Raw genomic sequence first — 60948 nt, forward strand, 5'->3', positions numbered from 1 at the left:
GCCGAGTGTGAAGCAGCGGGAATGAGGATCAGCACCTCCAAATCTGAGGCCATGGTTCTCAGCCGGAAAAGGGTGGAGTGCCCACTCCGGGTCGGGGATGAGTTCCTGCCCCAAGTGGAGGAGTTCAAGTATCTCGGGGTCTTGTTCACGAGTGATGGGAGAAGGGAGCCGGAGATCGACAGACGGATTGGGGCTGCAGCTGCAGTAATGCGGACGCTGCACCGGTCCGTCGTGGTGAAGAGGGAGCTGAGTGTAAAAGCGAAGCTCTCAATTTACCGGTCGATCTACGTCCCTACCCTCACCTATGGCCAGGAGCTGTGGGTAGTGACCGAAAGAACGAGATCGCGGATACAAGCGGCAGAAATGAGCTTCCTCCGAAGGGTGGCTGGCCTCTCCCTTAGAGATAGGGTGAGAAGTTCGGCCATCCGGGAGGGGCTCAGAGTAGAGCAGCTGCTGCTCCACATCGAAAGGAGCCAGCTGAGGTGGTTCGGGTATCTGAAAAGGATGCCCCCTGGGCGCCTCCTGGGTGGGGTGTTCCAGGCATGTCCCACCGGGAGGAGGCCCCGGGGCAGACCCAGGACACGCTGGAGAGATTATATCTCTCGGCTGGCCTGGGAACGCCTTGGTATTCCCCCGGATAAGCTGGAGGAGGTGGCTGGGGAGAGGGAGGTCTGGGCCTCTTTGCTTAGGCTGCTGCCCCCGCGACCCGGCCTCGGATAAAGCGGATGAAGATGGATGGATGGATGGATGGAAGAAAATCGTGAGAGAATCGTGATCTCAATTCTAAGCCAAAAAATCGTGATTCTCATTTTATGCAAAATCGTGCAGCCCTAAATCAGATCATCATCCATTGTACTTAAAACGTACAGCTTATTGCACCAGCAGCATCTGCTCTTATATAACTATCATTAGCTTACAGCTTTAAGTGTTTCAGGTATGTGCTAACTAAAAATAAAGACAAGATGATAGTTTATTAAATTTTAATGAAATTTGCAGATTGTTTCGGTAAAGTTTAATAAACTCAGCCGTCTGCTCCTTGCTATCTAAAATATAACAGGACACCGGAGTATATTCTCCAGCATCTCACACTTCTGATAATCAGTTGTCTGCTTGACGTTTACTCAGCTGTGTAAAAACTATAACTTTAATCTTAGCCAAACCGATTTGCTCAGGAACAAATAAAATACTAAAAAAAGCCAAACAATAACATTTTTAAGTTATCGAAGTGACTTATATCATGTTTAACCTGAGTAGCGAAAGACGGCGGTGGGTTTGAAAACGATTTGCCGGGAGTCCGGTGTTCTCACCGGCTCTAATGAGCCTTGCTCCCGGCTAGCTATCGAGCTAGTGACTAACAGACGTCTCTGAAAACGTCGGAGCGCTTTTGAAATATGTGGTGTCTTGATAAACTGAGCAGATATTTGAGGTTTACACAGCTACACTCTCGCCTGAAAACATGTTAAACGTTTATTTTGTGACCCAGAAAGAATAATAAGAGTAATATTAAAACTAACTAGCTGCCGCCATTGTTGGAAACTGAGCTGGGCTGCGCTATGAATTCTGGGACACAGCTTCTTCTTCTTCGGGGTTTAACGGCAGCTGGCATCCTTGTACATGCAGTGCTGCCATCTTCTGTTTCAGTCCGTTATTACACTCTTAAATCCTACTACTTATTCCTGCGTCTTTTGTGATCTTACAAAGCTTCAAACGACGATTTTGATAGTCGACGTAATCGTGACTAGTCGACTAATCGTGGCAGCCCTAGTGTGCATCAGACTTTCGCCCCCCTCTTCTTTGTCACTCCAATGTTCTCAGCTCAGGCTGTATAGGAAGCTGGCATTTCTCTTGCCGGGCTTATTAAAGCCTGTGCTTCAGAGCTCTGGAGGGGGGCTAACACTCGAGGGGGACATGACAGTCATTGGCAGCGACAGCAGTTTAGTGACAGCTTCCTAATGTCAACAGTCACATGGACAGGTAAACATCTAAACGGATAGAAGAGAGGTGGATGGAGAGAGACAGGGAAGGTCAGAAGTTGTGGATGAACTCAGCGTGCGGTTCCTGCGTCTTCTTTCCCTGCGCCGTACAGCTGCTTCAGTGGGATTAAATCCTCATTAGGATGGAAATGGGAAGGCAGACTAACAGAGACGGCTGCTGGAAATGAGTGGGAGTAAAAACGAGATGGAGATGAGGGAGTAGATGATCAAACCTTCAACGTTTTCAACTTTTTTTTCCTTTTTTTTAACATCCGTTGGGCTCCCAGACGGCCAATCAATCCTTCTGTCTGTAAAGACTGACAGTAGCTGCTTTTTACTTCTCATCCCTCCCTTCTTTGCACCTTTCAAAACCAACTCTCGTCTTTACTGCAGGGCTCTAGACTAACTTTTTACCATGGGCGTACCGGTACGCCTAACTTTACAAAGTTAGGCGCACACAAATTTTATAATAATTTATATAATATAATGTGTTTTTCTGGATACACTGTGCTTTTTCAGCATTCAAAGATTGATGACACCGTGTCAGAGCACTGGCTATGAATTTCAGAAGGATCAGGCCTTAACTTAACAGAAAAGTTAGCAATAGTTCTTTTCCTATTATAGCTACATCCACTTCTGTCGTGCCTAGGCTGCTCACTAGGGCTGGGTATCATCACTGATTTCTATAATCCATTCGATTCCGGTTTTCAAAGTCCCGATTCGATTCAACTTAGCCTCAGACAGTCAGAAATATTATAACTCTGATCATTTATCAGTACTGACTTCATCAGAATTGTGAACATTACAGCAGATGCCTTTGTGTGAAAGTAACTGAGAATAAAACACGGAAAAACATGAAGGAGATTTTCCTGGTCTGGCTTTTTATAGCAGATAACCTTAAAAATATTCTACAATGTTCTGCATATGAAGTTTAAATTTCTTCAGTATTGAACAACAGAAAAAATAGGCTTTCTTGTCCGAGGTCATTTAAGTGAAAAAAAGTCCGTTCTGTGTTTACGTCTTTGTGTGGAATCAGTGTACCTGCTCTCATTTACACGGATTCGCATTTGCGACCAAATTGGTTGCACTCTAGAGCCCTGTTACTTGATGAAAGTTGGTTTTGCAGAGTTAATCTTGCAGCTCAGCCACAGCATAGCCCTCAGCAACCAAGAGCATGCTAGCGGGCCGTTGTTATTATGTTATTACTGTGCTCTTCGGAAAATAAGGCACTCTAAAAATCAGTCCTTTGATTTTTCTGGAAATCGACAGTGCTCCTTATAATCCGGTTTGCCTTATGTCTCTACCAGCTTTGCACATCTACAGACTGAAATCTTTGCCCATTCTTCTTTGCAAAACAGCTCCAGCTCAGTCAGATTAGATGGGCAGCGTTTGTGAACAGCAGTTTTCAGATTTTGCCACAGATTCTTGATTGGATTTAGATCTGGACTTTGACTGGGCCATTCTAACACATGGACATGTTTTGTTTTAAACCACTCCATTGTTGCCCTGGCTTTATGTTTAGGGTGGTTGTCCTGCTGGAAGGTGAACCTCCGCCCCAGTCTCAAGTCTTTTGCAGACTCCAAGAGGTTTTCTTCCAAGACTGCCCTGTATTTGGCTCCATCCATCTTCCCATCAACTCTGACCAGCTTCCCTGTCCCTGCTGAAGAGAAGCACCCCCAGAGCATGATGCTGCCACCACCATATTTGACAGTGGGGATGGTGTGTTCAGAGTGATGTGCAGTGTTAGTTTTCCACCACACATAGCGTTTTGCATTTTGGTCTCATCTGACCAGAGCACCTTCTTCCACATGTTTGCTGTGTCCCCCACATGGCTTATGGCAAACTGCAAACAGGACTTCTTATGGTTTTCTGTTAACAATGGCTTTCTTCTTGCCACTCTTCCATAAAGGCCAACTTTGTGCAGTGCACGACTAATGGTTGTCCTATGGACAGATTCCCCCACCTGAGCTGTGGATCTCTGCAGCTCGTCCAGAGTCACCATGGGCCTCTTGGCTGCATTTCTGATCAGCGCTCTCCTTGTTCGGCCTGTGAGTTTAGGTGGACGGCCTTGTCTTGGTAGGTTTACAGTTGTGCCATACTCCTTCCATTTCTGAATGATCGCTTGAACAGTGCTCCGTGGGACGTTGTTTCTTTTTGTAGCCTAAGCCTGCTTTAAATTTCTCAGTAACTTTATCCCTGACCTGTCTGCTGTGTTCTTTGGACTTCATGGTGTTGTTGCTCCCAATATTCTCTTAGACAACCTCTGAGGCCGTCACAGAGCAGCTGTATTTGTACTGACATTAGATTACACACAGGTGCACTCTGTTTAATCATTAGCACTCATCAGGCAACGTCTATGGGCAACTGATTGCACTCATACCAAAGGGGGCTGAACACACACCCCACTTTGCAGTTATTTATTTGTAAAAAATGTTTGGAATCATGTCTGATTTTCGTTCCACTTCTCACGTGTGCACCACTTTGTGTTGGTCTTTCACGTGGAATTCCAATAAAATTGATTCATGTTTGTGGCTGTAATGTGACAAAATGGGGAAAAGTTCAAGGGGGCCGAATACTTTTGCAAGCCACTGTATGAATCCTGGTTGTGTTTACTGACCTGGAAACGATTTTATGTGCACGGCGCTCGAAAATCTGTCAAATGTTTTAGTACGACTTTGCTAAGCTACGAAGCCGCACCGCTTGATGGATTGTTGGAGCATTACGGCTATCGTAGGCAGGAGCCCCGCGGAGTGATACGTACTGTGCTTCAACATAATATTACTGTATTGTGTGTTTGTTTAACCTCTTTTTAGGTTTTGTGGATATTATACATGGTTGTGCTGAGGATATGTCGGCCAGTTTCCACTGGAAATGCCTTTTGGTTAAATTGTCAGTGAGGAATTTGCATTTGCACTGTTACATTTTTATATAAGTTTAATGCACATGAAAAGCAGTTGCTTATTTAAGTGAAAATACATTGATTGTTTTTTTTTTTTTTGCACAAATGAAGTGGAGTTGTAAAGTATTTTGTCTCGTGTCAGTTATATCGTTATCGCACATTTTCAAATTTATATCGTGATGAATATTTTTGGCCATATCGCCCTGCTCTACTTCTACAACACGCCTTGTGTAGATGAGTTAGTGAGGCAAACTGATCAGCTGTCTTATTGTGTCTGTTGAGTGTTTGGTTTTGTGAACGGCCTCTTTAATGCATGAGGGTGTGACCATCCACATCCTTGTATCTGTCCACTGTCAGCCATTCATTTTGTGCAAATCTGGCCAAGTCTTCCAAGTGTGCGTGTTTTTTTTCCTTCTGACCAGATGCAGCTTTCTGCAACATCACTTTAATGTCCTTATACTGATCACCACACTGTGTATGTGCGCTAAAACAGCAATCATTTCACTGCTCCTTTGTAGTGACAGGTTACAAAACGTCATTAGATGCTGCATGGCTGTACAAGATAGACTTTGGTTAGCAACAACTCTCTGAGGCCTTTACTGTGAAACAGAACGCTGTCTTATCCGGCTAACTTCAAGGTTTAATGTGGGATTTTTTTGTAATCCAAGACATAATGCCAGGTCAACTCATGCTTTGAACCTAATCTGCTCCACAGCAAATCATGTTCCAAATGAGAGATCAACAGGTAGAAAATCACAACCTACTAACCAGTAAGACCGAAAAAGAACAAAATAAATAAAATCCCCGATCCTGGAAGGTCCCTCAGACCGCTGTGTGCAGAGAGTAGGAGTGTAAAATCTTTCAGGCCTGAACCTGCTTAGCTCCAAAGAGCTGGCTAAACGATGGGGCATGTTCAGAATCTTCCTGAAGTTTAACAATTTCCCAAAAAGCTACACAAAGTGAATTTTCATATAAGACAAGAAGGAAAGAACAGGGTGTGATGTGGAAGGGGCACTCTGGCAAACAAATTTCTGCTTTTATTAAGTTACAAAACTCGCAGTCTTGTTCACGAGTGATCAGAGAAGGGAACAGGAGATCGACAGATGGATCGGTGCTGCGGCTGCAGACTCTTCACCAGTCCCTCTTTACCAGTCGATTTACGTCCTTACCCTCTGTCACAACGGGACTGAACGGACTCACGCGTAGGCTCTGAGTAGGGAACAATAAAGGTTTTTTATTTACAGAAGCACCAGGTGATCTATTTACACAGTGGGGAAAAGACGGGTTCCGGGAATCCACACACGAACAGGAGGGGGGAAAGACACTTGCAGTCCACACACGCTCCAAAGTCCTCACTCCATCCACGCTCCACGCTCCTCTTCACACTCCACAAGAAACACAAAAGCTCGCTCCAATCCTCACACACTTGATCGCTCAGGTAACACAGGGGCAGGTCCAGGGAAATCTATTCACAGAGATGCAAAAGGTTACTGTAAGAAGATCGCTAGGGAAACACGAGAATGAACTGAGCTGGGGTTAACACTGACGAGAGTCGGCAACGGTCCAGCGACGAGAAATACAGGGCTGCCATCTTATAAGGGGACTGGAACACTGTTGGGTGATGAGCCACAGGTGTCACCAGGTGCGTGGGCCAAGGGCAGGAGCCCACAGATGAGCTCCGCCCAGGCAGTGAGAGAAGGAGGGAGGGAGAGAGCGGGGACAAAATCAAAACAAAAAAACACATGTAGCCACACTGAGGCGACCGGGTAGACACAGGGACCCTGACACCCTCGCCTTTTTCACAAATGTCATGTATGAACATCTATAATAACTCCAGTTATACAGATATCAATATCCTCATAAGTGAGGATATTGATAAACTGATTTGAACTTTTACTGATTTCTGTTTAGATATAAATTGATTCAAAGTGGTCAGATATGCAGATCCTGACCTTTCCTCTGGCAAATATATAAACTCACTGAAAACAGTTTGACTTTTCAGAGAGTTTCCTATCTATCTGTATTTTTACTTTAATAGTTAAGCACGATTAACATTTAGGAAAATGGAAAAATAAACAAGTTAATAAATGAAATGAAATAATACTGATTTATATATTCACTCTGTTTACTTTTTCGATATAGAAATACAATGAAGACTTCCATGTTCCTGCTGGTGGCGCTCTCTGGCACTGTGCTCTGCATGACTATCGGACGTGTTCAGAAAACCAGCATATCATCAACATGATCCCACAAGGGGGATGTGATGATCTGATAGCAAACAGAGATAATAATGGTAACTGTAAGCGCAAGAATACCTTTATCATTGGTGACTTTAATCAAGTTAGAACAATTTGTGATCCAAGCAATCGTATCAATGCAAATAGAAATCTTTATAAAAGCCCCACAGACGTGCACATTCTGTATTGTAAACTGCTGGGACAAACAACCGATACCCATTGTACATCCAGATACAGATGAAAAGGCGTATTGTAATTGCATGTGATAAAATCAATCATTTCCTTCAGCCTGTGCACTTTGAATGTTGCTCTTGAGTTGAGAGATGCTGTAAGCTTGCTGCCATCTTTAAACATCACTTCATGATGCTGTAACTTCTTCCGTAACTGAGGTGAACTATAACCTGCTCAGGTAGAATTTAATAACAGCGTGTCTGAACTGCTCATCTCCAGGCTTCACGTCTCATTCTGTAAGAACTTGTTGTTTGTTTATTAACTTTTTATAAACACCAGGCTTTTGTATACTTCCAAGAAAGAGGGAGAACTTACTCTTCTGCCACACTCACGTTCATCTTTATCTGTCATCAGTTCAGATAAAAGCATCACTGATTATTCTGAACACTGTTTTAAAGCTTCTGCGTCACTCTGATTTCTTCTTAAAGTTGGCAGACAGGATTGTGAAGAAGGACATAGTGGATCCCCCCTTTTAATGAGCATATTATCTGTGAACACTGAATACAAACAACCTAAATGCTCATTAAAGAAGCAGGTTGGCTCATAAAGTGCTCTGTACTTATTTTATGCAAGTGCTGTTTCTGGAAACAACCACCATCTGTAACCAACACAGGACTTATTGAACTGTCAGGTGTGCAGACAACATGGCACATTTTGGGAACACCTATAGTTGATGTCTTAATTATGAAAATAGCTACTATGTAGTTGATGCTTCCTGTTCTGCCAGAGCAGGTGCAGCCTTTGTGGAAGTGGGTTCCACTGGACCAGCGTCTGTGAACGATCCATTGTGGGTGATTTTTTTTTTTTTTTGACCTTACATCTGTGTGTAAGGACCAACCACAACCATCTAAAATCTTTGCATGTTATTTTATCTTCTGTGTAAGAAGTACACAGCATACCCTGATGATCAGCTTCAAGGGTTCTCAGTGTAGGATGCATACAGTATGTCATGCTGAAATATAGAGCACTTACAATAGAACCCACTAGAAACCAATTATTTTAGCCTGGTTCCTTAAATCTATGGCATTTTTCCCATGCTGACTGATATGCTGCTCAGTGTCTTTTGCTGTCTGTCATGATCCTGGGCCATGTTGGCCCAGCATTCTTAGTTTTCATATGTTTTGTGTGTTGTTCTTTATTTATGCCATGGTTTCTGTTAAGATGTTCCTTATTTGATTACCTCCTGTGTGCCCCTCTGTGTATCTGTGAGCCCTCGTTTCCCCTCCTTGAGTTTTATTCCATGTTTTCCCAGCCCGTTATGTCCGTGCTCTCCCCGTGCTGTCTCTCCTCCTCTCTGAACCTCCGTGTACTTCCTGTTTTACTTTGACAGTCTCCCGTCAGTGTTGCGTTCACTCCTGCCGTGTCTTGTTATGATTATCAGTGTCACCTGTGTTCCCCGTGTGCTCCCACTTCCCTCGTTAACCCTCTGTGTATTTATGTCTGCGTCTCCCTCAGTTCTGTCGCGTTCTCCCTCATTCATGGCCGTGTGTTTCTCTGTGTATTACGTTATAGTTTCCTCGTTTAGGTTGTATGGTTTCTCTCTCCAGCAATAAAGCTGTGTTTTGAGTTCATTCCTGCCTCCGTGAGCTTGCGTTTGGGTCCTCATCCTGCCTGCACACAGCCGCAACCATGACAGTCTGCTTTTAAATCAGATGTCACTCTGAACATAAACACAAGCCACAGCAGCCCAGCTGTCTTAGCTGAGTACAAGGATACATTTACTCTCTTTGTGTAAAATATTGTGATGATTTTACATTATATTAGGCAGGCAGCTGCCCAAATTAAACCGTGACTATTAGCAGTTTGGTTATTTTGAACGCCTCGGCTGGAAAAAATTCAAAATGGTTTGTAAGGTTGGCCACAGCTTTGTATGTAAAGGGGAGTTAGAAGATTGCTTCATATTTTAAGATTGATTAAGATTAATTAATATTTTTAATTGTTTTATTTTACATCTCACCTTTTACACTGCATTGAGTTGCTGCCATGTGATTGGCTGAGTGTACATCGTTCTTTGTTTCAAAATGGACTTAATGCTTGGTTGAACAGTTGTGATGTTTATCTCCTTTAGATTTATTTTTTATTGTCATGATGAAAAATGGTTTGTTGGTTCATACCTATGAAGTTACAGTGTTTCTGAAAAGCCTAAAAAGATGAATTGTTACCATAGTAAACTTCAAAACAGACTTTATTATATGATATAGTTATAAAATTGGATAAAAACTGACTTCAGCATAATATAAAATAATGTGTTGTCACTATGCATGCATTGGTCAACTTTCAGATCTATGAAGTTCAGCTCCCCCAGCTGTGTCTCCCTTCTGTGGCCCATTCCCTCATTGCTACCCTGTGTATTTAAGCCCTGTGTTTTCCCACGCTTGGTGTCGCGTCGTACCCTCAGACCCTGCCTGTGTGTTCCTGCTTGGTTTCATGGTTTGGTTTCTGTTTTTGTTTCATGCGAGTAATAAAAGCTGTGGTTTTAGTTACATTTCGTCTCGGAGTCCTGCATTTGGATCCACATTTCCACCTGCCCGCACTCAGAGCCCTGACATCAGCATAATATAAAATATTGTGTTTTCCCGATACCTGATTTTTAGCACTATGTATGCATTGGTCAACTTTCAGATGTATGAAGTTCAGCTCAGTTATCTATGTTTTCATTTTTAGTTTCCATTTGCATTTAGATGCACGGCCGATTCTCTGATGTGTGATCTGTTTCTACCTGTGCTGATGCTAGCAGGACTAAAGCTGATCAAGCAGCAGTAAATATGTGAAGCAAGGCTGAAGGATACACTCATAAAATGAACAGAATCATAAGAATATAACAGCACGAGCACTGCAAATGCAACTAAAACATGTTGTCATCAAATGGTATGTTATTTGAAATCTATATGAAATAATGACACATCTATGTTTTCCAATTTTATTTTATTTTTTGTATTTATTTAGTTTTTCCACAGTTGTGTAAATCAGTCTGTCTGTGGACTGGTACAGCTGAAAAGCCGACGCAGCCAGTTCCTCTTCTTCTTCTTGGGTTTTTTCTCTGGCACAGTCTTAGCTTCAGTTTCGAGTTCAGCTGGATTGGTAGTTATCGTTTTCTCTCTGTCTTCTGTTTGTTGTAGAGAGTCATGCAGAGACATCTCAGTTGATGTCAGGGAGTCTTCTTCTTCTTCCTTGTCCTGTTCTTTGGTGTCTTTTTCCACCAGAAGCTCAGATTTTCCATTTGCTGTGTTGGAATTTTGTTCATTTTGCTCCTGTGTGATTTTAATGTAGGACGCTTTGACTTCTTTCAACTCTTGATAAAGAGTCTCTACTTTCATGTCATGAAGCTCCTTGTTGGAGCAGAGCTGGGATTTAAGCTCACTGATTTCCATGTTCAGTGTCTCCTGGTCCTGCCTATGTTTGTCTTCCTGTTCCTTGAGTTGGTGTTGAGCTTCTAGGAGCTGTTGTTGGAGTGTTCCTATTTGCTCTTGTTGAGTCCTGTATTGGACTTCAAATTGAGCCTCCTTCAGACCTACACAGTCCGTGTGTGAAGCCTCTGTGGTTTGTGTAGAAGAATCCACACACTGCTCTGTGGTAGGGTCGCTGACGTCTTCGTGCAGGACACGGATCATGTCATCCAGCATGACAACTGCTTGGTTGTCCTTTGCTTGAACCTCTGTTTTGCTCTTATCAGGCTTATTATTATCATTAGCCTCCTCCAGTTGCTCTATGAGCTCTTTAATTGTTTCTTCATGCTGTTTTTTGTCGGCGATCATCTGTGCATGAAGTTTGGTCACCTTAGACTGGTAATAAGAAGCCCTCTTATTAGCAGCTACCAGTTTCCAGTAAAGCTCGTTCTGGTGGTTTTGGGAAGCTTGTAGTTGATGCCTGAGAGCAGCAATCTCACAACATGAATCATACTGGACTCTGCCATGATGGGGTATAAATCTGGGATTTGGCTGATGTTGCCACGTCCCTCCATTTGGCCCAGGGTTTTGTCCACTGGCGTTATTCATGTTTGCCTCTGTCTCCATATTCACGTCGTCCTTTGGTTCTGACATAGGGAGGGTGTTAGAGTTTGTATTGTTGATTGTCATTTATGCTTAGAAATATTTACTTATATATGCTTAGAGTTTTGTAATTAGTTGTAGATTGGTAGAGGTTTTGATCCTTGATAGTCTGCAAACTTTGTGTGTATTAGACAGCACTCTGGGAGCATGAGAGGTCGTACCGTGTCTTATTATTTTATGGTAGGATTAACGTAGTTGCGTCTGTTCTAGTCTAAGTGCTCTTTGTTTAGATGAACTGCAGGACTTCCTCACCGTGTTATCTAGGGTGAACCATCTAGGGTGAGGGGGAGGCTACCCTCTTCCTGACCAAGGATGTTTGACCCTTTGATCAGCACACACACACACACACACACACACACACACACAGGCAAGGTACTCTTTGTGTGTATGTAGACGTCATATGTTAATGAACCTATGCATATTCATGTAACCTCAATAAAAGGACAGTGGTACGGGAGGACGGACGAGAGCAACTGGGGCCAAGCGAAGGAACGGCGTTTGTCCGGTTCTCTCCCGTGCACGAGTACCATGAAGAACTTTGCCTACTTGTGTCTTGCTTTGCTGTGTAATTATATTGTCTTCAACGTTCCAGCGGATGGGTTCAAGCTACAAACCTATCATTAATTGGTCCTTCGATGCCGGAGCCCTGGAATCGCATTCACCGAGGGGAGGAGGGACACGCTGAAAGACTGATGTCAGCCAGGAAGTTCCTGTGGATTCGCGGTCTGTCTTTCTCCTCGATGAATGGCGATCGGCGGGATTCGGGCTGATATTACATGCTAAGCAACGCCAAGTAAGTTTAAAGAGGCCGACTCTATAACCGTGTCGTTGTGCAGTCTCCGCCATTTTGTGAGGCGTTGAGAAGTTCGCTGCTTTGTGGAGCGAAACCCGGGTTCCTTGCTACTGTGTGCAGCAAGAGGTTCCTTACCGCTTTGTGGGGTAAGAGGTTCCTTACCGCTTTGTGGGGTAAGAGGTTCCTCGCTACTTTGTGCAGCGAGAGGTGAGTTCTCCGCCGCTTTGTGGGGTGTTGAGAAGTTCTGCGGGGTCCAGATTGTGCTGGACAGTAGGCCTATTTTGTGTTATTGTTATTTTCGTCCTCGTTGTTGTTGTGTGTGCGGAGCAGACCGCGTGGTGTGTGATGTCAGCAGCTGTTGTTGTTATTATGGGTTTCTAAGCAACCAAGAGTGAGTTGGAGGGAGAAAGACGTTTGTGCTGGACTTTGCTCCTGGCAGCACAAAGTATTTATGTAAATAAGAGAGAGAGCAAAGGCTCCACAGCTGCGTGGGTGCACGCGAATGCGGTCGCGCGGGTTTCACGCGGACCTGAGCCGTGCGGTTAATCGCAGGCTTATGAATGGAAGAGATTCAAATGTTAGAAGTTTTCAGAAAACACACCAGCCTTGAAGAGCGTGTGGAGAAGGCCAGCCCACATCAGCAGCTGTGCTCTGGTGGGTGGCTTTCCCTCCACCCCTTCCTGACACAAAATGTTAACTCTTTAGCTTGTGTGCCAGACCATAGACGTAATTGAGGTGGATAGTTGTTAAAAGTCACCTACATTAAGCTTGTGGTTGCTTAAATTCAGTACAATGACATATGAGGAGAAGTGATATAGGTAAATATTTAAACTAATGAAGTGCATAGAGGCACTTGACCTGTGTGAAAGACTGTCGTTTTATTATGAGCCATTGTTGAGATATAGAGCACGCCTGTGAAAACAACTAATATGCTGAACCCTGTATGAAACATCTAAAAGTACATGATGGAGAAGCTGTATTGAATATGAAAGTGTAAGACTTTGCCGCTGTGGGCAGAGCATGCAACTACTGTGTGATGTTGCGTTGCAGTTTTTTTTTCTGAGCTGATGAGCAGGCTACACATTATCAGATCGAGAGCTGTCTGAGAACTACTCAAAGGGAGGAAAACAGAGCTATGATAACTGTGATAACTGGAGTGTGCAGCGTCTCCATGAGCAGTTTTTCTGCACCTTGACTCGTGTGTGTTTAGCATCAGCATCATGTTTTTGTTTATTTGTTTTGTTGGGTTGAAAATAATTAAATAAACGTGTGATCATGCCTATGGATCACCATGGCACATATCTCCAGCCATATGATTTATTTATGCAGATGAAAAAGTGAGTCTGAATGTGTCTGACATCACAGTGTTTTTGTGCACTGTGCAAAAGTAATTGCCTTTGATTGTGAGTGAGAGCGGTGATTTTGCGGATCACAAGCTATTGTGAAGAGAAAAACAAAACATAAAAAAAAAGTGTGAAAAAGAGACAAATTACATTGTAGACGAAGAAAAATAATCATAGGAAAAAGGTTTTGTGTTGATCAGCCGAAAAACAACTACAATGTCATTTTCTGCTTTTAAGAAAGGATTGTTCACACAAACACAGAGAGAGAGAGAGAGATGTGTGTTGATTAAGCAGTGATGATGATAATGAACATGTCTTAGTTTGTCACTTTCAGGTGAAAAGCAGACCTGTATCAATTTTCCACATGCAGCGGTCGGACGGAAGAAAGTTATAGTTTAACATGATTGGAAACATGCAGGCCAAGTTTCTGGCTAACTTATTTACAGCGCAATGTGTATGTGTCTCTCAACCTCACAAGCAAGTGCTCACTCCTCCCTGAAGAATGCAGCTCCAAAGCAATAACATGGCAGATAAAGAGACAGCAGCAAGTCCTGAGCAAAAAAGTCTCAGCGAGCAGCAGCAATACGGACAAACAGCACCAGAGAAGAAGAGCAAACCCATCATCCTGACTGATCGGATGAATGGCACTGTGTTTCCAACAAGCTGCAACTTCACTATGCATGTGAAGAAAACTTTTGAGGAGAACTGAAGAGACTGTTGGAGTTTGACATTTGCCACCTGTGGAGTAAAATGGCAAGAAGAGACAGTGGAACACAGGACAAAGCTGAAGGAGAACTGCCGGCTGTGGACTGTTGAAAGTGGGAGAGGACAACAGAGTGAGATGACAACAGGGTGAGAGTAAGTGGAAACACAGAGGAATGCTGTTATTAAATGTGAGAAATCAAAATTTGGGTTAGCAAACCTGGGAAAAGAAAACTGACTGCTTAAGTTGGAAAATTGAGACGGAGTCTGAAACATTGCGAAAATAGAAACATATACAAAATCACACAAACAAGCAGAACATGAATTAACTCTACTAACAATTCCAAACACAAAATAACTCATGAAGACTCATAGCACATTAGTTAAGAAATGATTAAATAATAGCAGAGAAGTGTGTAGGAAAGGCAGCTTTTAAGAACATTCTCTGTTGGATATGCAGCTCCACAGACATGCATTAGACCTGCCTAATAACACAAACCCATGCAATGAAAATTAGCTTGTTATCTTTCATCAGTGTTAAAATAGTGTCAATTTAGCAGACACTTGTTATTAAATACTGAATTTATCCAATGCAAAAAATTGACTCTCTAGGTTGCAGGACAACAGTTTAACTTTTGTGGGGAAAGAAGAATCCTGGTTTGACCAACTACTGATCAGACAATAAATTTAGTCGTTGATATAGTAAATTGGGAGAAGCTTCCTGCTTGATTAATGCAGCACAAGTGATTTACTGTATGAGGGAAATTGTCTTTTGTGATACTATTTTGAACATGCTTTTCTGTTGTCCTGTCAACTTAGTGGGTTAATAGCTGATATGCAAATTAGTTGATCGGTTTTAGATTAATGAAAGGTGACTGAATTCTAGCACGAGTGAATGAGATGTGTTGGAGCTTGTTGTGTGCTGAGTGGAGACTCTAAAACACTGAGTTTCCTGCTTTGATGTGCGAGTGAATTCTGTATCTAGATACACAACTTTGAATACGTCAGAACAAACCTTTTTATGAAGTGCATGACAGCATGTCACATGTTTTATGATGAAGGGAAAAGGAAAATTGAATAAAATAGATCTGTGGCCTAAATGAGTGAAGAGCACAGACCTGGTGATTAAACTCATAGCTAATAAGACATTAGGGTTATGTTGTGTTTTGTGCAGCTGATGGTTGATTTGGAGTGAATCTAGCTGATGATTTTTTCTTCTGTTGTGAAGTCGAGCCTGCCAATTAGTATGATGGTATGATGAACCATGCTAATGGTATGATTTACCCTCCTGAGATGAGGAGTTTGTGTCATGACTTAACAAGGCCTTTTTATTTTGATACTTTCACAGTGCACTGAAAGTTTGGTTTGATAATCTCTGTTATTTTTCATTTTTATCTTTTGAACAGGCACTGATTTTGTTTGTCTATTTCTTTTCTTTAAGCAGATCTGCACGTCAGAAATTAAAAGTGCTATACGACCTGTCGAGAACGCCGTTACAAGTGAATTTTCTCCACATTAAAATGGGTTCTGTAGAAGGCCACTTATTTGGGACAATTATTAAATGAGTGTCCCAGCCTAAAAAAGGATTCAGCGATGTAATCCAAACTAAAGTTCTTCTTTTTCTTTTTGAGATGACGTCATTTTGCTGGAAGTGGAAACTAAATGCGACGACAGGTTCCACTATCAGCAAAGAAAGGAAGAATGAATGAATGAATGAATGGAAATAAAAAACAAACTGACTGACTGGTAAAAGCTGACAAGACTTGACCACGACTCAAAGTTAATCTCCACCTAGACAGGACAAAAGGGTGGATGAATTTATGTGTTTTTGTTACAGGAGCAGAAAGATGACAGCAACATTCGAGGTTGCATGATGATTTAATCTTTTAAATGCCATTTTCTCTGTCTGTGAATTTACTATGTGTGTGTCATCCACTAACTTGCGCAGCGCTAACTTTATGGTGTTTTTATGGCACCTCTGGAACCTGTGTCTGACCTCCGTCTGACCACAGTCAATGTGTATTGCTAATGTTTGTTTCTTTGAGAATGCTGTGGAAGATTCAGCTGAAGCGGACAAGTGACATGAGAAAAATGTATAAGGGATTGTTTATGGAATAGTTTATTATGGGCTCATTTGCTGGCCACTTTTGAACCCATAATAAATATGAGTGGAGTGACTTTGCTTAAGAGAAGTCACCGATTACATTAATGTTAACTGAGCACATGGGATGATCCATGTCTGAGGCAAATTAGGGAAATAATTATAGTTTCCTGATTTGAGAAAACCTGCACATGACACTTGTCTTGCCCGTGCTGAATGCTTATTACTCTTTTGATATAATTGTTTATACGTGTGAAGTTTGATTTTATTTCCAGATTTTGTGTATGCAGGCTCCTGGTGGAGCCAGTTTTTAAGACAGGGATCCAGGTTTGGTGAGTTGACGCATGGTTGTCCATGCGTCAAGAGGTGGGGTCCAGAATTAACATTAAACAATGTTTACTATTATTGTTGCAGTGATTTGTGTGATTAGCCGTTTATTTACAAGTATTAAACCTATGCAAGTGGTGCACCCATGTTCAGATGAGGCTTGATGGCCTATAAGTGAAGTTCACTGAACTAAAGAATGTGGTTTGATGATTGTTGACATGCTCTCCAAATAGAAGTCTTTCTGAAATATAGGTGCAGCAGTGAGGAGAAACATTCCAGGCATAGCCCAGGCAGTGGTTGAGGTCAAAGGTCAAGCTGGTTGGGGCCCATCATGAAATCAGCTGAACTAGGAGGAAGGCAGAGAAGCTGAGTGTTTTGAGACAGATCCAGCAGGCCCAAAATCAGGACTATGCATGACGAGAAGGAGTGCCTGAGAAGATCGTCCACAGGATGGGAGCGGAAGCCAGGAGAGAGGCTTCAGGAGGATCAGAGATCATCTTCAGCACAGCAGACATGACACAGAGAGCTGTGCTACTGAGCTTCCAAGAGATCAAGAGGAGACTTCCCACAGCAAGATTTTAAATAAAATGAAAGATTCAATATTGACGCTGAGGAAGACAACTAAGGTGTACGACATGCTCTGCCTTAAACCTTCAGCAGCGTTGGAACATGAAAACTCGAGGGATGAGGGGAGCGTGCCAAGCTCCATCGACAGCGCAGAAGGAGTTCGAGGATGACATCATGATTCTGTGAAAGCACAGGAACCAGAAGCTATGGTGGTGATGACAGCAGTTTCCTATGAACTGCTGGGATCATAACAGCAGTAAGTCAACCCTGCACCCTTTCCACAGAGGTGTTTTCTGCAGAGTATGGACAATGAAGGAGTCATAAATATCCCCCTCACAGGACGAAGGCCTGAAGTGAGGTAATGGGAGGCCATAAAACTAGAGTGCTGAGAGGTCTGCAACTTTGGAAATAGCTGAGACCCATGTTGACAAACAACAACACTAACTGGTATGTTTGAATGTTTATTCTACATACATTTGGACTCTGGTCCTATGGACAATGAAACAACTGGAAGAGACATTATGACGCCCTGCAGAACTCAAACCACTCTGCAGAGACATGTGATTTGCACACCTGGAGGAAGCATCACCAAGCTGAGATGTTTTTGAAAATGTTACTTTCTTAGTTTCACTATTAAATCAACAATTTCTTTGGTTGCTCGTAAGATGCAGTTTGCCATGAGATGAGCTCAATGAATGGGATAACTGCTAATACATTTGTTAAACTGTGTATCTTTACAATAATTTAGGGTGATTTGACGTATGCTGAGTATAAAAATGTTTGCATTGAAACTGTCAGACATGAGGTATTCATAACTGGGAACTTTTCTAGCATAAAGGTCAAAAACGGGGGAATGTTAGGTTTTGTATTGTTGATTGTCATTTATGCTTAGAAATATTTACTTATATATGCTTAGAGTTTTGTAATTAGTTGTAGATTGGTAGAGGTTTTGATCCTTGATAGTCTGCAAACTTTGTGTGTATTAGACAGCACTCTGGGAGCATGAGAGGTCGTACCGTGTCTTATTGTTTTATGGTAGGATTAACGTAGTTGCGTCTGTTCTAGTCTAAGTGCTCTTTGTTTAGATGAACTGCAGGACTTCCTCACCGTGTTATCTAGGGTGAACCATCTAGGGTGAGGGGGAGGCTACCCTCTTCCTGACCAAGGATGTTTGACCCTTTGATCAGCACACACACACACACACACACACACACACACACACACACACACACACACACACACACACACAGGCAAGGTACTCTTTGTGTGTATGTAGACGTCATATGTTAATGAACCTATGCATATTCATGTAACCTCAATAAAAGGACAGTGGTACGGGAGGACGGACGAGAGCAACTGGGGCCAAGCGAAGGAACGGCGTTTGTCCGGTTCTCTCCCGTGCACGAGTACCATGAAGAACTTTGCCTACTTGTGTCTTGCTTTGCTGTGTAATTATATTGTCTTCAACGTTCCAGCAGATGGATTCAAGCTACAAACCTATCAGAGGGATTCAGGGTTTTCCCTTTCAGAGGTTCCTTCAGGGTTTCCTGACACTTCTTCATTTCTCAGGTTGCTTCCATCAGCCATGTTGTTTTGGGCTTCTAGAAGAGCCCGAGCATACGCCCGAGTAATCGGTCGTCTGGGTTCTTCAGCCACTCTTTTCTGTTTTTGCCCCCTTTTTTTCTTGCCTTTCACGACCACTTCTGTTTGAACTTGTGCCAGAGGACGTGTTTCAGGATTTGGTGTTTGGGTTTTTTGAGGTCATTTTCCGATCTTTGCAAAACTGTTATATTTGGGCTCACGACCACTTCCATCTGTGCTTCTGCCATTTTATATGCGTCTGCTTCAGCGTCTGCTTCAGCGTCTGCTTCAGCGTCTGCTTCAGCGTCTGCTTCAGCGTCTGCTTCTGCGTCTGCTTCTGCGTCTGCTTCTGCGTCTCTGTGTCTTCCTTATCTTGGTTTTAACAAACAGGTTGTTTTGTAGTTCTGCCACCAAAGAGTTGCTACAGTTGACTGAATTTCTCCTTCCAATGACAGAATGTGATGACATCACAAGCTTTGTGCCTTTGATGACATCACAGGCTTTGTGCATTTGATTCTGTGATTGGATAATTTGAAAATAAAATGTCCACAAATGTACTTTAAAAAAAGTCATTTTATTTTGTAGTATATGTTGAATTAACACTATAAAAGCTACTCGACCAGAATTGCAGTTAAAAATAAAACAAAAGCAAAACACAAGTTTTTATAAATGGTTGTTACAAACAAACCAAAGGAGAAGACGACTGTTTAGTGGAAAAATATTAGACATGCTCTCTTATAATAACTGTGTAATAATGTAAACTAAGACATGTCGAAAACATTGATATTTAGTTAAAGGTATTTATTCAAACGATCCAATGACCAGCATGTTTTAGTGAATGTCTGTAGGCACTGGGAGCTTGGTGGTTGCCTAGGCGACAATATGTCATCTATGTTTTGTTTTTAATTCAGTTTCACTGGTGAAACTAAGAAACAACAGGCTGTAGAGGGACACGTTAACAGAGCTTTACTAACTCTTACTGTCATATCCAGTGTGGACAAATCTGTATAGATTCATATTAATATATTAATCATTCATTTGAATAACCAAGGATGCAAAATAAAAATCACAGGAGAGTTTATGAGACGAGGTCAAGTTCAGAGACACACGTTTAGCAGAGGTGAAGCCTCGAGGACAGCTGGCAGCTACACCCATGTATGACAGCACCCACCTGTCACAAAGAGCAGCCTTTCCATGCCTGACTCTGCATAATTGTCAGCATCCAAGCATTTTCAATGAGTCATCATCCTCAGAAATCATCCTTTGCACAGTTGTTATGAAGAGAAAAATAAACTTTAGAGCTGAAAATCAGATATGAACCGTGATCTGGGAGGGGAAGGGCACCTGCTGCCAGACAATGTTCACCTTGGAAAAAGTCAAAAGTGGTTTATAAATTTTGCCACAGGTCTGTTTGTCAGAGGGAGTTAGGCGATTGCTTCATAATTAAAGACTGATTAAGATGATTCATATTTTCTTAAAGGTTCTTTTTAGACCTCACCTTTTACACCTGCATTGAGTTGCTGCCATGTGATTGGCTGATCAGATATTTGCATTAATGAGTATTTGAACAGATCTACCTAATGAAGTTTTATATTTATGATGAAAATGCTTTGATGGTTCATACCTATGAAGTTACAGTATATCTGAAGAGCCTTAAAATATTTTTTTTTGCCATAGTAAACTTCAAAACAGACTTTATTATATGATATAGTTATAAAATTGGATAAAAATTGACTTCAGCATAATATAAAATAATGTGTTTTCCCGATACCTGATTTTTAGCACTATGTATGCATTGGTCAACTTTCAGATCTATGAAGTTCAGCTCAGTTATCTATGTTTTCATTTTTAGTTTCCATTTGCATTTAGATGCACGGCCGATTCTCTGATGTGTGATCTGTTTCTACCTGTGCTGATGCTAGCAGGACTAAAGCTGATCAAGCAGCAGTAAATATGTGAAGCAAGGCTGAAGGATACACTCATAAAATGAACAGAATCATAAGAATATAACAGCACGAGCACTGCAAATGCAACTAAAACATGTTGACATCAAATGGTATGTTATTTGAAATCTATATGAAATAATGACACATCTATGTTTTCCAATTTTTTTTATTTATTAATTTTATTTTTTCCACAGTTGTGTAAATCAGTCTGTCTGTGGACTGCCAGCCAACACATCCACAACACCAACAACTCAGACAGCACAAAGCCTTTTAAGTTGGCGAGGCGTGATAGCAAATGCAGCGCAGGTACATCCATCTGACCTGCAGCAGCATCGCAGACCACGCCCCCCCTCCACACCACTCTTTCCTCATAGTTGCTCGCCATCGTTGCGCTCAGAGGGTAGAAGGTCCCGATCGAAGTGCACAGGTAACTTCCCTTCACATTTCACGACAATGATCCTGTTGGTGAGAAGCCTGCCTTCATACTGGCAGCTGGGTTTCCTGGCTCCCTGATGCTTTAGCTTACATTTAATTATGCGAAACGTTGCGGTACTATACGTCATGCCGCTATTTTCATCGTACCTCCCATCACCTCTACAAATGGATTTGACCTTTGCTGGAATGCTGAGGATGAATGTGTTGGTTTCCTTACAACTGTTGTCAAGTTTGTAGATATTCCTATTTGATATTTCTGTGTTACACAGCTTTTCAGTCATCTTAGCATCTACATGCTGTCTTCTAAACTTTTCATAAGGTGTTTCTTCAGGTCGGTGCTCGCTTGGTAGAAAATTGTTCACTTTGGAAAATCCGGAAGCAAAGAGCAGCACGAGCATCATGCAGACAAACAGTGTCTTCATCGTCTCCTGGAGAAGAAAACACATGGACATTTTTCCACATTAAGAATTTGGCAGATACATCCTTTTGGATCCTGAAGCTCAGTAAGTCGTCTTTGTGAGCTGCAAACACACACGACAAGAGGACTGATAGACCTTTTTCTTTAAATGAAAGAAGTAGTTTTATTTATAGTTTTCTTTTTTATTTATTTCTAATCATATATATTACTTTGTTCACTGTTTATTTTTTATTTGTCAACTGTTAGGACGATTTCTAAATATCCTGAACAAGCCTGATCTGGACGGCTCCTGGAAGCAGATTCAGGCGTGATGATGTCATTTTCAACTGGAAAAAGAAGCTTTGAAAAGCTGAAGTAGTTTAAATGTTTAGATATTTAACCTTGTTGTATTACTTTATATTTTATATTCATCGTATTAAGACATCAAGATATTTGTTTTTGCCTTAAAATTTTGTGTTTTAATTTATACTTTTTGTTATTCTTTTTTTAAATTTTGTCATTTTGCCTTTTTTACTTGATGTGATTTGGATAAATATATATTTATATCTACAGATATATTGAGAGAGTTTTTCTCTGGGTTTCACAAGCCCATTTTATAGATAAAAGTCCAGGTCATAATAGATCCGGTTCATTAAGAACAAAGTTTAAATCCGATTTAATATAAATGCCTTTCTGCACTCAGTTATTCTTTCCTGTCACATGTTTCAGTGTGCTCTGTAGTAACAATGACACACTGCAAAATAAAAAGAAAACAGAACTCAAGACACTATGGATTTTCCTCCAATTCGTATCTGTTTGTGTAATTTATAGGATTTTTTATTTCAAGCTTTTCCAAATTAAGACACTCACCTTTTTTTTCCTTTACTAATGATGATGATTAACCTGCAGTGGTTCAGGTATAAGTTGGTTGTCTGGAACAGCAGGTGATGAAGATGTCGTGAAGGGTCTGTGGTTAATGTATATAGTGGGTTCATTACATAACTGGATAGGCAACATCTGACAGTCAGTTTAAATAAGATCTTGTTGTATTTGAACACAAATCAGCAAAAACAGGTCTCTCACCGTGCAAATATACAGCTTACGTAAGTTTAGTATGCTCACCGAATGCAGTGTTTAGTGTAGCAGCAGAATTATGACAGTTTATGGAGATGTTCAACGTGAGCCTGCTGCCCAGCTTTAAAAGAAAAATCATTTTAAATTATACATAATAAGTTCTTACCAAAAGAGGAATGCAGACGGAGATGAGCAGAGATCTCTTCTGCAGTTCAGATGCTGCTGTGAGTTATAGTTCACTTCTGTCACAGAGGAACAAAGTGGGGTTGTGACGAGGGTGTGACCATCCACATTCTCTCATCTGTCCAGTGTCAGCCATTCATTTTGTGCAAATGGTCAAGTCTTCCAAGTGTGCGTGCTTTTCCTTCTGACCAGATGCAGCTTTTTGCACCATAACTTTATTGTCCTGATACTGATCCCCACACTGTGTATGTGCACTAAAACAGCAATCATTTCACTGCTCAGGTTACAAAATGTCATAAGATGCTGCATGGCCGTACAAGATAGACTTTGGTTAGCAACAACTCTCTGAGGCCTCAACTGTGAAGCAGAACGCTGTCTTATCCGGCTAACTTCAAGAGCCAAGTTATCCTTTGAACCTAATCTGCTCCAAAGCAATTTATGTTCCAAATGTGAGATCACCAGGTACAAAATCACCACCTACTAACCAGTAAGACCAAAAAAAGAACAAAATAAATAAAATCCCCGATCCTGGAAGGTCCCTCAGACCGCTGTGTGCAGAGAGTAGGAGGGTGTAATATTTTTCAGCAGAGTCTGATGTCTTTGTCTTTCCATGATTAGCAACGATAATGAACATAGATTCTCTACAACTTTACTGTTTTGGAAGTATTAATATATGATCCTAAAGCAGGACACCTGCACTGTAATTAATGACCTCACATCACATGTTTAAATTATGCTTTTACATTTAACCTTTTAATCAGACCAACAAAAAGCTCATACTCAATTTTAGCAGCAGTCATTGTGACACTGATGATAAAACTTGTGTAAAATTGCAAAACTGTAAAAAGAAATTAAATTTAAAAAAAAAAAAAAAAAAAAAGCATTTTTGTAGCTCAATGTTGAAATTACAGTTAACTTCACTGGTTGGCTGTTTCACCTGTAACACTTCAAAATAACATGCTAAGGTTTAATAAGTTGTAAGGAATATCCTCTGAGCCCTGAGCAGTGTTGTGCTAATAAGAGACGTTTTGTGTGTGCAGTGAACCAGTAAGTTTTGTATTTCATAATTTATTGAGTTTCTATTATTCTTTCTGACCTGCGTTAAGGAAGCCATTAAAGCACCATGTCCGCTATAATAGTTCTGTAGTTTGATGCTTGAGTCGTTGCAGACTTGTTGAAACTCCCTCACCCGTCAAAGCAGCGTCTTTGTTATTCGAGTCCAGCAGATGCAGTGTTTCACTGTCTGACGGCTGTCTGAAGCTTCAGCTGGATTATCCGTTTGCTATGTTTGCCATGTTACAGTGGGGAGGAAAAACTCCCTTTTAACAGGAATATCTAGACATGAGTGATTACTGCAGTGGGGCACTATCTGTGCTATCTATAAGAAATGTTAGCAACAATAAAACTCTGAGGATCAGGGCTCCATTTCACTCCAGTGTTCAGTGGCATTTTAAAAGAGTGAATACCGACGCTGAATGTCTTTGTAAAGCAAAAGCACTTTGTTAGCCTTTACAGAGCAAAGCTATGGATCAATGTGCAGTGAAGAAAAATCGAGGTGGCCAGTCTGTCCTTTCCTAACCAATCACAGAGCTCCTTACATTGCACCATGTGGCTAATTTGCATTTTACTGATATTGCTGGGCTGCTGTCAATCATTTTGTCTTTATATTACAACAGAGCATTGACCTTTAACCTGTTTAATTCATACTGAGTATTTAAAAAAAATGTATTGTCATAATAAATTCTGCCTCACTGAAACACCATTTTGCATTAGCCTCTATCACCTGACTTGTCACTGATGATATCACTGCATGAGCAGGCGAGCGGTAGCGGCGGGGGGGTGTAGGTGAAGCTCGTGAAGAACAAAATTCTGTACGAGCGGACGCAGTGAGTCCAATAACCAGGGGTAACTGGAAATAAGGTGTTGTAGGTCGGCTTCCACAGTGTAAAGAGACGCTTCTCCCTCATGCTCTAACAGCTGGTAAATCAATTTAGAAGCAGAGTCGATAACGGCCTCCTGAAGCTCCCTAGGTGGGGTGACTGCCGCTGGATCCATATCTGGCTGGTCCGTACTGTCACGGCGGGTGAGGAGAGCCGTGTGAAAATAATAAACGAGGATCCAATCGCAGGCAGTAGTGGAGAAGTGAAGGTGGTTTATTGAACACAAAAATAAATATGGACAAACAGCAAATGGAGTACGAACTAAACTAGACTGGAAACAACTAAACTACAGAGCACAAACACACGGGTGAGACATGGTGGATACACAGACGGACCAGCAACTACAATGACAGAGGACACGACTTAAATACACAGAGAAACACAGGGGAATTACACACAGGTGGTGGACACAGCTGGGAATAATCACCAAGACGAGACAGAGGTCAAACTGAACACACTCACATGAGACGCAGACCTTCACAATAAAACAGGAACAAGAAACCATCACACTAAGACGCAGACTCGACATAGAGAGAGAGACAGAAAATGACACATGGAACTAAACTAAACCTGCAAAAACATGACAACTCAAAATACTGGGTCAAACTGACCCAGAACCATGACAGACTTTCTATAATGTTTTGCTTGAGCATGTCCTGCTTTTCTGTAATGTTATTTCTACAGTTTTAGCAGTTCTTCTCGAGGGAAAGAGAAAGATGTAAAAATCTTATACGTTATATATGTTAAATAACATGTGTAGTGCTCACATGTAATGCAGATGTTAGCTTTGATCTAACCAATAAATCCTGATTGGATGTTGTTAGCGTTAGCACTTGTGTTTGCTTCCCTGCTGTACAACAGCATTACCAAAATACAACTGAAGAAACAAACTCAGTTATGAAAAGTTTGTGTTCAGTTTGCAGTCGCTGAAAATAATTACACCTTTGGGAATGACATGGAAATGATTTTGGTGTAGAAAAAAATGACAAGAAATCAAAAATGAAAGTTATCTGGTCTTTTTCTTTAAAGAGTAGCCTACTGCAGAGCAGCAACACTGACAAACACCATCATCACCAATACTGCAGCTAATACAATGATCCAGGAGGAAACTTGAAAAAGCAGGAAAAATGTGACACTGATCAAAATGAATACATCAATTATTGATCAAAGAGAAAATGCATACTACCACAATGCATTGTTATTGCATCTCAGTTTCTCACCATCACTGATAATCTGACGTCTGCTGGACCTCAGGAATCGTCTCCATCACCTCTCTGTGAGGAGCAGAGAGCACTCGTGCTGCACATCCCACCTGTGTGCTGTGTTTACGTGAACCTGAGAGCACAGCTGTAGTGGTGACAGTGAATGTAGCGTTGGTGTTGGACACACTGACAGTGTTGTACTGTGAGAAGCTGAGGTGTTGTTGTGAGAGTGTTACAGTGGGAGCAGGTCGACCAGTGGCTGAACAGGAAACAACCCACTCTTCAGCAGAGTTTGACTCTCTGACATCAACAACAGGTTCATGCAGCTCTGTGAAGGATCAGGAGATATAAAATAAGGAGTATATTGTTAAAGATACATTGACTTCTAACACATGTAACGCATTAAGGTAAAATTTCTTACCATAAGGATGTGTTACACGATTTATAAACCCCAGTTTGTTAATTATTTGTTCATTATTCATAACTATATACTTAATTTTTTTTAAAATTAAGTGTTTTTGGTCAAATGGAATTTCTTTTTGGGTAATTTTAGCCCCTTTTAGCCCTCTGCCAAAATGTTTTAACCTTTCTGTCTCTAACAGTAAAACATCGTTCCTTTATCTTCTGTGTCTGGTGTGTTGGTCAGGATTAGCTAGCTTGGCAAAAAGTTCACATTAAACAAAGTGTGTTACTGTGAGGTGTGTGTTCGTACTATGAGTCACAGCTCGAGTTTTCTTGCGGGTGAAGGTTTTTCACCTCGCTGTCATTCTTGCATAAAAGTGTTTGACCCCTTCAGGAAAAAAAACGAAATTTGGGATTATTTTTTGTTTTGTTCATTGTGTGTATTTGTTTCTACTTTTTACTTTTCCTTTTACTGTGTACAGCACTTTGGTCAACCTGTGTTGTTTTTAGACATGGTTATTGATTGATTGATATGTCTTTGATTAAAATACAGCCTACTCCACATCCTCCAAGTTACAGAGAAGAGGAACCATCTGGGGTGAACTTGTGCACTTGGTATTGGCTGTCATGGTCCCTGTGCCTCTCCGGCTCGCTCATGTTGGCCACAGGTTTGTTTTGTTTTCTCTCCTGCTTCCCTGGGTGGAGCTCATTGTGGGCTCTCACCCTTGGCCCACGTATCTGCGGTGATTTCTACACCTGTTGCTGATCAGGCGGCGTCCCCCTTGCCTATTTAACGCTGCGGCACGGAGTATTCGGCACTGGAGTGTTGAACCTCCCATGTTCGTGCTCTCAGCTCTCCTAAGACAAACTCTCTCAGTGTTGTGTGGCGTATTGATCTAATTGGACTCTTTGTGTTTAGATCTCCCCGGGACTGGTGGCGGACCCTGACCTGTGATCCCTGTGTGTGTCAACATAAGTGGAAATTGGAGCGAGAGTGGCTGTGGAGAAGCGAGTGTGCGTAAGAAGAGGAGTGGCGGAGTTTGGGCCGAGTGGGGAGCGAGTGTGGATTCCTTCCCCTGGAGCCCTGAAGCCCTGCCCCATTCACTGTATATACACATCACTGTGGTTTCCCTTCTGTGTTAATAAATTGTCAACCCTTTGCTTGCCAGAACGCTGCCTGCGTCTGAATCCATCTGTTAGCCCTGACATTGGATACCTGGAAATCAGTGAAGGGACCATTAATGCTTCAACTTGTACACAGGTTTGAGAGCAACCACCCAAAAGCTTCTGCTAATAAACACTAGTCTGTGTTTGTGATGCAAATGTTTCTGGCTGTGTTCACAAACATTTAGTAAGGTGAGTGAGGAATATTAATACTTATTATTAGATCATTAGCAGACTGTAGAACTTGACTGCACGCCAAGGTGGCAGTTCAGCCATTTGATTCATGTTGCAGCAGCTCATGAGTGAATGAACATCGTGCAATAAAAGTACTTCTAGAAGTACATTTTTGCAAAAACGGACATTGTGGAGGAATGTAGGGAAGACACGAGGGAGCCCAATATTTTACTCAAACGTTAATCGCTGCATCACACAACTGAACATTCAAAGCGCCAAAACCTAACCCTCTCACTTCCCGTTACACTGGGTACGAGTGGAGCTACCTGGTGGTATGTACTTACATTTATTTAAATTTACTTGAGTAGGGTAGAGTCATGCTAATGACCTAATAATTTTATTCAGGTGTGTTGCAGCAGAGATACATTTAAAAGCTTCAGGACGCTGGCTCTCAAGGCCTGGAGTTTGACACCCCTGCTTTACACAAAGATGGGTTAAATCACAGTGCAAAGAATGAATGAATAAATGAAATATAAAAAATAAATAATTATTAAATAGTCTTACACATCAATGTCATTGGTTGACTTTTGAAGTATTTGAATCCTTATTGGGTTCCCTGAGTGACAGAAGGATTAAAACACTTTAAAATCAGTACTGAAAATATGTGCAGACATTACTGGATAGATTTAGGGTTAGAATCAATAAATCACTATCATGTTAATAAGATAAGACACATTACAAAACGACATACTAGAAAGTGAAAAGGTAACTTTTCTTCAAGCAGCATAGTGGAGCAACAGAAAAAGACAAACCCCAACACCAGCACTGCTGCAGCTATTACAGTGATTGAGGGAAAATCTGTGAAAAAAACAGAAAAACGTGACGCTGACCAACAATAATACATCACTCATGAAGTACTGAAGTCATTGTTATTAGATCCCAGTCAAATTTACCCAAGTATCATCCGTCTCTAGTCTAGTCTGTGGTATACAGAAAGAGTTTCTCACCACCAACAGATGTTTTTTGGACCTCAGGAATCGTCTCCATCACCTCTCTGTGAGGAGCAGAGAGCACTCGTGCTGCACATCCCACCTGTGTGCTGTGTTTGGACATAGATGGAAACCTAAGCTAGAATAACACCCAACTAAATCCTAACTAATAATGGCAACACAAGAACTAAGCATATATTCAATATAATATAAGACCTCCAGAAACACACACAGTGAACTCAAAATACTGGGTCACAGATCCAGCCCCCGACAAATAACGCATAATAAACAGACAACCTGACAATGAACAAAAGGAAAGTCACACAATATATACATAGAGGGATGATAAGGGAAGTGGAAACACATGAGGACACAGCAGGGACAAATTAGATGTGATGAGACAGGAGAAAGCAAAACTGAACACACTGAACACAGGACACGAGACTGTCCAAATAAAACAGGATACAAACTAAGAGACACAGCTCGACACACAGGAACCGGGGGCGAAACAGACATGGCAACACTGAATGAATCACAAGGAGGGGAAACATCAACAAAACACAATGATGTGACTATGGCGACTATGGAGGAAGACCAAATACAGACGGGAAATTATTTTTGATAAAAGTAATATTAATTTGACTAATGGACAGGCAGTGATAAACAGCAAACAAACTGCTTAGCTTTACAGTCTTTGTTTTATCATCTGCAACTCCTGCAGTGTGAAACAGTCTTGGTATGTCAAACATAAAAACATTTTAGATACCGCTTCATCAGGTTACTTATATATACCGTATTTCTTCATCAGAGAATCTATAATGTATTAAACTAAAAGTGTACACCTGGTTTAAAGGGTATTAACTAAATAAGAACGTGACAACTTTCAGTCATTAATGTAGCAGAGACAGAGTCTGACTAAAGGGACATCACAGTGAGACCTGTTTGATCTGCAGACACAGTCTCTCTCTACTAAGAGTGTGTTTGACTTTAACTTTCACACAAAATGATTCAGCTCCTCCAAACCCTCCAACAAACATTTACAAATGCTTAGAAACATTTTGTGTTTCTAATTACTAATGTTCCCCAGCCCCAGCATTCCCACAAATCTGTCTGTTTCCTTTTTTAAGTTTCACTGTCTGTCTTCTAAACTTCGCTGATGCAGCTGGTCGTCTTTGTGTGAATCTGCGTGTGAAGGTAATCGAATCAGTATGTATTTTTTTCTGATAATATCAGCTGTGTGCAGCTTCGCTCCAGCACAAACCATAGCATTGTTCATGATGACAGATATGAACGAGGTTGACTTGTAACACCGCAGTTATGTGAGCCATCGTTTGTAAGCCTCTTAAACTTTCTTGCACTTTTACACAAAGTTTTATGGTAGTGCTTCTTCTTCTTTGGGGATTTTTGTTCAACAGACTGAAAAAAGCTGTAATATATTTTTGAAATATATTTAAATTGGTATTTAAAGGACTATAGCATATTCTAATTAGATTTATGATACTGTGTTAAGACAGTAAAATTGTGCATGTGTGTGTTTGTGTGTCTGTCTGAATTTTGCTGGTACTGCACTGATTGATGATCGTTGATGATCCACCTGACTAGTATAAATTACAGTTTTATATAACAGAACAAATTTGATATCTGTAAAAATATTTTTTAAATTCTTGCTTACTAGCTGACACTAAATTTCTAACTGATTTCTCTTCTGGGATGCCCACACTGTGTGCAGTTTCATCTCAGCCCACTGTGTGATTGCACATTAAAGGACATTTCTCCCCAAATTCAATAAGCTCAGTGGATTATTATAACAGCGTATCAACAATTCATTTAAGAAATCCTTCTTAGTTGCTGTCATGAAAATCTCAGTGGATTCTTGATTTTGCTCGTCTACTCTACAGCCTGGATAGTTTCATTTCAAACTGCTGTCGTGTTTCTGCCAAATTAAAAAACAGTTCTACTCAAATTCAACAAGGTTCAGTTAATAAACAATGATCAACAAAAGATTTTGTTCATATTTCATTATATAATTCTGATCCATCAAAAATATTCCTTCTTAGAATAATCCTTTCTCTTATTGAAGATCGATTTATTTTTCTCATTTTGGTCATTCCTATTAACTCAGCCATTTCCTTAATCAATCCCACACCACCGCCCCCAAAACCATGGGAACACAGAGCAAGGAAAGCACAAAGTACACAAGAAGACGGGGACAATAAATACACACTGGATAATGAGACGAGAGGCAACGGGTGAGAGACATGATGCAGGAGAAAACTACAATAGTCACAGGAAGCAACAGTTAAAACAATAAAACAGGAAAACATGGAGAACAAGGCTTAAATTACATAGAGGAGAACAGACTGGACAGGGGAACATGAGATAGATAAATGCAGACGAGACTGAGACACTGATGGGAACAAATCATTAACCAAATGGGGGAAGTAAAACTCCAAGCTAAGTTCACAAGACCTGAGACGATAAAAAAAGAGGAAATGATACACAGAGACATACGCAGACATGTAGAAAACAGAAAGGGAAATATAAGTGAATGGGAAACATGACACGTGGGGAAATCAGACAATGACAGACAAACAGAGAGACAAGACAGACAAAGGGACATAACTGAAGTACAGAAAGGGATCACAAAAGCAGATATTTAGTGTTACAAAACCAAGAAGACAAACTACAATATGAAAACAGGGTACATGGGATATAGTAAATCCTAAAGCAAACTATTAACCATCCTTATATACAAAGAGCCAAACTAAAACACAAAAGACTCTCAAAAACAAAAAGGCATCACAAAACCCTGAGGAAAAAAACAGCGATCCTCCATCCATTCGCTTCCGCTTCTCCTTTTCAGGGTCGCGGGGGCGCTGGAGCCTATCCCAGCTGTCATAGGGCGAGAGGCGGGGTACACCCTGGACAGGTTGCCAATCTGTCGCAGGGCCAACACACAGGGATAGACAACGATTCGCACTCACATTCACTCGTACATTCACACCTAGTGGCAATTTGGATTATGCAACTAAATATCCCCACAAGCTGCATGTCTTTGGACGGTGGGAGGAAGCCGGAGTACCCGGAGAGAACAGCGATCCTAACAAATAATACTGCAGTGGTTGGAGATGAAACTTTGCGGACATGTAGTAAATGGACTGATTCTTATATAGTGCTTTTCTACTCTCCTGGAGTTTTCAAAGTGCTCTATACAACAGGCCTCATTCACACAAGCACTTCTAAACACAAGTGCAAACTAATCATCAGAGGGCAACTTGGGGTTAGTATCTTGCCCAAGGATATTTGGCATGCAGGCTGGGGAAGCCAAGGTTCGAGCCACCAACCTTCCAATCAGCAGCTGATCTGCTCTACCACCTGAGCCACAGCCACCCACCCATCACAAGTGGGTGAGGCTGGTTCTGATATGGTGCTTTTCTACTCTGAGCATTCAAAGTGCTTCATACAAATGACTCATTCAAGGACTTTTCCTGTGCAGAAGAGTTTTCTATCTTGGGGTTAGTATCTCGTATTAAACAACCAACCTTCCAGTTACTTCGTGACCTGCTCTAACTCCTGAGCTACAGACAGAAGAGGAGTTTGTTAAGAATTTTATGACAACTGTCAAAGTTTTTTTTCTATTGTTTATTAAATGAATCTTATTAAATTTGAGTAGAACGCTCCTTTTATTTCTCTGAAACCTTGCAGCTTTTGGTGGTTAAACTGCAAATATATAGAGAAGGTAACCCAGAGGAAGAATGCACAGAGACTTTAAGGTCAGCTATCAAGAATCATTTTTACGCATTTTGATGCAATGTTATGATATTTGATGTTGAAATTGATTAGAAACGACTAATTTCATTTCTACAGAATTATGCAGTGTGGGTGTCCAAGAAGATGAATTCAGAATTTCATGTCAACTGTCATATATGATTTAATACAGAACCTTCATACACCTACCTGAAACCATTTAAATGACATTATTGAGTTCCTTCAAAGTTTCTCCGTTTGAACAGAGTTGTTCTTTAATTTCTCGTGTCTCAAGCAGCAGTTTGAGGTGAAACTATGGATGCATGAAAGAGCAGCTGAGCCAAATGAGAACTGAATTTCAACTATAAAAGATGATTTTCAGAAATATTTTACATTTGTTGAAGTTATTTTAGATTTGAATGAATCATGAATGAAGAAGCATTACCAGAAAAATTAAGAAGAAAAGACAACTTGAGTGAAAAACAAATGACACTGTGGCTTTATTTCTGTTAACTTCCTGAAAACCATGTGTGTTGTTATGTGTGTGATCAGCAAAAAGGGATAAGAAGCAGCACTACCGTAAAACTTAGCGTTGAAGCTCAAGTTTGGCAGATAACGGGTGGCAGGCGTGGCTCACACTTGACCACGGTGTTGGAGAAACTCTGAGCTCCGGGTCTTTATAATCACTCTGCGGAGCTCACAGAGACTGCAGGGAGGACAGGAGGACAGAGCAGACTTTGTGAATTATTTTTTATCTTAGATGTAATATAAATTCAACACAGGCCTCTGAGGAAAAGGATCGTGCTACAAACTTTCGTTTCTCTTCCAACAGAAAGCAGAGGAGTGGAGTTACTCAGAGACTGACTGGATTAAACACACCAAAGGTTTATATTCCAGTTGGACCGTATCTCTTACCAAGGTCTGCACTACGTATCAGGATTTGATCTTATTCAGGTAATATCAGGGTTCTTATAGGGGTTTGTTCACAATAGTAACTTATGCAGCCATTTTTCAGTCTCACTGACCAAACTTTTTACAACATGCTGCATTTTTAATAGTAAACTTCTGTTCAGTGCTTTTCCTGTCACACACTCATACATGTGTTTTGTCTGCAGCAGCTGTGTTGTTGTTAGCTTGTATTATCTGTTTAATCTCTTCAACATGGTTTTAGTTTTCTTTGTAAAGTCAGCAGCTCTGTCACTTTTCTCCGACTCCTCTTCTGCTCGACACTCAGCTGACACTCAGTTTCATTTCCACATTCATGAAGTTGTTGTCAAAGCGAATCATAGGCTCCATGATCGGTCAGCAAACTGTGTCCAGGCAGACAGGTTGGATAAGAACAGGGGTGTCAAACTCAAATACACAGTGGGCCAAAATTCAAAACTGGAACAAGGTCGCGGGCTAACGTTAATATTTACTGAAAAAAAAAATCTTCCTCCAGATTTAAGAATGAATCTTTTCTTATGGACTCAAACAAGTTTTGCTGAAAAACTGAATATGGAACAAGCAAAGCTTAATACTAAACAATATATATATTAGCTGTATAATACCAGTAGGCCAGCTCTAATAATAATTTAGTATTGGCTTCGCGGGCCAAATGTAATTAGGCTGCGGGCCAAATTTGGCCCGCGGGCCAGAGTTTAACACCTATGGATAAGAATAACAGATTTATGTTTGATTACGCCCGTTTCCAATTCAGTTCCAGTCATTCCTGGCCCCAGGAGGTTGATGGGGGTGGGAGATGGGGGGCAGTGGGTTGTAAGCACAATGTAGATGAGTGGAGGCTTAATGTACTTAAACTTCCAGTCACAGTGAATCAGTGTGTGTCAGTGAATGCATCATGTGTGCTTCATGGCTCCATCTAGTGGACTGATAGTAGAAGTAGAGCAGCTGATGGCAGCTTCCTGTGCCTCACACTGCTGTCTGACTGCATTCAGCTGATATTTGGACAGCACACATGATGGAAAGGAGGATTTTGGTTTGATTGAATGATTTGTGTTTCCTCTGCAGGTGAAGGTAGAAAGTGTGTGTGAGCTGATGTGAATTGAGCAGCATGGATCAGTGTGAGGACAGAGAGGAGGGAGTCCCTCCCTCTAAAAGCACTCTGTGTGGGGAACATGAGAGCCAGACCAAAGCTCAGAGGTGAGATGACCATCTCTAACTGTCCATGACTCTTCTCCATGTCACAGCTCAGCACTCACATCACTGCTCCATCATTATTCACACTCATACCTCTGTGTGTGTTGTTTTAAAGCCCAGAGCTGTGGGGCGTACCAGGCTCAGCTGGACATAACCCTGAAACTAATCCAGAACCTGGACCTGAACCCAGCTGTGTTTCCTTAAAGAGCAACGTGTCGAAGGATATTCGTGTAGACTTTAACAAAACTCTGTTATGTGACAAAGAGTAAGTACATTATTTTTATGAGATTTTTCATCATGTCTTTAATTTAATATTTCCAGTTTTTCCATCCTGTCTCATGAAGCTGTTACATTTATTGTTTTTCTTTTAGGATCAATACGAGGCCAGAATCTCCTGGACCTGAACCCAGCTGTGTTTCCTTAAAGAGCAACGAGTCGAAGGGTGCTGTTATAAACTTTAAAGGCTGTTCTTCTGCTGCTGAGAGGTAATGTGTGTCTAGATGTTGTTCCTGACTCTGTATTTCTGAATAAATCCTCATGTTTAATATCAGCTCAGCTCTTTTTCACACACATTTCTATGTTGGTATGTGAAGCAGTGTGTGTTGGAGTGTTTCCACAAACACAGCAGTCAGAGTGGAAAGAGTGGATGTTGTAGGAGGTGTTTGTGTAGTGAAGAGGCTGAGTGTCTGTAGGACTCCAGCTGCTCCAGCAGGTGTCTCCTTTGTGCTTTGCTTCAAACACAGTGTAGGGAGGAGCTTCCACTCAGGTGTTTCAGGTGTTGCTGGATGGAGGAGGACAAATAGTTTTTCCCTTCAGTGACACTTCAGCAGCTCAATGTTCTGGGAGATGTTTGTCTTTATGAAGGTTTATGGATTCTTGTTCTTACTTTGGTTAAACTGAGCAACACATTTTCCATCTAACATTTAAAGTAAATTTCCAGGTGAATAAAAGATCTGCAGCTGCAGCCTCTGTGATGTTTCACAGCCTGAAAGTAACAAATTCAACCAGAGTTCAAACAAAGGCTTAATATACGTGTGTGTTTGATATAATGCCAACAAGTACAAATAGGTGTTCTTACAGGTCTTAATCACAGAGGTCTGATAAGTCTGGTGACTTTCACACTCAGCAATTTTGCTGCCTTTTATTTTATATTGGCCTTTTTAAAGCCCTTCAAAGTCTCCCACATTCATACAGAGCTTTTAACACCAAACTCCTTTACAGTCCTTCTCCTCTCACACACGATCACACGACTGATTTGTCTGCAGCAGCTGTGTTACTGCTAGTATTTTATTATGTGTGTAATCTCCTCATATTGTTCCTACGGTTTAGTTTGACTTCCTTCTGCAAACTCAGCTGCTCTGTTGCTGATACACATCTCCATGAATATGATTGATCAGATGCTGCCAACACCATGTGTTTCATGTGAGCGCTCAGCTGAAACCCTGGGTTGACTTATCGAGTTAATAACAAGCTTCACGTGACTGTGAATGCTAAAGTGAATCCAGATAAAGGAAAGAGACCCTGCTAATGTTGGACTCACTTCTTAGTGTGGATCCCAGGAGGAAGTTCAACATAGCCATTCTTTGTGCTAGCTCGACCAAACCTGAGACCACAGTGCAGGATAATGATTATCATCTGTCTCTGTCAAGGACATTTAAAATCCACAAATAACAAACATAATTATATTTGATCATTAAAAATATGTTTTCAATTAAAAAAGCATGAGCACACTGGTGGATTACAGAAACATGAAAACTCGTTAACAGTAAAGTTAATTTAATACTGATTCAACTTTCTCCAAAAGTTGATTCTGTTCATCTGGACGCAGCGTTTTGTGGGAGAAACGTTTCGTCTCTCATCCTTCAGTCTCAGCTGACTGCAGGTTTCAATCTTATAAACAGGACATTTGCATAATAACTGAAACCAGCCCACTGAAGGAACAATGGGCTGTGAGGTCAGTTCCTTAATCTTAATTATGCAAATCTCATGACCATTGATCAACAACCACTGATGAGTCCCATTCACAGACAGTTGGGGAATGGCTGCAATCACAGCATTGTAAGATGGTGACAGATATACCCTTAGGCCCCCTCCTCAATTCAGAGATGGTCTTTCCCTTTTCACGTAAATGGCCTCCTTGACTCCGCCCTCAAACCAGCGTTCCTCCCTGTCCAGGATGTTACATCCTCATCATTGAAGGAGTGTCCACTGGCCTGTAGGTGTAAATAAACTGCAGAGTCCTGGCCTGACGAGGTAGCTCTTCTGTGTTGTAGCCAGAGGTTGTTTGGTTTCCTCGATGTATAAATCCTGCCAATCCTCCTGGCACTTAACAGCGTAACTTATGTTACTCTGTTTGTGTCGGGGGACCCAATCCTTGGGGTGGAACAGTTTTTGGCGCAGCGTGTTTTGGGGTTTAAAATCCACAGAGACTCGGTGTTTAGAAAAAATGCATCTCAACTGCTCCGATACTCCTGACACGTACGTGATAACTACAGGTTTTCTCTTAGGCTGCGGTTGTCCTTCTCTCCTGGATCGTCTGGAGCTTTCTTTAGGCGCCTTTCCAGCTTTGACAAAAGTCCAGCTGGTACACATTTACGCTACGTCCAGATGAACAGAATCAACTTTTGGAGATTTACTTTCCTGGATGATTGAGAATGCATCAAGACGTTCCTCCTAAAGTGTTAATCAGTGTTGTGACAGTCAGCTGCTTCAGCTGCTGCTGCGATGGGCTGTGGCAAAGAGAACAGAGAAAATCAAAATCAGAGTTTTTCCTCTGAATTAAAAGCAAGGAAACAACAATATATTCTACATGGAGAAACTGATGGTTTATGGTGTTTGCGTCTGTTTTTCTGTATTTATGCAGATAAAGTGTAAACTCAGATGAATTATACCATCAAATGTTAAAGGAAAATATCAGGATGAGTGTCTGTGAGCTGAGAAGGACGTGAAGCGAGCAGTTTATCCCAGAGCTGAAGCTGCTCTGTGTGCAGAGATGAGCTCAGATTCCTGCTGTGATTGATCAACAGTCACAGAAATGTAGACTTGTAGTTATTACTGCAGTATGGTCACAGCAGATACTGATAAACATGTATTATGAGGATGGATGATCAAGTTTCTCACTCTCTCCTTTAAATCTCAGTTTTTTCTTCTTCACAGTTTATCTGTGTTAAGGTTCAAAATTGAGGAAGGGTACAAGAGGTGATCGAAGAATAACCACACCGATCCGGCCGGGTGAAGTCAAACGATGATTTTAATGAACACACGTGTGGGAAGACACTCTGTACGCAGACAGCCAGTAGTCCTCGACTTAATCAAAGCATGAACAGATATTTTATAGCATCAGGGTTTGTTTACTGACGCCCCTTCATGCGTCACCGGTACATTTTATACATAGATCAGATCAACATCATCATGACTTTTCACCCAGAAAATCATCTTCTATTTTCATGGCTTGGTACTTTCCGTTCTTGTCTCAAAGTGAATTGTTCCTCTTTCTTGTCTAACTGATCTCTCCTCTAAATAAGTCTAACTAATATGTGTGTATGTGTTGACCTCACATGCTCTTTGTGTCACCTCTTAACTGTCTGTGTCTCGTCCTCAAATGCTCCTCAAAATAACCTACACTTAGACTCTGCTTTCGGTTTCAGTTCTGCAAAAGGCACACTCTGCAAACCTGCAACTTCCTGTCAGCCTGCAACTTAGTCTCTCTGAGAGACACACACTGTTTAAACATCTGAATGCAATATAAACTCCAGATTATATTATTAATGCAATGATAATGATGACAATTATTTAACAATAGCAGTAAAATAATTTCCCTGCTCCACACTCCCTCTCTCGACCTCTGGAACACCAGAGGTCGCAATACATTGTGTCCTCGCTCAGACCCTCTCTGGTGGTCTCGGACCTCGAGATCTCCAGGATCCTCGCCCCTCCTGTGGTCGCCGAGATCTTCTGTAAAGGAAACAAAACACCTTTTCCTGCACCTCCCTAACTTATCCTATCTGGGACTCTTTAATCAAAAGCCTGATCCTAATTATCTTCTTAACTTATTGACTTGTATTTATGTATACTCTTCAACGTTACTCAACCCTTTAAAACTCTTTAAGCCCTGCTTTCACGTCCGGTTGCTCGCTCTATTTTTCCCTTATCTGATCATCAACATCCTGTGCACAAATTGTCGCTGCTGCAAGTTCCTCTACTCTAAAAGATCCAAAAGAAAACAACCACTTTAATCAATTAAGTTTAAGCATATAAGCAATTACTCCTGTATACATTTCATCATAGCTGAATGCTGCCTTGAAACAACTCCTGTGTGTTAACACTAACTTCATTTTAAAACCTCACATTTCCTATGTTATAACCCGTTTTTTGGTATAGCCTTTTTATTTCATTTGCTCCCTTTAATGTAACAATACCTTCTAATTCTAATTTATCAGACTTAACCAAAATATATGCTTTCCTTCCTCTTTGGTCCTTCTTTAAGTTCAGTTAAAAGCTAAATGAATTTGAGGCCTTTTGCCTGGAATCAATACTGTCATGTGTGTTTCTTAACTCTGTGTCTGTAAGCATGTGCAATCCTTCATGAACTCATATTATCCTCACAGTAGATTGGCTAATCATAGCGCTAGCCAAAGGCTCGTGACCCTCCAGAGACAAATTTGAGCCACAACTCCTTTAAAAGCACAAAATGCAATATGTATAAAAATCATTTCTATTTACAAGCTCTCCCCTTTATCCTAAAGATAAACCTATGTAATATCTGTATGTGTACGCCTACATTATAACCACTTCTTCTAAAGATCAAAAAAATCAAACCTGTTCTACTCCTTCAACCCTCACTAATTTTCCCTCTAAGATTTATTCACAGCTTTGAAAAACCGGCATTGTATCTTCTAAACAGGATTCAGTTCTGTCATGGTCCTGGGCCATGCTGGCCCAGTATTCTTGGTTCCTTGTATTTTCGTTCCTTATTTAGGCCAGGTTTTCTCAGGTGTCCTGTTGTCGTGTTCCCTAAGTGTTTTTTCCCTTTGTGACTCTTACCCCCTTGTGCCCCTCTGTCTATTTATGAGCTCTCGTCTCTCTTTGTGTTTATTCCATGTTTCCCCCAGCCTGTTATGTCTGTGTTCTCCCCGTGCTTTCTCTCCTCCTGTCTGAACCTCTGTGTACTTCCTGTTTTACTTTGACAGTCTCTCGTCAGTATGCGTAATGTTGTGTTCACTCCTGCCCTGTCTCGTTATGTTTATCAGTATCCCCTGTGTTCCCCACCTGTGTGTAATCTCCCTGTGTTCTCTGGGTGTATTTAAGTTGTGTCTTCTGTTATGGTAGTTGCTGGTTCGTCTGTGTTGTTTCCCCTCGGTCTCCCTGCGTCTCTTGTGTATTTCCCCGGACCTCCCTGCATCCTCGTTTCTGGTTTGTGTTGTTAGCTTACCCAGTTTAGGTTTCCGGTTTCTCGTTTTTCCACCAGTACAGTTTTGTGCCCACCGTTGTAAATAAATATTCACCTGCACCAGAGCTGCCGCCTTTCGGGTCCTTTTCTACAACTCCACACGGCTTGCCTCGCAAACCGTGACAAGTTCACTTTTAATCCTTTAACCTTAACTTAAAAATAACAGTTTCAGTTTTACCATATCCAAATGATCAAAAACCCAAAAGGTCCTAAAATGATCCTAAATTATTAAACAATTAAATTATTAAACCCTAAACCCCCTTTATCTTGATACATTTCATGTGTCAAGATACTATACAAAACTTAAAAATGCTCAGTTTTCCCCACTCATGTTCCAATCTATATCATAAAAATAAACTTAAAACGGAACAGTTATCAGTCATGTGTTTCTTCAATTAATGGTAACTGAGTTACATCAAAAAATATTTCCCCTTTAACATTTGGCATTCTCCCAACAATATACTGTAATCCCATAATCTAACCCCAGTCAACAAATTTTCTCTGGTAAAAACAATTGTTTGTCCACATTAATTCATCCTCACTCACATGCAGTCACACATTCACTCACATGCAGTCACACCATGTATTTGCTGATAGTGGAGCTTCCCGCACGATCAGATACTCCACCCTCAGCAAAATGAGCTCAGTCATTTTTTATTTTCCATAGGAAAATATTTCTTTATGCTTTTGGACTGGATTGACTCGCATAAAATCCTTTTTACAGGGACTTACGACCTTGATCAGTCCCCACAGGTAGCTCTCCTCAGCCAATTGTAATCTGGAAAGCCCACCTTATATTTGCTCTTCCCGATAATTTTCAGCGCCGTTATTCACTGTTGCAGGCCTGCTTAAAACAGAAATGGAAAAAAATAGAGCTGATTGTTAGCTCATAAAAACAAAACAAAATCACCTGACAGGTTTTCTTTAAGTGCACTGTTACAAAATAATGGGCCCAATTTTTTAGACATGTCCATGTTTCCTAAAACTCCCTCTATTAAAACAAAAACAACACCCCAAACCTAACTGACAAAATCAACCCATCACCACAACAACCTCAACAACCTTAAACACACAAGTCTTGCCACCACATGAGTTCGCCTCCTCAATACACCGAAAGTCTCATTAAAACCACACAATTTGCAAACAAAAATCACCCCCTTATGCTCTGTAACATACTTAAATTCAGCATAAAACCCCCTTGCGACAACGTATAATCACTAAACTATAAACTATTTCCTACCCAAATCTATACTTCTCTTGTCTGCCATGCTTCCTCTCCTGAAAGTCACTTCCTCAGTCACACACATACAGGAAGCTCCTTCGTCACCACTCACTCCAACTAATTTGCATACTGAGTCATCTCTCAATGAGTTGCTGTAACAACAGAAACATATGTTTAAACATTCCCAACTCATTAAATCATTTTATTTCTTTCTACAGTGATCACTGGTTTTGATCACTCAGTACGAGAGAGCACTCCTAAGTCACTCTTTTTAAAACTACTTTAATCACTTTTTGTTTACATAACTCCCTTTGTCATATGGCTTCGTCTATTCCTCAATTACAAACTCAAATGCATTTTATTAAACATTCACACCATTATATCATTCATACAAAATAGCAAGCTGTTCTTCACTGCATATGTTTGTGTTCTTAGCCAGGTTTAATCAGTGTCTATGCATTAAACTCCATGAGCTTGTCTTGTCTTTATAAGGTTAATGCATTTTCTGTTTGTGTATGTGAATTTGCATATGTTGCTTTTGCAGTGTGTCAGACTCCATAATTTTGCCTTTAAACAGTCAATTTTCTCCTCCCCAAATTTACTAACCCAAATTCTGATTTCCTACCTTAAATAGCAGCATTCCTTGTCCTCAGCCAGAAGGTAGGGCTCCACTTGCCACTTACCCCCTCTGCCTCAGCCCAGCGGCCTTACCCGTCAGGTCCCGTCTTCTTACTGAAGCCGAGTAATCGTGACTGTGCCTGCCTTAGGTTGTCCCAGGGTTTCGAGGTGGGATCTTACCCGTCATGGGCTATCCAGCCTTCCATACTCGCCTGATACGGGGCCCAAGTGGGCAGGGGAGGGAACACACTGGCTCTGGAAATTAAAGGAGTGTAAGCTGCTTCCTTCATTGCATCTTATATTAAACTATCTCACTTCTGACTCCTTCCTAGAATAATTTCACATATGGCACTTTGTGTATGTGTGTTTTCTATTCATTAATGTAATTGTCAGTTATTTTCTCTCTTCATTTTACCTTCTTTTGTTTGTTTGTGACGTTCTACTTTAGTTCTACTAAACCTTCATGTAAAAACAATACTCCCTTATTTCTCGCACACACTCTGCATTTTGCCTACGCACACACTTCTCTCTCAGACTTCCTCTGTTCACACACCACCTTGCACTCACTCTACTATCAACTTTCATAGTGTTATTATTATTTAGTATTTTGTACACCTCACACAGAATCATTCAAATCGAGTACTCACAGCATTCACATCACAACCTTCAACTTTCACTTTCAATCCTGCAAGACGCAGAGATGGACATCTCCTTCACCTAACATAAAACTAAATTACCATATCAACATACAATTACTGAAATTCAAACTCAAATACACCGTCTGTTTTAATAAAGTCAAAGAGTAAACAGGTGTACCAAGTGTATGTACTTATGTGTTTTAAACTGAAAGAAAAAGAAACTCAAACTCTTATAACATCACTCATGCCTCTCTCAAATTAAAAACACTTTCAAACTTTAAAACCTCCTACTTTACATCACCAAAGAAATACCTCTCACACCTTTATTCATCATGTCAAAGCTTTCTCCATTTTGCACAGCCTGCCACATGTTTAACAAAAAAATCGCTGCCCGAGAAGGCTCCCACATATCAAGGTGGTCGTTCTCACAAATTTCCAGCAGACCCTCAAATAAACAAAAACAACGACCCAGTCAGGCTTCCAGTTCAGCCTCCTCAATTTCTATGCACACCGAAAACTCATGGGGAGATTCTTCTGTCTCCCCGTGTCCTACACAATTCACCTCCAAATGATCCCCTACAATTGAAATTTCAGTGTGGAATGACGCAGAGATTAACATTCCCTTATTTATTTACTACATGTAACCTGAATTTTTCTCTCTTATCAAATAACAAAGGTTATCTTTAAAATTTGTTATTGAACTACTAATTAAGTTGCTTTTTATGGTATCAATGGTAAACTACCCGTAAAAAGTCCACTTTATTGCGTGTTCATTGAGTTACTTCTATTAAGGCTATTTAACAAGTTCAATTTACACATACTCATTAATCTGTCACGCTTATTAGTGGCTCATGGTTACTTAAAACCTATGTCTGACTTGACCACAGAGTTAGAGCATCATTCAATCCTCTCAGGATGACCACTCCACTTACTCTGCATCCAGTCAGCTCATGAATTAACAACACTTGCAGACTGTAACCCTTTTATTTTTTGTTTATGCCTTCAAATCCACCTTAAATCTTCTTACCTAAACGTTGGTTTTAAACACAAACAATTCTTATATTCTATTTTGAAACGCTGTCACCATTCATATATTTACAATGTTATTATTTACTAAGCCAGCATTTTAATCGCAGACATTTATCCACATTTGCAAACAATAGTTATAGGGCTGAATAATCACACAAAACCGAAAGCATAGTCCTCTCATGCGCTCTGCATCAGCTGCCTCATTTGCATGCACACACACTCTCCATCTAAAAATGGCAGCAGGCAGTCAGTGCATTACTGACTCGACACACAGAGATCTCTCACACCAAATTTTCTTATTCTATTTTACAACGACGTCTTATATTTACAACCACTGTCAGATCTGTCAGCTTTAGCGCCTACACAATTTTAGACAAATTTAAAATAACCGCCCAGCGGATAAACTCCCTGAGTTTTTTGCGACCAATTAACCAGTATCAAGACTTTAACTGTTTCTGGCCTCATTTCTAAAATCCCTAACTCAATTTAAAAGCGTCAACCAACCCAAACTTTGAAGTTTTAGGTTAAAGTTACACGCCCGAAGTCCAACTTCTTCTGACCAAAAAAGCGCAGGTACCGTTCCAAACGGTAAGGAGACTCTAACTCCTAGCTTAATTCCAGGATGCCCTGTACCCCACAGTTAAGCCAAACTGAACTAACCCTGTTCGCCGACAGGTCAATGTCGCGCGTCCACGACAAGGAGGGAGCGTAACCTCCGGGCTCTGCGCTTCCTAGAACCCCCACGGTTCCGTTCTAAAATAATTTATAATACTTTGAAACAACAATCAACACCCGAAACAAGTGTATAACTGAGGCAGGTGCAACCTAGTGGTCAATGGAGACTCCAACTCACAAAATGACCGCTCAGGTCCACTCTTATGACCAAATTTGGACTCTAACCAACACAATAACCAATTCCCTACCAAACTACTTGAGACTCGAACTCAATTTCTTTGGGACTTCAACCCAGTATTTAAACTTTTCTTATCAGACTCTTAACTACTTTCATTTCTTCTTAGCAGAACTCTAACTGCATCAACTCATGAGATTTTCATCAAAATCAAAACAGACATCCACCAGTAACTTTAGTGAGTAGACTTAAATTTTATCATTTCCAATTTGGCACACTTTGGAAATAATTCAACAGGTAGTGCCTTACCTTTTGGATAAGCCGGCTTATGCCCACTCACTTCGACCACTGGAATTCATGTCTGCCCGTCAGACCACCTAAGACCAAATTTCTCCATCTACACCTCCAATCCTCCCTCCTCAACCACCGGACGAAGCCCCCAAATGTTAAGGTTCAAAATTGAGGAAGGGTACAAGAGGTGATCGAAGAATAACCACACCGATCCGGCCGGGTGAAGTCAAACGATGATTTTAATGAACACACGTGTGGGAAGACACTCTGTACGCAGACAGCCAGTAGTCCTCGACTTAATCAAAGCATGAACAGATATTTTATAGCATCAGGGTTTGTTTACTGACGCCCCTTCATGCGTCACCGGTACATTTTATACATAGATCAGATCAACATCATCATGACTTTTCACCCAGAAAATCATCTTCTATTTTCATGGCTTGGTACTTTCCGTTCTTGTCTCAAAGTGAATTGTTCCTCTTTCTTGTCTAACTGATCTCTCCTCTAAATAAGTCTAACTAATATGTGTGTATGTGTTGACCTCACATGCTCTTTGTGTCACCTCTTAACTGTCTGTGTCTCGTCCTCAAATGCTCCTCAAAATAACCTACACTTAGACTCTGCTTTCGGTTTCAGTTCTGCAAAAGGCACACTCTGCAAACCTGCAACTTCCTGTCAGCCTGCAACTTAGTCTCTCTGAGAGACACACACTGTTTAAACATCTGAATGCAATATAAACTCCAGATTATATTATTAATGCAATGATAATGATGACAATTATTTAACAATAGCAGTAAAATAATTTCCCTGCTCCACATCTGTTAATTTATTAATGAATAACACTGAAAGAGTTTCTGTTATATTTCCCCTTGAACATCACCTTATTAGGGCAGCATTAGGAAATAGCCCCCCTCCAAAGAATGAATAAATGAATGATGATAATAATAAAATGATTAAAAAGCAGAGCTCAGAGTGGTAGAATGGTCAAACATGGATCCACGGGTGGTTCAACTGCATTTGGTGACGTGACTAAAGCAAATCTTTCAAATAATCCCACCATCAACGGGATGTTGTCTCCTTTACTACGGTTACTTTACTTGGTCACCGTGTGAATTTCTTTGAAATGAACCAAATTCTTTTATTTGTTGGTTGTTGCATATTTAACCTCTACAGTCAGGAAAGGAGGAGATGAGGCCTCAACAATGTTGGGTTGTAGCTGTGGTTCAGGTTAGAGTGAGTGTCCATGGAATAAATGTAAGTCAGTGAACTGGAAACATGACTGTGTTCAAACTTTTGTTTCCTTTTTATAATGAGTCTAATCAAAGGTGGACAGAAGTATCTCCACTGTGACTTTTCTGTGTCACCATCAGAGCTTCTGCACAGTGTGGAGAAAGATCCAGAAGCAGAGCTGGACTGCAGACAGCCAGTCAGAGCAGCTGTGTACAAAGTAAGACTGAACATCTGTCTGCTGATGGACTCATTTCTGAAAACTGGACTTCTTGTGTTGTTCAGACATTGAAGAGTTTTCTTTCTCTTTAGTCTCATTGTTTTTCTTTCTTTCAGCAGATGTTGGTCTGCAGGAGGTTTTAGATGAACATAAGATCAGTCTGAGGAGGAGATGTGAACGTGTGACTGAAGGAAGTGATGAAACAGGAAGTAGAACCCTCCTCAACAGGATCTACACTGAGCTCTACATCACAGAGGGACAGAGTGAAGAGGTTCATACCCAACATGAGGTGAGGCAGCTGGAGACAGCTTCCAAGATGGACGCCCTCCATGACGCTCCAATCAGGTGCCAGGACATCTTTAAAGCCTTACCTGACCAACAGAGACCCATCAGAGTGGTTCTGACCAACGGCGTGGCTGGTGTTGGAAAAACCTTCTCAGTGCAGAAGTTCACTCTGGACTGGGCAGAGGGCTTGGAGAACCAACATGTCAGTGTGGTGGTTCTGCTTTCATTCAGGGAGCTGAACCTGATCAGAGATGAGCAGTACAGTCTTCTGGAGCTGCTCCATGTTTTCCATCCAACATTACAGAAGGTCACAGCAGAGAAGCTGGCTGTCTCTCAGCTTTTGTTCATCTTTGACGGCCTGGATGAAAGCAGACTTTCATTGGATTTCACCAACAGGAAGCTGCTGTCTGATGTCACACAGAAGTCATCAGTCAGCCAGCTGCTGACAAACCTCATCCAGGGGAATCTGCTTCCCTCGGCTCTCGTCTGGATAACTTCCCGACCCGCAGCAGCCAATCAGATCCCTCCTACATGTGTTGACAGGCTAACAGAAGTACGAGGCTTCACTGACGCCCAGAAGGAGGAGTACTTCAGGAGGAGATTCAGTGATGAAGAGCTGTCCAGCAGAATCATCTCCCACATGAAGACATCCAGGAGCCTCCACATCATGTGTAGTATCCCAGTCTTCTGCTGGATCACTGCTACAGTTCTGGAGCACATGTTGACTACAGAGCAGAGAGGAGAGCTGCCCAAGACCCTGACTGACATGTACTCACACTTCCTGCTGGTTCAGACAAAGAGGAAGAAGAACAAGTACCATGAGGGACATGAGACGAGTCCACAGGAGCTGACGGAGGCTGATAGGAAAGTTCTTCTGAAGCTGGGGAGGCTGGCGTTTGAACATCTGGAGAAAGGAAACATCATGTTCTACCAAGAAGACCTGGAGCAGTGTGGTCTGGATGTGACAGAGGCCTCGGTGTACTCAGGAGTTTGTACAGAGATCTTCAAAAGAGAGTGTTTGATCTTCCAGAAACCAGTCTACTGCTTTGTTCATCTGAGCATTCAGGAGTTTCTGGCTGCTGTCTACATGTTCCACTGTCACACCAACAGGAAGACAGAGGTGGTGAAGAACTTCCTTAAACCAAAATCTTTGACCAAGATGATTTCCAGTGTTTTTGATAACACAGATCTCCAATCACCTGATGTATTTCTGAGGATAGCCATGGAGAAATCCCTCCAGAGTAAAAATGGCCACCTGGAGCTGTTTGTTCGCTTCCTTCATGGCCTCTGTCTGGAGTCCAACCAGAGACTCTTAGTAGGTCTGCTGGGTCAGACAGAGATCAGTCCAGGAACCATCCAGAGAGTCATCAACAACCTGAAGGAGATGAACAGCGATAAAATCTCTCCTGACAGAAGCATCAACATCTTCCACTGTCTGATGGAGATGAACCACCTCACATTATTTCAGGAGGTCCAAGAGTACCTGAAGTCAAAGAAGGAACTCTCTGAGATCCAGTGCTCAGCTCTGGCCTTCATGCTGCAGATGTCAGAGGAGGTTCTGGATGAGTTGGACCTGCAGAAGTACAACACATCAGAGCGGGGACGACAGAGACTGATTCCAGCTGTGATGAACTGCAGAAAGGCTGGGTGAGTCCAGATGTGATCATTAACATCATTGATCAGTGTAGGTTAGTAGTTTAATGTTGAAAATAAAATCAGATTGTAACCACAAAGTGTTTGTGTCCGTACGCTGCAACCTTCCACACCATTCCTTTATTGTACAGACTCAGCAGCAGCTCCATGGATCCCAAATCCAAGAGTGGAGAACAGATTTGAATTGTGTCACATCCATGCAGTCACAGCTGTTTCCACCATGTTTCCACTGATATTAATCCTGTTCAATGACACGTTTCATATCAGTGAATATGTTCTTTAGGACGTCCACTGACATGTTTAAGTGTCCTGCTGGAAATCACTCAAATCATCCATGAAATCCATGAAAAATCCTTTTAGTGTTTCTAACTTCACCCTCTGTCCTCTCTCTCTCTCTCTCCATCCTCCTCACTGCTTCTTTCACTGATAATCACACAAACATCGTATTCAGCTACAAAATAACACAATAATATAGCAGTGAAGCTTCTGTGTGCTGGACTGGAGAGTCCAAACTGTCGACTGGAGACTCTGAGGTGAGTTCACTGACTACGGCTGTTGTTGTTTTTCTATATTTCAGGTCTTTGATTGATGTTTGAAACTTTCTTTAGTTCCTAAATGTTCAGGATGTGTCTGAAGACAAATGTGAAGAAGTTTGAGTGCTTTCAGAAATGTTGTCTTTCCAAACGACTGAACAACAGCTTTTCCTTTTGGCTCCAAACAGAAGTGAGAGACTTGAGCAGGGTTCATTTAAAGGCTGACAGAAGTGGAGTGGTGACGGGGAGATGTTTGACAGGACAGTGTTTCAGCCTCCACAGGTTCATGTTGTGCTCCATCAGTCAGTGAAGATGAAGTCAGTGCTGATGAGGCTGTAGAGTGTGTGAGGGATGTGAAAGAGGATGATGAAGATCTGATGATAGCAGATAAAAACAGGCTGCAGAGACTTTGAGCTTGTGTGAAGTTTGGAGCTGTGATGATGTTCATGTATCAGAAGCTGATATGGCAGCTACAGAGACGACCCACACAGCTGCTGTGGTGAGGTGTGTGTTAAAGCAGAGGAACACAGAGCAGCCTAACACAGGCCCAAACATGACAACAAAGCAGGACTCAGAGACTGTGCGTCTGTGCATGAAGTTTAATTCATGTGCAGTTGTTGAAGTTGTAGAATGAGAAATGGCATTTTGGGGTATTTCCTGCTTTCATTGTCCTGCTTGTGCTGATGAAAATGTTTATTGATGTCTGAATTCGTTCTTCAACGCTTGATTCTGCCTGAACAACGTGAAAACTTTTCTTATTTTTGTGTAACACAATTCAATGCACTGAAGCATCGACTTGTTCCATTATCCAACAATGAAAACAGGAAACAGAGACAGCTGGCCTTCAAAGTAAAAGCTGCTCTTTTTGAAACATGTTGGTGGTAAAATGTAAGAAGAGCTGAAGCACATAAATGATCTAATATTAAACCCAGGTGATATATTTGTGTGAGTGTTGCACAGCTGATGGCTGCGCCTGCTGGAGTGTTGTGATCAGTGTTGGTTGTAATGCGTTACTATGTAATGCGTTACTATGTAATGCGTTACTATGTAATGCGTTACTATGTAATGCGTTACTCTAATTAAATTACTTTTCCACTGAAAAAGTAGAGTAACTAATTACTTTTAGTAGTATTCTAAAGCAGAAGATGTCGGACTCAGCTGAAGCGAGTGGCTGTTTTATGAAGTGGACATATTCCCGTTTCTTCACTTTTCTGAAGCCAGCAGACAAGAATATTACAGTAATATGTAAGCTATGTGCTGGGGAGAAAACACTATCGGCTGCTGTTAATAGCACGAGTAATCTGCTGAAGTGCCTGACACGAGTGCATAGACGAACACTTCTGAGTGATTCTTGTTCATTATCCATGGATGACACCGCGGCAACTCCTGCTAAGCAGGGAAAACATGATTTTATTTCAGCAGCACAGAAAGTGTCTAAAAAATGATTGCAGGCTACATTGTGGAATAGATGCTACCGCTGCGTACTGTAGAGTCTCCGTCTTTAAAAAAAATATTTATTATTTAAAGAGTTTAGTTTCTATTGTTTGCACACTCAAGGTTCCAAATACACACAGCCGCTCTATCACATGACACTCCGACGTGCTCAGTTATGAGCCGAGTTACGCCATGTCGCAAGTTTTGTGAGGTGCTTTTTTGATATTTAATGGATCGGATTACATTTTTTATTCCTCTTCGATATCCGATCCAGTAATTTACGTCAGTATCAGACCGATACCGATATGTAATATCGGATCGTCCATCTCTAGTACAGAACAGCTGAAATCATTATGGAGGCCTCACTGGGATACGGAAGCATCACAGTACAGCTTCAGTGAAGCTTTAAAGTCTCTGATATGAGATGAGAAATGAAGCAGCCAGAGCTTTTTCATGAGTGGAAATCCACTGTGACTGTGAGCTGCTGCTACAGCCTCCAGATTAGCCAGCAGCTCATCCTGCTCAACATTTTCTCACCAACTTTAATGGAAGTGTGATGTTTTCAGCTGGAGTGATGGTCAGGGTGGCCTCCCTCTCCTCTTCTTCTCCTCTTCCTCTTTCATTTGTAAAGCCACTTCTGCTGCTTTCATTCATTTGGAAGTCCTGTAGCTGAGTTTGGGAGAGACTAACAGCCTCGGCAGCAGAGGGGAGAAAGGCTGTAACACCACCACTTTACTCTGTTCTACCTGTCACATCATTTTATCAGGAAACAAATATGCTCATGTTTTTACTATGTTTGTCTTGAAGATGTAAGAAGATCACATGGTGCTTTTTATTATTGTGTTGGTTTGTTTCCTGTCTCTTGGATGGAGCCCAGCTGTGCGTGGCCCCTGGGCCTGTGGTCAGAGTGTGTGCTGGATAATCCGACCCAGGATGAGGCCAAACTGACATGGGATGAAATGTCTGTCACATAATTGAGCTTAGTGTAGTTTCATTTCTGCACAATTTAAAAACAACCAAAACTTTGTTCTGTCTTTTCTATGTTATACTGTAGACTTTCTTTGATACTGTGTCCAAAAGGAGCAGCTTTTACTTTGAAGGGGAGGCGTCTCTGTTTCCTCTTCAGGTTGGATGATGGAAGCAAATGAGTGTGTGATGTTCTTTCAGTGTTGCACTTTGTAGACGCTCCCTGAGCACTGGTCTCACAGCCAACTGCACATAGAGACCAGTGTTGTTAGTCCAGGTCAGAAGATGACTTGTTGGAATGAAAATGAGCTTGTAGTTTGTCTGCTTTAATAATGTGACTGGAAAAAGGTGTTGGACTTCAAATATGTCCATTTCTTTCACACTTCACCTTTAAAAGTGAAGCCTTGTGGTTCCTGGAAGGAAAAACACGACTTTTTCAAGTCTTTGTCCTGTTTTTATGATAAATGTACGACTTTAATGTGAAACATTCAGAGTTTTTTCTCTTGTTGTGTTTGTTTGAAGCTGCTTCCTGTTGGCTTCAGCTGTTTGGAGTTTCCATTTTCTAAACTTCTACATTCTGAACCTTCTTCAGCTCTGAACAGATGATGAAACACTGAATGATTTCAAGCTCACACTTTGTCTAATAAACTTACATCTTTCATTCTTTATACAGATTGAGGCGCTGTGGTTTGTCAAAGATCAGCTGTGATTATCTGGCAGCAGCACTGAAGTCCAACCCCTCCCATCTGAGAGAGCTGGACCTGAGCTTCAACTACAACCTGCAGGATTCAGGAGTGAAGCATCTGTGTGGTTTTCTGGAGAGTCCAGGATGTGGACTTGAAACTCTGGGGTCAGTCAGCATGTTTTAGTTGTGCTGTGATGAATATGATGTGAAAGTTGTGCTGACACTAAACTGCAGACATCAGGCTGATATTATACTGATCCACACTGAGGATCTTCATGGTAAAGTCTGTTTTCTTCTTCTCTGGTTTAGTCCATTGACTGCAGCAGAACAATGTTCACATTTCAAACAGTGAGACTCAACGTATGGCCCGCGGCCCACACACGGCCTGCCCACCTTTCCTGATTCAGAGAGAGGGGACCCTGATTAACTGTGTAGTGTTCTTCCTCACAGTTCTAAGTATCAGACACAACAATGAATAATCCACAGCTGACTGTCTTTAGCAGGTCAAAGGTCACGGCACACAGCAGACAGTGGGAAATATTATAACTCTGATCATTTATCAGCACATATCCATATGTATAAAAACAAAGCTGACACTGTGAGACTTGATCAGAGGTGTGATCATCACAGCAGAGGCCTTTGTGTCAAAGTCACTGAGGATCAAACAGAAACACATGAAGCAGATTTTCCTGTTCTGGCTTTTTATAGCAGATAACCTTCAAAATATTCTGCAGTCAATCAAAAACTGAAGCAAACCATGAATCAACATGTGAACATGACCTGATGCTGCTGAAGTGAAGCAAAGTTACAGAGGTTTGATTACAGACACAGCTGAGAGTTTGTAATCTGTCATCATTTTAAAAGGTTTCAATTTCTTCAGTATTGAACAGCAGAAATGAGGCTTTGTTTTCGGAGGCCGACAGCAGTGAACACAACAGCAGACTGGTGCGTAATAAGCAGTGAATAATGCAGAAAACAGATTTTTGAAGGTAAACTGTTCTTGAAGTACACTGAGAGAGAGAGAGCTGTGCAGGAAGTAAACGTCAAAGTCAGAGAGAATTCATGACGATGTTCATCAAACATAAAGCGTAGTTTGGATCTTCTTTTGCTGCTGGTTCAGTCAGTTTTGGTTGGAGACAGATGAAACCTGCAGCTTCAGGATCTGTGAGCTGTCCACTTTCAGCCCCGACGACGTGTCCGTGTACGTGCCGTCGAGTGAACGATCCACGCTCTGTGTTTCCATCTTTGTGTGTTTAGCTGCTCTATTTTACTGTTTTATCTGTTTGGTTGTTGTTGAAATACTTTTTGGAGCTTTAACCTGAGATTCTGGCAAAATACATTTATATTAAAAATCGATTCAGGATTGAATGAATCAACATCGCTTTATTCAAATTAAAACCATTTAAATAGGAAAATCCTTTTTTTTTTTACACCCGCCTCTAATTTTCATCCGTTTATTATCTTTCACTCAATCATGTGGATTGAGAAAGTTTTTGTTCTTCTTGTGGCCGTGGAACTATTACTTTTATCAAGGAACGGGACCGCAGCACATCTCCTACATGCACGAACTGTTTACTCCAGAGATCAGCTGATCACCCTGATGCCGGCCGGCTCGCTGGCCAGGCCCGCAGAAGTACCAGCTGAAATTTGGAGAAAAACACATCGGGGATGCAGAGGTCAAGGAGAGAAGAGAAGAAAGAAGGAGATGGTGAGACAGCGGAGGCTCGCAGCGAGGAGGAGATATAAACCGGGTCTGCCGTCTATCGTAATGGGAAATGTGCGATCATTATCGAATAAAATTGACGAGCTCTTAGAACTGGTACGGAGTCAGTGGGAATACCGAAAGTGTAGCCTGATGTGTTTCACTGAATCATGGATGCACCAGGACATTCCCGACGAGAATGCTTCCGTGGAAGGCTTCCGCACTGTTCGGGCCGACAGGGACAGCATCACTAGCGGTAAGCGGAAAGGAGGTGGGCTTGCTGTTTTAGTTAACAACCGGTGGTGTAACCCTGCCAACATAACAATCAAAGAAAGGATTTGATGCCCGGACATTGAACTGTGTGCTGTTGGACTCAGGCCGTATTATTTACCCAGGGAATTCTCTCACGTCATCTTGGTGGCTGTTTATGTTCCTCCCTCTGCTAACCCCACAGCTGCATGTGACACTATCCACTCTGTCATAGCCCGGTTACAGACTCGGCACCCGAGTGCCTTTATTGTAATCTCGGGTGACTTCAACCATGTATCACTGGACAATACACTACCAACATTCAAACAATATGTGGACTGTCCGACCAGGGGAGAGAAAATTTTAGACCTTCTAGATACTAATGTCAAGGATGCATACAGCTCCTCCTACCTCCCCCCACTTGGTAGGTCAGATCATAACCTGATTCACCTCACCCCCCGCTACGTACCAACTGTGAGGAGGGAACCTGTGACCACGAGGAGTGTTAGGAGGTGGTCAGAGGAGGCAATAGCAGAACTACAGGGCTGTTTCAAGGTGACCAACTGGGAAACACTCTGTGAGCCTCACGCCGAGGACATCAATGGGCTTACTGAGTGTATCACAGACTACATAACTTTCTGCACCGACTCCATTGTTCCAGCTCAGACTGTTCATTGTTACCCAAATAACAAGCTATGGGTGACCAAGGACATCAAAGCCCTCCTCAACAACAAGAAGAGGGCTTTCAGAGGGGGCAATAAAGAGGAGGTGAGGAAGGTCCAGGTGTTACTAAAGGACAAGACCAGAGAGGCTAAGGACAATTACAGAAGGAAGCTGGAGTGGAAACTTCAGCAGAACAGCATGAGAGAGAGGTGTGGAGGGGCATGAAGACCATCACTGGATTCAGGCCAACCAACAGCAGGGGAGCTGAGGGAGGTGAGAATAGAGCTAACGAGTTGAATCTGTTTTTCAATAGATTCGACACCACAGTGTCTGCTCCCACCCCCACAACCTCACCTGTAGTCAGCCTGGAATCCAGAGCCACACCACTGTGCCAGCCTCTCTCTTCACATGGTGCTGTTGCCTCCTGTGAGATTCCTGACACCCCTCCCCCACCCATCACCTTCACTCAATACCAGGTTGAGATGCAAATGAGGAGACTTCACTCAGGCAAGTCTGCTGGACCAGACAGAGTGAGTCCCCTCGTCCTCAAGGCCTGTGCCCCCCAGCTGTGTGGAGTTTTTCATAAACTGTTTATGCTGTGTTTGTGTCTGCAGAGGGTCCCAGTGATGTGGAAGACATCATGCCTCGTCCCTGTACCAAAGACGCCACGTCCCAGTGGCCCCCAGGATTACAGGCCCGTGGCACTGACCTCCCACATCATGAAGTCCCTGGAAAGGCTCATCCTGCTGGACCAACTGTGACCCATAGTCAGACCACATCTGGATCCCCTTCAATTTGCCTATCAGCCTCGTCTCGGAACTGAGGACGCCATCATCTACCTGCTCAATCGTGTCTACACCCATCTGGACCAGCCGGCGAGCACTGTGAGGGTCATGTTTTTTGACTTTTCCAGTGCTTTCAATACCATCAGGCCGACCATCCTGGGTGATAAGTTAACAGCGATGCAGGTGGATGCTTCTCTGGTGTCTTGGATTGTTGATTACCTGACAGGAAGACCACAATATGTACGTCTCCCACAGTGTGTGTCTGACAAGGTAATCAGCAGCATTGGGGCACCAGGGGACTGTCCTCTCCCCCTTCCTCTTCACCCTCTACACCACAGACTTCAGCCACTGCACAGAGACCTGCCATCTTCAGAAGTTTTCTGATGACTTCGCGGTGGTTGGATGCATCAGCAAGGATGATGAGACAGAGTACCGGGCTGTGGTCGACTCCTTTGTCACGTGGTGTGAGCAGAATCATGTGCAGCTCAACGTGGCAAAGACCAAGGAACTGATCGTGGACTTCAGGAAGACCAGGAAAAACTTGACCCCTGTTTCAATCCAGGGGGTCAGTGTTGACATTGTGGAGGACTATAAATACCTTGGAGTACACATTGACAATAAACTGGACTGGGCTAAAAACACCACAGCACTTTACAGAAAGGGCCAGAGTCGTCTCTATTTTTTGAGGCGACTGAGGTTCTTCAACATCTGCAAGAAAATGCTCAGGATTTTCTACGAGTCTGTTGTGGCCAGTGCGATCCTCTATGCTGTTGCATGCTGGGGGAGCAGGCTGAGGGTCGCAGATGCCAACAGACTCGATAAACTGATCCGTAAGGCCAGTAATGTTGTGGGGATGGAGCTGTACTCCCTCAAGGTGGTGTCGGAGAGGCGGATGCTGTCCATGATAAAGACAATGTTGGATAACACCTCCCTTCCACTCCATGACATGCTGGTCAGTCTCAGGAGTACGTTCAGTGAAAGACTGAGATTACCGAAAAGCACCACTGAACGACACAGGAAATCATTCCTGCCTGTGGCCATCTCCCTGTACAACGCATCCACTTAACACACTGTTTATTGCTATAGCTACACATGTTTCTTTTTCAGCTATTTATTAATAAGTGACTTTTATATATATATATATATATATATATATATATATATATATATATATATATGTATATATATATATATATATGCCTATATATGAAGGCATCGGTGGGCAAGGGACGAAAACAGGGCGTTGTTGGAATGCTACTACGCAAGTAACCCCGGCGGAAGGGGCTACATGAATAGGATGAGGGACCTATGGATTCTTCGATACCCAACATCCACAATGACGGCGAAACAACTAGTAGCTCAGTGTTCCAACATTCGAAAGAAGGGACTGCTCTCACAGCTAGAGATTGACGAGGTACAACACAAATGCTACGGCAAGGAGGAGTCAGGACGCCAGGTCAGGGGGGAGATATCATCACCCTCACCCGAGATTGGGTACATAGCCCCAAGTGCGATAGGAGAAGGATCGTTGAGTGCGAGAGGAACTGACCTGAAAAATAGGATCATGGCCAAGCTTGAAACCTGGATCCCCCGTAGCCGGTTACCAAGATTACGTGAAGTACCCTCAGAAGGTCTGCTAGATGATGTTAATGCAGCACTACGGGCAATACCTACAACCACGATTACCGACACTAACAAGCTGATCTACAATACGGCAGCAGTGATCAGTGAGATGCTTGGCTACAAGTTGAACAGCCACAAGGGGCAGTACCCTCCATGGAGAAGGAGGCTAGAGGGCAAGATCAAAGTAGCACGGAGGGAGGTTAGCCAACTAACAGAGTTGCAGAAAGGTGCGACAAATAAGGTGCCTAAGAAATACAGCAAGCTGTCCATACCTGAGGCCTTGGAAACTGCCAAGCAAAGACTCACAGCCTTGGCCAGCCGCTTGAGGAGGTACACCAGAGAGATAGAATTCAGGAGAATAAACCAGCTGTTCTCCACAGAACCAGCAAAGGTGTACTCTCAGTGGCAAGGGAACAATAAGAGAACAGCACCACCAATCCTGGAGACGGAGCAATACTGGAAGAGCATATGGGAGAAGGATGCAACCCATAACGGCAATGCTCAGTGGCTAGTGGATCTGAGGGCAGACCACAGCGACCTCCCTGAACAGGGTCCAGTAACCATCACAGTGGCAGATATCCAAGAAAGGGTCTCCAGTATGAAGAGTTGGACAGCACCAGGGCCCGACATGGTTCACGCCTACTGGCTGAAGAAGCTGACTGCACTCCACGAGCGTCTGGCAGCACAAATGAACCAGCTGCTAGTTAACGAGAGACACCCGGAATGGCTAACTGAAGGCCGGACGGTCCTGATCCCCAAGGACCCCAAGAAGGGACCGGTCCCCTCCAACTACCGACCAATAACCTGCCTCAGTACTACATGGAAGCTCCTGTCAGGCATCATATCGGCTAAGATGAACAGGCACATGGGTCAATACATGAGCGGGACACAGAAAGGAATTGGCAAGAATACCAGAGGTGCAAAACACCAGCTACTGGTAGACAGAACAATCAGCCGAGACTGCAAGACCAGACTGACCAACCTGTGCACTGCCTGGATTGATTACAAGAAGGCCTATGACTCAATGCCCCACAGCTGGATACTGGAATGCCTAGAATTGTACAAGATCAATGGGACCCTAAGAGCCTTCATCAGGAACTCAATGGGGATGTGGCGTACAACACTAGAGGCCAACTCCAAGCCCATAGCACAAGTTACCATCAAGTGCGGGATCTACCAAGGAGATGCTCTGTCCCCACTGCTGTTCTGCATAGGCCTGAACCCCCTCAGTGAGATCATTAACAAGACTGGCTACGGATACCGACTACGGAACGGAGCAGTTGTCAGCCACCTCCTGTACATGGATGACATCAAGCTGTATGCCAAGAGTGAACGAGACATCGATTCACTGATCCACACTACCAGGCTATACAGCAATGACATTGGAATGTCGTTCGGACTGGAGAAGTGTAGTCGGATGGTAACAAAGAGAGGGAAGGTAGTCAGAACTGAGGGGATTGAACTACCAGAAGGCAACATTGCAGACATAGAGGACAGTTACAAGTACCTGGGGATCCCGCAGGCAAATGGGAACCATGAAGAGGCCGCTAGAAAGGCTGCAACCACCAAGTACCTGCAGAGGGTCAGGCAAGTCCTGAGGAGTCAGCTGAATGGTAAGAACAAGATCCGGGCCATCAACACATACGCCCTGCCCGTGATCAGGTACCCTGCTGGGGTAATAGGCTGGCCAAAGGAGGAGATAGAAGCCACTGACATAAAGACAAGAAAGCTCCTGACCATGCATGGAGGGTTTCACCCCAAGTCCAGCACCCTGAGGCTGTACGCTAAGCGGAAGGAAGGGGGCCGGGGACTGGTGAGTGTCAGCACCACAGTCCAGGATGAGACAAGGAACATCCAAGAATACATTGGGAAGATGGCCCCAACTGACCGAGTGCTCAGTGAATACCTCAGGCAGCAGAAACCCAAGAAAGAGGAGGGAGACGAGGAACCATCATGGAAGGACAGGCCCCTGCACGGTATGTACCACCGGCAGATAGAGGAGGTGGCTGATATCCAGAAATCCTACCAGTGGCTGGACAAAGCTGGACTGAAAGACAGCACAGAGGCACTAATCATGGCAGCACAAGAACAAGCTCTGAGTACAAGATCCATAGAGGCTGGGGTCTATCACACCAGGCAAGACCCCAGGTGCAGGCTGTGTAAAGATGCCCCAGAGACAATCCAGCACATAACAGCAGGGTGCAAGATGCTAGCAGGCAAGGCATACATGGAACGCCATAACCAAGTGGCCGGCATAGTGTACAGGAACAGGAAGCTGGAGAAATACCAAGGGCTCAGAGAAGAGCTCGAGAGGATGTGGAGGGTGAAGGTAACGGTGGTCCCCGTGGTAATCGGAGCACTAGGTGCGGTGACTCCCAAGCTAGGCGAGTGGCTCCAGCAGATCCCGGGAATAACATCGGAGATCTCTGTCCAGAAGAGCGCAGTCCTGGGAACAGCTAAGATACTGCGCAGGACCCTCAAGCTCCCAGGCCTCTGGTAGAGGACCCGAGCTTGAAGGATAAACCGCCCGCAGGGGCGTGCTGGGTGTTTTTATATATATATATATATATATATATATATATATATGTATATATATATGTAGCGAACCCCCCCGAATGAAGGATGACACTTTACTGATGACGTTTTGAAGGTTTAATGGCAGTAAACCATCAATCTCACCGTAAGAGCTTGTGCCTCTATCAAGGGGGCTGCTTGTAGCTGCCCACTTGGAATTACCACTCATGACGCAGAGAGCTTCGACTGATGCAACTTTATTCTCTCCTCTTTAAACCACCGACAATATGGCACCGTGAAAACTATAAAGATGCACAAACAAATACCATTAAACATTCAAGTAGAAAGTGCAGAAATGTTCGCATTTTACTATAGAAAATTATTTTGATTAACCCAAATAGTGATATTGACATAAATCAATAGTTTTTAAACTATTTATGTTACAGCATTTAATAAAATGAATTAACAACAACCTTTCTGTCTCTTAAATACATAAACAATCGTTTGCAATCATTAAGCAACCTCTTTCTGCTTCCAAGGGTGCTAATCATGCTGAATCAGCTAGCCAACCTCCTCCATGCGCATCTCTTAGCCAGTCTTTCCACACCACGAACAAATGACATGCATATACAATAAAAAACGAATTCAACCACATTGAGTAAACTTTCAAAGTTATAGCATGTGACAGATAAATAAAATACATAGTTCTGCATGAGTACCCTCAAAAAACAAACGCTTTTACTCACTCTGAAGCAACGTGTTTGCGTCGCCTCACCGAGAACAGAACAGGAAGTCTGACACAATAAAAGAGGAAGTGCTAAGGTACTCTTCAAAATAAAAGCGCAAAGTAAAGTGGCTTTGCCGGCATTTACACTGCTAATGACAAAAGAAATCTCCATAGGCTCCGTTAAGCCATCACATTTCAAAACTCCCGCGACTGCTGCTGAAAACTGCGCCAAAAACAGTTTTACAGGAAATCGTCCCATCAAAATAAAAGCTTCTACACACGAACAGGAAGTTGGTAGTAGAAAACAGCAATGAGTGCCAAAATAAGGTGCAAGGAAAGGTATAGGGCTTTGGAGTTGACGTCACGCCGCAATGCATTGTGGGAGCGCAGCTCCATTTTCGGGGTCTACGAATCAAAGCAAACACACTGTGTTGGAACGACGACGACAAGAAACATGCTTAAAAGCAGCTCAAAAGAAAACGGACGGTATAGAGACCGATTGCGTCCAGAGGCGAAGCAGCGGTACTTGGAAAAAAAATAGAGTGCATCGCAAATCTGGACCCATTTGAAATACGGCAGTGGAGTAAAGACCCAGACGACTTACCGCAACTGTCCTACCCCGATAGCTTCACGTATCTTGTTTGTGGAGTAAGCGCTTACACAGCGAACCAGTTTCGTAATTACAAGTCATCCAATTTACAAATGGCTGGGTGCAAGATTTGGCTATTTTCAAGCCGCCAAACTCTGAGTACGTCGTCAAAGTAAGTCAGCTGGAGTGCATCGAGTGAAATAGCCATTTTCCACCCCCCACCATAATTAATGTTATACATTTATCATTGAACTGCTAAAATATCGTTATCATATTATATGCCCGTAATTGTAAAGTACATGCAAATTAACACATTGATAATCGGGCAAATTATTAACGCCAATTTGTGTCCTTCCTGTCTCATTTCATTTATTGTCTTTACATCAACCAATCAAGTCACT

At 42.2% G+C, this 60948-nt stretch overlaps 1 protein-coding gene across 1 annotated transcript; it reads left to right on the forward strand.

Moving 5' to 3' along the window:
• Window positions 1-33294: 33294 nt before the first annotated feature.
• Window positions 33295-51879, forward strand: LOC146634558 (protein NLRC3-like). Its single transcript, XM_085349913.1, has 8 exons — window positions 33295-33410; window positions 34467-34598; window positions 34711-34860; window positions 34967-35080; window positions 46063-46139; window positions 46256-48063; window positions 48561-48610; window positions 51684-51879. Exons 2-8 carry the CDS (start codon window positions 34510-34512, stop codon window positions 51877-51879), a joined length of 2484 nt encoding a protein of 827 aa, XP_085206039.1. The 5' UTR covers window positions 33295-33410; window positions 34467-34509.
• The last annotated feature ends 9069 nt before the right edge of the window (window positions 51880-60948 follow it).

Source organism: Diplotaxodon limnothrissa, linkage group LG3, assembly GCF_057381915.1.
Source record: "Diplotaxodon limnothrissa isolate DT_005_m linkage group LG3, D_limnothrissa_male_GT1.1, whole genome shotgun sequence".
Taxonomy (NCBI): domain Eukaryota; kingdom Metazoa; phylum Chordata; class Actinopteri; order Cichliformes; family Cichlidae; genus Diplotaxodon; species Diplotaxodon limnothrissa.

Excerpts from the sequence above, each read along its gene's own strand:
- LOC146634558 (XM_085349913.1), top strand. The coding sequence starts at position 34,510 with ATGGATCAGTGTGAGGACAGAGAGGAGGGAGTCCCTCCCTCTAAAAGC. Across the intron at positions 35,081-46,062 it reads TGTTCTTCTGCTGCTGAGAG|AGCTTCTGCACAGTGTGGAG; the intron begins GTAATGTGTGTC and ends TGTCACCATCAG. Across the intron at positions 46,140-46,255 it reads TCAGAGCAGCTGTGTACAAA|CAGATGTTGGTCTGCAGGAG; the intron begins GTAAGACTGAAC and ends TCTTTCTTTCAG.